This window comes from Leiobunum rupestre, chromosome 7 (genome assembly GCF_980474605.1).
Source record: "Leiobunum rupestre chromosome 7, qqLeiRupe1.1.hap1, whole genome shotgun sequence".
NCBI lineage: Eukaryota > Metazoa > Arthropoda > Arachnida > Opiliones > Sclerosomatidae > Leiobunum > Leiobunum rupestre.
This window is the reverse complement of record NC_143390.1, coordinates 2,625,666-2,697,754: the sequence shown is the minus strand read 5'-3', so window position 1 is coordinate 2,697,754 and position 72,089 is coordinate 2,625,666. Positions and strand designations below refer to the sequence as shown.

Here is a 72,089-nt window from a genome sequence, read left to right as displayed (position 1 = left end):
CTACGCATGTTCCATCGCACTACACATTGGTTCGGACGCCACTCTCCAGTCCGCGCCCTTTACAATAATCTGTTTTAATTGTTAGTGTTTAATCAAATGTATTAAAAGATTGAAAATTGATTAGTTGTTACTTGTGAAAAGTTACGATTAATAATTGGTTGGTTTTTAATTGTGACTACAGTATATAACAATTAATTAATTGTTAATCGTGAGTTTTCACAATCACAATTAATTAATTGTTAATCGTGAGTTTTCACAATCACAATTAATTAATTGTTAATTTTTAGTTGCCCCAGCAATTAAAATTTGCCCAACACTGGCTACATGGCCATACTTATGTATGAGTTTAACCTAAAGCGACATAAGACCCAAAAGTGTGTCAATACGGTATAATGTTTAATGAGAAGGGAGTGGGAGAGGTGGTTGAAAATACGTCATCAAAATTTGAAATTTCCTCCACTTCCGCGCCGCCGAGTGAGGCGTTTTAGAACGTATGTCTAAGGGAGAATAAATCGAAGACATAAAATCGAGCCAGACCATAGACTAAATATACTGTTAATAATAATAATAATAATCAGCTATGCTAATACCCAAGGCACCACCTTAGGCCTAAGTCATCATGCGACTTTTGAAGCCATTAATTCAGGTAGCCGGGTTACAATGCTTAGGAGGGTGGTGGCAAGCCCTGCATGCCAACAGCTCCCTACACTAACTATTACCGTTAACCTCAACAAGTTTTTGTGGAAGGGGAAACCGAAGATCTCGAGGGAAAACCCCTTACACTTGCTAGTACTACTACAACTATTAGGTTATGTAGTCTCTCAGTCAATATTTTAATGGGCGCAAAGGTAGAGTTGACACATTTGGGTCTTATGTCGCTTTTGGTATTAACAGCGTTCGTTGCTCGCAGTCGAGGGGCTAAGAGGTCTGTTCACCGATTACGCCGGATTACGCTTAGATTATTATTGCTAAAGGCAGGGACTTCAAAGATTACACGTAATCCCATTAGTACACGGTACCATTATTTGTTGTAAATGGTATACGGCCTACGAAGGTGCCATTGGAAAAAAGCTGAACGTTTAAAAAGAAACGAAATGTATAAGTTATATTTTTTAAATAAAATATTTTCGTATAATTTCATGTTTCACTATAAAGCAAGGCCGTGTTTTGGCCTAAGCAAAATGGAAATTGCCTAAGGACTGGTTTCGAATGTTAAGTTTATTTTCAGTTCTGTTTGCCCATAAAAACTACGCTTCAATTAATTAGTTCTTTGTTCTAAAGTTCTAAAGTTTATTTAGCTGGCAAAAGGCGAAGCCCATCACGCCAGAAGTAGAGTATTTACAGAAAGAAAATACAGGATAATAGTAACAGCAATAGGTTCAGTAATCTAAGCCTAAATACAGTTTTAGGTCTTTGGAGAATTTTGGCCGAAGCGGGTGTTAACGCCAGACATACAGGCAGTAACATAAGCCCCCTTTTTATCTCTCGATATACATTTACATATTTTTGCCTAGATGGCCCCAGCTACGCAGGGACTCCCTTTTTTGGATTCGAATATGGGAAAGGCCGAAGTGGCAGCCCTGTTAGGGAGTGACTTACTTTTTTGGACGAGAACGATGCGTTGAGAGGCACGATGACAAAGTCTAATCGAATGTACTGTATGATTACTTTTTCACAACTATTAAACTATTTTAACTTTACGTAAACGTTTCCTAAATGCCTACGAAAACAACGTTAACAATTCAGAAGTGGGATAAGACCCAAAATCAACGCCAAAAATTTCGAAAATAGCGATCATTGGGCTTGAAACGTTAAGCCTAACGCTACGCTACCCACGTTGCCGAAAAACGAACAAAGTCGTCCCCATGAACTTTCGGATGATAACGCATGAAATATTCCCAACGCCTTGCAATTAAACGTCTATGATTAGCACTACGCAGGGGAATAAGAAACACCAACGAATAAACGAACCAATACGAAGAAGCAGAAGACTAAAAGGTGAAAGCCCTGAGTCTATAGCCAACCAGGAAGCAAACGAAAGAGGAAAGACAATCAAGCCCCAACGTTCCAGGCAAGCTGATTTTGAGTCTAACGTTTCCTTAAACAAAGCAACCAACGGCAACGCTACGAATAACACGCCAGAAGACTTCACACACGAAAACCAACCTGAAGATCTTATGGAAAATAACGGAAACTGGGAACAGCAAAACGACAACATGCCACGAACCAGTAACGAAGCGGATGAAGAGGTTGCACCTATGGGTTTCATATCCATAAACGATTTCTCTGCATCACTACAAAGAGCGGTAGATGCTGCGGTACAGCAATCTATTTCGGCAATGGCTGCAGCGCATCTAGAACAACAAAACCAACTTCTTGCGGCTCACCAACGACGATTGGAAGCGTTCCAAAGAGACAATCCTCAACGAGAACCAGCTGGACATGCGGTACAACACCACCATTACAATGACGGAAGCAAACTGATCCCCGACTTTGATCCAGTTAAATCCCCTCATCAAACTGTCGACTCGTGGATAAAGAAAGTCGACGACACGGGTGCCGCATACAACTGGACTGATACCATGAAAATAAACCACGCAATACCGAAACTACAAGGAACAGCCAAGGTATGGTACGAAGGGTTAGCGACTGTCAATCATACCTGGGCAGAATGGACATGTCTTCTGAGGGAATGGTTTCCAGTTGTTAGAGGTAAACAAAGCCTCCACAGAGAAATGGAACGTAGGCTTAAGCAGCCAAACGAAACTATTGAAGCCTACTATCATGATAAAGTAGCTAAGGCCCGACTTAGCGGATTACAAGAAGCTGATATGATAGACTATATCATCACTGGCTTAAACGATGAACGTTTGATCACTTCCTTAAGCAACAGAGATTATCGAACGCCCCAAGAACTGCTGAAGTGCATCAAGACTATGGAAGAAAGACTAACGCTCGTGCGAGAAGGTAGGGACAGGAATAAATCTGAAACATCGGACAAGGGAAAGAGGGATTTCAGGCAACGCAACTTCCAGCTACCAAACGACAGCACGAAGGGGAAAGATCAATGTCATACGAAATTTGTTAGAAAGCCACGAGTCAACGAGAAGGGTGAGTCCTTGTGTTTCAATTGCTCGGAATATGGACATTTATCCAAGGACTGCCCGAAACCCCAGCGCAAGCCCCGCTGCACGAAATGTAGCAAGACTGGACACGAGACGAAGGACTGTGGCCATACCAATACGAACACAATCGCTCACGTAGACAACAAAACAGGCAACGAAACTAACGAAAAGTATTTTCAAGACGCCTTACTAAATGGCCACGAAATAAGATCCTATCTAGATCTTGGTAGCAAGTGTGTTGCCATACGAGCCAGCATCAAATACCAACCACCAGAGGACGGAGCGGTGATTGAAGGTTATGGAGCCGGAGTAACTAAGATTCTAGGTGTTTTCACAGCCACCCTAGAAATCGACCAAGCGAAGGCAGAAGTGGAAGCTCATGTAGTTCCAGACGAGGCTCAACACATTCAAATACCAACCACCAGAGGACGGAGCGGTGATTGAAGGTTATGGAGCCGGAGTAACTAAGATTCTAGGTGTTTTCACAGCCACCCTAGAAATCGACCAAGCGAAGGCAGAAGTGGAAGCTCATGTAGTTCCAGACGAGGCTCAACACATTCCATTGCTGGTGGGCCAACCGTTCTCCGAACAACCGCACGTAGTAATCGTTCGACGTAAGAATACAATTCGAATATTTGAAGAAAAGAAAACGTCTGAAGATGAAGATGACTGTTTAAAAAACTTTCAAATACCAGACTTACCGAAACCCCGATTGAAGCTTTGGGTTAAAGAAGCCACGGTCATACCTCCTCGGTATGTAGGATTCATCGATGTTCACGTAGGAGGACAGGAAACTCCTGGAACGCCAGAATCTGATTTGTTCGTCGAAATGCAACAACGTCAGAGGCCGGGTTACGAGCACTGCATTCCAAGAAGCATTACACGAATAAACGAAGAAGGCCAATCCGCAATTCCTATCATGAACCTTTCGAATAAGAAATTAACTTTTCGAAGAGGACAAAAGATTGCCCAAGCCGAAGTCTGCGTTGCAGCGGAAGAAAACTTAAAATCGGGCGTAATGCAGATTGAGAAAAGATCCTTAATTCCAATCACGGAGGACGAGTTAAACGTTGGACCAAGCGTAACGAACGACGAGAAGAAGCAGTTATTAGACCTCGTTAACGAATTTCGAGACGTCTTCTCCGACGGGATGGAAAATTTGGGACGGACAGACCGAGCTATGATGACGATTGAGTTGAACAGCCCGAAACCCGTCACTTTCCGACCGTACCGTCTCTCTCATTCAGAAAGAGAAAAAGTAGCGGAGCAGATGAAAGAGCTACTCCAACTGGGTATCATTATTGAATCTGAATCTCCGTATGCGAGCCCAATCCTAATTGTGAAAAAGAAAAATGGAGATGAACGTCTATGCATCGACTACCGAGCCTTGAACAGGATTACTAAACGCGACGCCTACCCGCTTCCACGAATTGAAGACCAGATGGAACGCCTCCAAGGAAGCAACTTTTTCTCAAGTTTGGACTTAGCCTCAGGCTATTATCAGATCCCGCTAGAAGCGTCATCAAAAGAGAAAACTGCATTCGTGACCCCAGACGGCCATTATCAATTCGAAGTAATGCCTTTCGGCGTCACCAACGGACCTGCGGTATTCCAACGAATGATTAACTCGATTCTGGGAAATCTACGTTATACCATCGCCATGGCATACATGGACGACGTCCTGGTGCCAGCAACCACAGTGGCAGAAAGCCTAAGCCACTTGCGACAAGTTTTCGACGTTTTACGGAGGGCAAAACTGACCCTTAACCGAAAGAAATGTTACTTCTTGATGGACAAAATCAACTACCTTGGATCGGAAGTTAGTAGCGAAGGGGTTAAACCAGGACTGGCTAAAATAGAATGCGTACAGAATTTTCCAACGCCAAGAAACGTTCACGAAGTAAGGCGATTCTTGGGATTGGCCGGATACTTCCGGAAATTCATACAGAACTTCGCCCGAATAGCTGGATCACTAAACCAGTTACTGAAGAAGGACGCCACATGGGTATGGAAGCCCGAGCAAGAGAAGGCGTTTGACACGTTAAAAGCACGATTGACAGAACGACCAATCTTAGCACTGTACGATCCTAAAGCGGAAACGGAACTGCACACTGATGCAAGCCAAATAGGACTGGGCGCAGTCCTCATGCAAAAGGGACCGGATGAAAGAATGCATCCAGTCTACTACGCAAGCCGAGGTACTACTGCGGATGAAGCTCGTTACCACTCGTACGAATTAGAGACTCTAGCCATCTGCTGGTCAGTCAACAAGTTTCGAGTGTACCTTTTAGGAAGACATTTCACAATCATGACTGATTGTAACGCTGTCAGAAACACGTTCGCGAAAAAGAATATCGTTCCACGAATTGGGAGATGGTGCCTGAAGCTCGAAGACTTCCACTACACCATAATTCACCGCCCAGGTTCGACAATGACTCACGTCGACGCTCTTAGCCGCGCCCCATACGGCGAACCAGAAGAGGTCGAAATAGCCAGCGGACTCCAGATTTGTCACATGTCAATTACGATCGAAGACTGGCTTGTAACCGCTCAGAAACAGGACCCGAAAATCACGGACATTATCGAGCAATTAAAGAAGACAGAAAAATTAACCAAACACGATATCCAAGTCCAGAAAGATTTCAAGTTAAAGGATGGACGACTGTTCCGGCACGCAAATCAGGAAGACCCCACCGATGACACGCTCCGATGGGTTGTACCAGATAAGGCACGTTGGCAAATCGTGAAGAAGAATCATGACGAGATAGGCCACTTTGCGGTGGATAAGACTTACGCAAAAATCCAAGAACGATTTTGGTTTCCACGGATGAAACGATACGTCCGAAGGTATATTTCCTCCTGCCTGCCATGTTTATTCCACAAAACGCCAGGAGGAAAGAAACCAGGACTTCTTCACCCAATCGACAAGATTGGAACACCAATGGACACGGTACACGCTGATCACTTAGGTCCATTCGTCACAAGTACTAAAGGGAACGCCTACTTAATAGTCATAGTGGACGCCTTTACGAAGTTTACCATTATTCGACCAGTACGGAACACAGGGGCAGGACCTACACGAAGAATACTCGAAGAATTTATTGGAATATTCGGCCCTCCTAGGCGGATCATAACGGATCAAGGTACTTGTTATACAAGTCGGACTTTCGAAAATTTCTGCAAAGAAGCCAACATAATTCATGTCAAAAACGCCACGGCCACCCCACGGGGTAATGGCCAAGTCGAACGTTATAATAGGACAATAACGCCAGCTATAGCGAGCCTATGCGTTCGCGCAGACGAAAAAGACTGGGACGCCCACCTAACCCAAGTCCAATGGGGCGTCAATAATACTCTGCACAGAGCCACGAAAAGTACACCGTTCTCTCTACTCTTCAACTTCCGTTCACGACACCCAAAAGGAAATGAACTGATCGACGCACTAGATCAACAAAATGACGAAAACCTACAAAAGAAGAGGGTACAGGCTCTAGACAACATCAAAATCGACCAAGAAAGACAACGAATGCGGTATAACGCCAAAAGAGCCAAAGCTCCCACGTACAAGGTTGGAGATATGGTAGTGGTTGAAAGAGACCCAACAGCAACGGGTCAACCCCACAAAACCAATGCGAAGTACAAGGGACCCTACGTCATCTCTCAAACACTTCCTCACGATAGATTTGTTATCGAGGATCTTCCAGAGATACAACGAAGTCAGCGCTTTTATCGTAACACCGCACCAGCTGATAAACTCAAACGATGGTTCCTATTCGATGGACACGACAACTTAGATTCATCATCTGACGACGACGGAAGTACCGAAACCAGTCACGAACTCCGAGACCCCAGCCGAGCACCAGCAGTTCTGCGTCACCGCCCAACTCCTAGGACGACTGATCCAGAAGAGACGCTCACTGAAACTGACGAACCCACCGACAATCAGAAACGTACCAGTTCGCGACGACGGCAGAAGCCAAAACACCTAAAAGATTATGAACTCTCGTGAAAGTCAAAAGAACGGAGATTATAATTAAGTTCAAAGAAACTGCGATATTTGTAAGGTTTATAAGGTTCCTAAAACCGCAATTAGTATTATTTTACCACGTATCATGTAAATGTTTGTCATAATACTTATTTTGTATCGGTATCGTGTTTTTGCTAGGCCGCACGTTTTTAATACACTATTTAGTCAGGAGCCTAAAGTATGCAGGATAGCCGAATGTTAACGCCAGACATACAGGCAGTAACATAAGCCCCCTTTTTATCTCTCGATATACATTTACATATTTTTGCCTAGATGGCCCCAGCTACGCAGGGACTCCCTTTTTTGGATTCGAATATGGGAAAGGCCGAAGTGGCAGCCCTGTTAGGGAGTGACTTACTTTATTGGACGAGAACGATGCGTTGAGAGGCACGATGACAAAGTCTAATCGAATGTACTGTATGATTACTTTTTCACAACTATTAAACTATTTTAACTTTACGTAAACGTTTCCTAAATGCCTACGAAAACAACGTTAACACGGGATACAGTTTAAGAGATCTGGTAGCGAGTCAGTGGCGCCGATCGCTTTTTTTCCCAATGGGGGCCGAAGCTCACTAATAAACTTGGAATGAGGCTGCTGGCAACACTTTCTTGGCCTTTAACATAGGCGGTTTTACCAATGGGGGCAGAGCCCCCATCGATTTTTCCCAATGGGGGCTTCGGCCCCGCTGCCCCCATGGGATCGGCGCCACTGTAGCGAGTTCCAGTCCTTTACTGAAGATGGCACATAAGAGCCACCAGAACGAGATCCTCGCGGGGGACGCTTCCAAGGCGAGACCGAAGCGCTAAGCTCGGAGTACGCCCCACCCGACTTATGGATCACCGAGTTTATTGCCGTGAGACGCTTGACCATCCGACGCGACGTTAGAGTTGGCCAGCGGACATTCTGGAGAACCCGGGTTATACTAACGTCCCAGGAGTAGCCCACAGAGGTCGCCACGTCGACATCCAAAAGATCTAACTGACTCAAAGGAGGAGCGCAATCTCGTAGTTTGTATACTACCCCTCGAAACCAGAACGGAAAACATGTAGGAGTATAGACGTGGCTTTATTGTGTACAAACTACACTGCTTCAAGTTCCTCCTACGGGTTTTCGGGGGATGGCTCAACCTCTCTTTTATCGTATCGAATATACAACTTTCATTCAAAGGTAAAAATTAAGTTTCAAATAAATTTTTGATCATCATTAAGAAATCACCAAAACCATAAGTCTATAACACTTTTCATAAGTATGACACTTCCTATATTTCAGATGGAAATTTTTTAATAAGCGTTTTTAATAAGTGACGTCGCCTTAATTTGCGTGTGCCAGGGCCTATTTCAGTGGGCATTTCTTCCGTATTTGAATAGTTGTAAAATTAATTATTACCCAAACATTTTCAATCTAGAAGTTTTTTTTGGCTGTTGGTGAAATTTGTTTGGACTACTAAATTTCTGCATAAGTGCATGAAAATTACCAATTTTAGTTCTAAAAAATCCTAAAAATATATATACTGTTGATCGCTCTCTCTAGCCTCGGACGTAGTCTTCGACAGTAACTCGCTATGTGGCGATTTTCTCCCTGTTATGATGTCACAGTGTGAAAAACTATTCAGAAAATATTTTCCGAAGAGAGAGATATCTATGGATTAATATTTATCCGATCGAATTTGAATTATTTAGTTTAAATATTAAATGAATCACTGGTAAAAATCAGATAAAATCACGTCTCACATCGAATACTGTGTAGGTTTGTATGTTGTGCCTCATATTTAATATTTGAAACAAAAATATACACTTATCAGCTTATAATGATAGCCTACATTTTATTTATAAGACATTAATAGGAAAATTTCACATTTTTGGTGTCAGTACTGTGCGGAAGAGCTGAGACCCCTGGCTAATGAAATAGCTTCCTTAAGAGGTTTACCAATAACTACTGACGGCATCATTAAAAACCTATTTATCCGGTATAACAGTATTTAGAGTAGAGAATGGTGAAACAGATAATTCACACTACTGCAGCACTCAAATAGTATTCCATGCAGCCAGCAGTGTGGTGAACGCTCGTTATAATTACCCTGGGTATAGGGTAATTCTGGGAGAAAAAGATTGCTGTGGCCCTCTTGAGTCCCATCACCTACATGTATCTCCCAAACTTGTTGCTCTCGTACTTCCATGACGGGTTGCCTGTTCCTGTCTCTTATTATTTCCATCCCGCCGGCGTTGCCTTTAAAAACTGCCGAGTTTTCTCTTCTTCAGCTACTAAGATTAACCTCCTAACAAAACCCTTCTACCGTTCGTACGCGGAGTCGGTCCTTTGTCACATTCCTATCTCTCTCTCTGTGTGTGTCCACCCGTGGAGGATTTACAGCTCATCACTGTGGACGTTTTCGAGCTTTTGAACCATTTAAATCGTCATAAAGCCCCTGTATTCTATGGAATTCATCACAGAAACCTGAAACTTTCGGCTTCCACACTAACGGGTCCTGTTAAGGATTTAACTGCGGTTTCTCTCTCCACGGTTACGCAAATGCAACGCCGGTTTCAAAAGGAAGCCCATCGGATGATCCTGAAGAGAACCAACAGATATCCCTGCTTTTATAGCTTTTTAAAGTGGCTAAACTTGTATTAGAACCACACAACTGGAGCGACACATCTCACTTAATCCAGATAAACATAGCTTCCGCCGTGGCTAAGTCCGGTAGTCTGGAGAGCGCACAAAGGCGAAGGTTATCCTCCTAGATTTCAGGAAGGAGTTCGACACAGTACGTCACTACCTTCTCCTGGCTAAGCTACGCAACGTACGTCGCAGCTACTGTGTACGTGGTCATACTCTGCTGTAGATAGCTTTCTATTTGGAAAGGCGCGAAATTAAACGTGGTCCTGCCAGGTGCGGAGTCTGGTTTGTACGAGAATACAGCAAGGTTCCGTTCTCGAGGTCCTACTCTACAGTGCTTACGTCAATGAAGTTGGCACCGGGGTAGTTTCTTAGGTCGCCATTTACGACGATAATGTCATTCTTCCGAAATTAAAAGTAATGTTACGGTGATCGGGGGAAATCCACAAGGGGGAAACGGTGTAGAGGAAAAGAGTACGCTTGGCCATATCAATTGGGTAGTCATTGAATTCCAGAATCACTTGAATACTTGGAATGCCTCACTTCCTCGAGCAATGAGCCTCGTGACCATCAACTCGATCCTACAAAAATTCAATCGTGTCATGGGCCAGAAAAAAAATTAATAAAATTAAAAATGTGACTTTTCCTATACTTTCCAATGCCAAAGATTTACTGAATGATGCAATTGAGATAGAGCTCGTACCAGGTAAGACTAGGATGCACTTCTAATCTATGTTTTACGTTTTGTATTAAAACGTAAATAGATGGCGGTAGCGTTTCCGTAGAGTGGGGGGTCAGAATAATGTAGAAGGGAAATTGGTGTATACACTAGAACCATTAACCCCTGGACCCGGTACTAGATAGGCGACGCGGCTCTCACTTAGCCTCCGCTACTCCAACGCCACCACTGGCAATAAGCGGAAATATTGGTCCTCGGTAAAAACGAGAACTGACGAAACGTATTCCCTTCGCTCTCCTATCGTGCGGCGTTTTACCACTAAGCTCGTCGGCATTTGGCGGTCACGGCGCGAAACAACGAACTTGACGAAGAGAGAGCGCGTCAACGATTTGCGAGGAGCACGAAACGCTCGCAGCCAAGTAAAGGAGGGTGGGGAAAACGAGCAACTGAGGACCAATTTCCCCGTTTTACTCCGCTTGATGGTGCTGCCACGTGGAGAAAACTAAAACGGCGTTATAACATTGAGTACCGGGTCCAGGGGTTAATGGTTCTAGGTATACAGCTAAAATCCTTCACACCATGCACGCCGTAGAGTGGCAGAAAATTCATAAGTGCTGCCTGAGTTGTCGAAGCTCTCACCAGGCAGCAAATTTTTTCACTTTCGAAAACTATTCCCTCCCTCCTCCTATCCCAATTTACTATACATTTATTTCAAGAACGCTTCGAATTATACACCTTCGGTAATTATGTCACTTTCGCTAGAACTCAGTGGCGTAACAATTTATATTAATTTTTAAGTACCCGTCCCGAACCAAAAATCATTTGCAAACGCTGTCTTAAGCTCCGTAAAAAGCAATATTCAGACCATTCATTTAAAATATAAAGGTGTTGACTTTGATAATGGAGAAAATGACCGTTTGAACGACTTATCTCATTGCTCAAAACCTGCGACCTATAATCAGAGAGAATTTAGATAGGGAGCGGCAGCTCCTGCCTTTAACAGTACAAAAAGGGATGTCGCCCAAACACCCGGTCGCGTCGAGATTATCTGGCCAGGTTAACTTCCTGTCACGTGTCAACTCCGTTTTCTCCTAGATTCTTATTGGTTGCTTTTCTTTTGATTTTACGCGTATAACTGCAGCGCCATCTGGCAGCGGTAGAGAGAACGATTGATCATTTTCATCATTCTGCATTCTATCGAGCGAGCGAATCTAAATTTTCTCTGAAATATATTCAACTTTGCTTACGATTTGGAAGGTTTATTTTCTAAAGGTAAATATTCATTGCGTTTAAATATATCAACTTTTTCCAATTTTAATAACATTATTAAATGGTTGTATCTTATAGGCGAGTCAAATTTATTAAACTATCCAAGGCTTAAAAAAAGCCTCAGCGAATTGTCTGCAAATATGGGTCTTGTAGTTCCAAACAAAACTCGACTAATAGACAGGTTAATGGAGCCCCCGCAGTCTTTTTCACATAGTTTCCATCAGCAAAAAAGGAAACCGAAAAATGTCAACGGTGGGTTCAGGCATGTGGTCGAGAAGACTACTTTATCCGATGTTTCTCTATGAAAATGAAAACGATCAAATATTTAGAAGATTGGGAGAAAGATGTTACCAATTGGCCGGAAGATTTTTCCAACAGCGAAAGGAACAAATTGCTTTTGAGCGCAGCAACAATTGAGGGTCTTGTACAGCTATAGTAAACATTTATTATTTTAGTGATAGTAAGATTCTTTTTTTCTCAATTACAGCCGTTAAATTCCTTTTTAGAAAAGGTGCAAAATAAGTGTTGATGCAGCACTTATATCAAGATCCTCTTGAGCAATATTTTGGGAGGCAGCAATGCTCGGGTGGTCGAAACAGTAATCCTTTCATTGGGTTGTTTGAAGCCAGCATGGATGAACTTGAAGCCTTATCTTGACTAGTCATAGAAGCGGTTAATGGCAATTCCAGAATTTTCAAAAAAAATGGTTACATAATTTAATTTCAATTCAACTTGAAACATCTCAGTTTTGAAAAATAAAAAAATATAATAGTGATCATTTGTGAAACAAAATAATGCGTTCTTTTTCAGGTCGTTTTACAATACAAATTTGATTATGTAAACAAAATTAGCCTAAATTGATCTTTACATAACACAAATTGCAAAAAATTTATATCACTAGATATATCACTTAATCTTTCCGTTGTAATACTATTCTGATTCTTCACTCATTATGAATAGGAACATTTATTAGGAATACAAATTGTAGTGGGAAATTTCATGATGAAGGTAAAAATTGTTGTAAAGTTCCAAATCTGGGTCTGCATTTAAAAAATTATACATTGAATTATCGTCAATTTAAATTGTACTTTGAGAAGAGCTTGAGCTGTTATTTGTTTTAATTTCTGGAATGTGAATGGTGGGAATTTCTTCCTTAGTTGGAGATCCTTTACTTAATTGTTTTTCTTCAGAGGAGATTCTAGCTTTTCCTTCTGCCATTTGTTTCTTTCCAATATTTTCCACTACAGGCTTTTTCTTTGGAGAGATGAGTTTCGTAGACTCTTTGGACTTTTCCATGATAATCTTTCGTAACGCTTAATTAGCTTTGAGGGCTTCTTTGGTTTCATACTGATATGTCCCGGACTAAACATTTTCCTCTAGTATTTACAAATGCATCCATAAATAATTTTGTTTCATTTAGCTTCTTGAAAGTATACTGTAGACAAAGGTATACAGCACCTAAATAAATAATATCATAAAAAAAGCATTACGAAATATTTTAAATTAAGAAACAAAATAATTACCTTTAAAGATGAAACATATGGCTGTTCCAAGTTTGATTAGGCCAGAGAGCCGAATTTCAAATTTGGTGCTTCTAACGTCTATCATAACTCCGCCTCTTTAGGGAGGTTACAAAAGCATCATACCGGAAACCGACCTGGCCTGTTATTTCGATCACGTGGTTTTAAGAGCGACAATTCAACCCCCACTTGCCGCTCCCTATCTAAATTCTTTCTGCTATAATACAGTAGTTAAAATAAGCAGTGTGTTATCAGTAAGGAAAATAACTGTAATCAAAGAGATAAGAGGAAACATTTTGTCGCAACCATATTTCAGCGCGAATAAATATAGTCGTTCTGTTTATCTTCAACATTAGAGAAGTTAAGCCAGCCGTCGATAAAGTGAACGCGGAAACTTAAAGGATTGTAGACATAGCTTTATTGTATACTCCTTGAAGTTTTCCCTTACACGCTTTCGAGGGCTGGCTTAACCTGTCCAATAACTCACTCGATATAGTCGTCACTTCGGCTCAACTACCGGGTTCAATTATAATTTTTGTAAAATAACAAATTTCATGGTTAGCCTTTTTTAAATTCAGTTTCTTAGCGTTGTATCGGCATTTAACCCTTAGATTAAGAAGGCCAGAAATTTAAATTATCGTTAATGAAAAATAATTTTATTAATTTGAAAAACTATACTATTCGGATTAAGCAGTTGTGTATACTGTGTATTGACTAAAATAAATTTTAAAAGATTTCACAATATTGGACAATCCTTTTAACAAAAGCCGTAGCAATAAGTCACACCCGTAATCAGTCACCAGGAAACCCGACCCATCAGGCCGGTGACTTCGTGGAGGTTGATGAGTGATCGTAGAACAGTATTTCACAATAAAATTAACAATTAAATCTTCAGAAGTGGTCATTATAAATAAAATTTACTCGTCATTCAAAACATACGTCGATATAAAAAATACTTTTACAATAAATTAATTTAAAGTTTAATTAATTTTTGTCCGAGGTCGAAGCCGGGGACACGAACAGATTGGACCCGAAGCGGACAATTCGATCTACGTTCATCGGACATTCGCCGAATGTTTCGGTGCAAGCGTCGGAACCAGACCTCAGACCGAGGGTGAAGGCGCGGTTGAATACATAGGTCGCCGGGAAACCAGACCTCTCTTGGGGCCCAAAGGTATCCTCCGTCTCAACGTCGCTTCTCATAATCGGATCAGGTGTGAACTTTTCCAGAGCAATTGTAGATGAAACTGGAATATCCGAAGCTTCCGTTACAATGCCCGAATTCGTCTTTTCCATGTCCTCGTTAGCTTCGTTTTCTTGGCTGCCACCTTTCTCTTCAGAGACGTCATTACCGACGGAAATGTCTTCTTCCGAAGGAGCTCCTTCGATGCTATTTTCATTTAATAAATCGAAGTCTTCCTCTGCTCGGACATCGTCGGCATCCAAAGTTTCGTTTGTGACTTGGTTGCTGAACTCTGTCGCGTTACCAGAGGGTGAGATAGATTCGTTTTCTGACCGTGAGTCATCAGTTGTCAAAGATTCGTTATTAGCTAGAGAGAGAATGCTTATATTCTGAACGGACGCATTGGTAGGCGTTATCTTGACCATCCAAGTGAAGTCCTTCTTGAAGTCGAACTTGGGAACGCGGATAAAGATAGAACCGTTTGATTGTCTACCACTTAAGTCATCCTCGAAATCGCTGGAGGCGTCACGACCAACTAATTGAAGTTGCTCAGCAAGATTCGGGCTACGGATGACGCTGAAGTCGAATGGCTGATACGTGTAACTGTCAAATGGAAATTTAAATTTAGAAAACATTAAGTAATTGAGGTCGTTTGAGGCAGTAACCGCTCGGCCGTAACTTACCCGAGCGAGTTGGCGATACTATCAGCGTACACCCCATAACGGGATACGTTGGCTCCCGCACCGCATACCAGTTTCAAGAGGCACATGTCCTGGTCATTGCGAAGGAGGAATTGCAACGCTGTTTAGGCGGTAACCGCGGCAGGAGAACCTAATGGTGATCGTCCAGTCAATGTTTCGTCAGCAATTGAACGTCCAAGTATCGCTGGAATTAAAACGCCAAGCAAAACAATTTCAAAGACCATCTTGAACGTTGGAGCGAGGTATTTTAATGTATTTGGGGATTGGATACAGATTTGTGATAACTGAGGTACATGTACGACGTCTCCCTTTTTATACGAGAATTTCACTTTTGTGACGCCGTAAAATATATAATTTTGATTCCGTAGAGTATATTTTTCATTTATACTTAAAAATGTCACAATGAAAATTCTTCAAAATTATTTTTATTCTGGTGTTATGATTAGTTCCCTCTTCGCTCTTGCAGGGGTTGAATATGGATAATAGGTATTGTTAAAAAAGAAAAACCAAAAATCGAAGCTCCACCGGCCCAGGGGTTTGCACATTGAGAGGGCGTTGTGTGAAGATTAAACCGAAACGAAAATAATTTAAATTTCTATATCTTCAATACAATAGGTTTACGCTGTATATAAATTTCTGATAACCTAATTATATAATTTAATTTTGAAGTGTTCACGTATTAATATAATTGAATATTTTATAACAATAACCAAAAATGCATACAAGTTTTAAAACCCGAAAAGTAAAATTTCGTTGATAACATTTACACATTTTTGGGAAAGTCACAAAAACATTCTGTAGGCAATTAAAACTATTAATATCTAAATTTAAAATATATATATTTTTAACTACCTTTACGGATGTTACACAAGTTCATTAGAAATGCGTTTTTTAAAGTACGAAGCAAAACTATGTTTTTCTGTAATAGAGTCTGCGTTAATGTCTGTCTTTTCAAATCGGCGCTAGATAACAAAATATCCAAGTCTTCGAAGTGTTCTACATAGACTCATGAATATATCTAGCTATGAATATACAATAGCAATAGCCTCTCTAACCTCCCGCTAAAATTTGGGTTGGGCTTATCTAGTCACGTGATCAATCACATCTGCTCCGACCGAGTGAGGAGCATGCCGTCATTTCCTTCAGTCTCCTGATTGGCTGAAAACGCGTCACTGGTCTCGAAAGTTGCCACCCAAATCAAATCGACATGATAGAAGGGCTATATCGTAGGGTTGGATATTCATAGCTAGATATATTCATGATAGACTCCATAGATAAGTGGGAATACATACAAGTATGTATTTATTTATATTTCTAGAGAATGACTATTTGAGCAGATTCACGGCCATATTGATCTAGTTTAACAGCGGCCCGACAAGAGGGAAGGAAAAACGTCACCGGCGTGTACTTCAATCGTGTCGGAAGACGTCAGTTTTAGAGAACCAATCAGATATTGAGCTGATTTGATTACTTTAAGTAGAAATAATTAAATTTTTAATCGTACTGTTGCCAAGGCCATCGCTAGGGGGCATACGGTCCAGGCCCGCCCTGAAATTCGTTTGACCCACCCTACGAAATACTATGAAAAACCTTTAAATGTAATTGGCCCTTCCTAAAATTGTGTGTGCAGCTTTGTGCCCCACAAATTATTGACTATAGGAAAATTGACTTAGATATGTTTACGAGAACGAAAAAAATCTAAAACTATAATATATTTGTTCTAGATATATTGATAAAAATATTTCAAAATATATCAAAATTATAATAGTAAAATTACATAAAAATGGAATGTAACTTTTAAAAACTATCATGCACATAACACTGATTGCAGAGCGTTTCTTACGCCCAAAGAAGAATGTGGAATTAGTTACCGATAATAGGTTAATCAATATAAATATTTTATTGGTAGAAATATTTCAAGCAACCTTGGAAAATATTTTCAATTGTTAAATAAGTTTTTACGTGTACCAATCTGTGTACCCGATAATACTGAATATTACAGCAATCAAATTACTGTAAAACATTCTGTAAATATTACAGATTAACACCGTGTCATGGATTTTAGAGGTTAAAGATCTTATATGTTTGCAGTGTGTTGTAAAAACTACATATCACCTGTAAAACATTTCTGTGATATCATAAAATCATAAATCACAAGTGACAGAAATTGTGCTATAAGTCTTACAGAAAATAGTAACAAGTCGGCCCAGGCCGTAATATTAGTTCCACGTCAGTGTTTTAGAGTGGACAAACCTATACACCCTTAGAAGACACAGGTAGGCAAACTAAAACAAAAGCTGTTGAGGTCATGTGATTTCCTATAGTTAGATATACATTTTACCATCCTATGTTAAAGAGTAGCCAGCGCCCACCCTCAGGATATCCGGGTGTGCAAACCAATACAAAAGCTGTTGAGGCCATTTGATTTCCTATCGTTAGATAGATGGAAAGTATCAAAGGTGAAATAGGTAAGCAAAACACGACAAACATAATTCTTTTAAATTATTGAAATTAGTGTAAATATGATTTAAAGAAATTCTTAAACTGGGATTAAAATGTGTTTATTTTAGGAAATTTATATCAAACATTTGCACTCTGCTGCAATGTCGAACGGTTCTCTCCCGCCATTACGGGCACTACTAGCTAACAATCTACTTGTACCGCTATTGAGTAAACGCACAATTTTGTTCCACCCCCATGGAAGAAATGCGCCCCCCACGAAATAAAAAGTGTTCAGGCTAAAATTTCAAGCATGTAATTCGAAGAGGACGGCCTAGCTCGGTTGGTAAAGGCGTCGGTTTTGGAGATTACGCGGCCAGCAGCTGGACATGTGTCAGATTTATAGCCCGGTGTACCCGGTAAGATTTAAACCACACCACCGGAGGTCTGTCATCATTATGCCCTACGCCAGCGTCCACAGACCCGGACAGGCGGCAAAACCAGCTTGGGTAGCAGAACCCCACTACTGATGGTCGCGCCCCTGACGCAAGCCACTCAACCCAGCAGAAGGTACAGCAATGGGTCGACCAGCCCCCACTTCGCACACAGCAGTGGGAATAAGAGTGGATGCTCTGGCAACGCCAGCCGGCACCCTACCTAGAAAGGTAAAGAGCCAAGCCCTTTGGAAGGAGCGTCTAAAGGGGAACGGCGGGCACACAGCAGCCCGCATAACCCGGCACAGCTGGCACCAGACATCCCGGTGGAACTCCAATAGGCCAGGAGATGGGTCCGCCGTGCCCTCATACGGAGGCCCGCAGCCCCACAGCAGGCAACTCAATCCGCCGAGACGGCCAGTTTGCCCGGCCCCTCTCCGTTAGCCTGGGCCGAAACCCAGTTACCAGCCCACACCGGACCGAAGTTGGAGGTGGAGATAGGACCATTTGGACGGAGCTAACATCTCCCAGTGCGCCACCGCCCGTGCCAGGTTACAAGAGCCGGACCCCGACTCCCCGGTAAAGCCACCAGTAATTGCACACTCCGACCCCTCGTGGGCCGCGGCCAGCAGCTATCTGGGTTTGAATCCCGGCGCCAATAATAAAATTGTATAAATTATTATTCGCAGCCCCATCTACCGTGTCGTCGCTTTTCCACGCCAAACAAACTACAAACAAACAAACACTTAACGACAATCCGTCCATAGCAATAGTCCCACTTCGATATATATATATCTCGATGTGGAACTAAAAAGTACAGTCCCCTTGCTAAACGTTACAGAAATACACTGTGTGTAGTTAAGTTAAGTTAAAATGAACCAATTATGGACTGCATTGTAAAGGATTATATAATTAGCGAATAAGTAGATAAGTCCAAATGCAAAAATTATTATTATCCTTGCGTCATTGAACAGTTTCCCATGGAAATGAAATCATGTGATCGTGAGTCACGAGCTAAACTAGAGGTTGTAAAAGTTAGAATGCGCGCGTTTTCAAAATCTCTGTTTTCACACCAGACATGACTAGTTCTACCCTAGGTTAATTTCTAATTATTATTCACATTTTCATCTTAACAATTTTAAATGTTAATAAATATTAACTAATTTGATCACACATTCCATAAGACTATCTAGGCCTCCTCTAATTTTGAAACGAATGGGATTTTAACGTTAGACAAATAATTGGCTAGACTGGCTACATGAATCTATTTGGTGGTGAAAAATTGAAACTTATGCACAAATCCCCCAATGCATGCCAAAGCCCACGGACGGCAAGAGGTAGTATACAGTGATTTCAGTACCACGTGACACGACGTCACCTATGCTTTTTCCCATAGAGAAAAAATCCCGCACAAAATAGCGGCCATAGCCGAAGCTACGAACTGAAACTACTCTATAGGTGGTAGGGGTGTGGTGTCGGGAGGATTTGCTCTTTTTCTCCGCCAGGTAGCGTATATTATATTTTTTCTCCAGCGCCTATCTAGTGCTGAATGCACGCGCCTTTATGCCCAATTGAAACTTAGGGGGCCTTCATAGTCTTATGGTAAAGCTGATGATGCATTTTTCGTCACGCGGAGTTGGATGTGACGTAATTTACTTCATATCCTCTGAACAAGGTTTCATTAAAGAAAATGCTTTAATGGCATTCTTATGAGTTATTATGTTACATATGATATTACTGACAAGCCAGCGCACTCCTGAGTGTTTTGGGTAATTCATTTGTCAGTTACAGACCGAGGGAAGTCCCCTGCAGTGTTGCGCCATTTAAGAAATTATGAATAGATCAATTCTTGATGGTACTAATACAATTATTATGTGTTCTTAATTATTAATGATAATATACTAATGTTTTAATAGAAAATATTTAATATTACAATTTTACGATTCAGTACATTTATTCTATATACTCCCTTTCTTCACTAGAAGCAGACTACGCTTGTATTACATTCTTTGGAGTGCAGATTTTAAGGTGGCTCAAAAATAGTTCATCGTTATAAACAACTCAGTAGAAATTATTTATTGCTCAAGGATAGTGACTATGGTGAGACTTCAAAACCACTTAGAGTTGCTCGTCATATATTATTTCGTGGTACAAACTGAATTAGACTAGTCAATTTTATTTTTATTAATTCCTGGGTGCGTTGCATATCCAGTTTTGTTAAGGACACGCTCAGCTACCACCATAAAAGATTATATAATTTCATCCCGGTACGTACCTTTGGGGGGGGGGCAGAGGGGAGGCTCCCCCCAAAGCTTTGTAGAGTTGGCAAATCAAGGTGGACTTGGAAAAATGAAAATTATGAAACATGTTAGTTAATTAAAAAACTCCTAAATCGATGGTAAACGATGTTGCAACAAATCATTTAGAATTTCCCAGCAATTTACTTACCTAAAGTCATTAACTATGTTTGAGATTTCTATGTAGATGCTTCTCCTTATGTATAACTTACAAGACCTGATTTACATGCTAGGCAGCTAGTGTGTCGGAACTTAAGTTCAGCCTTGTGGTAAAAGCTTTTTAAATAGTCATTTTTCCTACAGAACCTTATAAAATTGAAAGGCAGATGGACGCGTGATAGAGAATATCGGTTGTTCGTTATTATTTCAGTGAAGGGATTTTTAAATTGATGTAGCATCGTTCAATCTCTTTTTTCTTCTTCGTGTATCTCGCTTTATATATAAAGAGAGTACGCAAATGCTTAACTCACTATAACTAGACGCAGAGCCGTTTTCGCCATTGAATTGGGAATAGTACCGCTAGAATGACATAGGCGCGTTCGGTAGTCGTGGTTTCGCGAAGCAAATTCTGAAATTTCCAGTCGGCGCACTCATCCGTCAGCTCTATCATTATATGGGTGGCGCCATCTATAACTAGCGATCTGCGTTTGAATAAGAAATTATCCAATTGTTTATTTTTATTCATAACCGAAAATTATCCAAAAAATATACGGAAAAACCGATTATTTTTGCATGATAAATCGTTGTTTATTGGTATAAAATGTTCATAAAAAACAATTAACCCAACTTTTTATGGTTAATAGAAATTTTGCCGGTTAATTTATTCGTTCCGCCGACCTCTATCTATAATTTTCAAGGTACATTAGTACTATTAAATCAATTGTATAGTATATAGTTCCCGCCGCTAACAGCGGATGGCGCCACCGATTATAATTTTAATGAACATTTAAATTGAAATCCAGTGGCGTAGCGTGGGGGGGGGGCAAAGGGGGCCATGGGCCCGGGTGGCATAGATGTAGGGGGCGGCCTGGCAAATTGAAACCAACGCGGCCGGCCGATATTCTGGGTCAGAAAAGTGACATTGGCGGCAGCCGCTGGCAGGCGACTATTGCAGTGTTGTCACAGGCCCTTAAGGGGTCTGAGTGTTCAATAACTGGTGGCTTTACTGAGGAGTCGGGGTCCGGCTCTTGTAACCCATAAGGGCGGTGGCACACCGGGAGATGTTAGCTGAGATCAAATGGTCCGATCTCCGACCTCCGACTTCGGTCAGGTAAGGGCTGGAAACTAAGCTTCAGCTCAAGCTAATGGAGAGGGGCCAGGCATCCTGTCGCCTAGGCGGATTTGGTGGCCTGCTGTGGGGCGGCGGGTCTCCGTATGAGGCGCTGTGGCCCGGTTTCCCGGCTTTGTGGAGCCCATTGGGATCTACGGTGCCGATCGTGCCGGGTTACGCTGGACCGCAGTGTGCCCGTTGTCCCCCTTTAGTCCACCTTTTCTTAAGGGCTTTGGCACCTCACCTATGTAGTTAAGGTGCTAGATTCCGATGCTAGAGCACTCGCTCATGTAACCCACTGCTGTGTGCGAAGGGGCGAATTGGTCAACCCATTGTTGAACCTTCTGCTGGGAGACCGGCTTGCGACCTTCAGTAGTAGGGTACTACTACCCATGTTGGTTTTGTCACCTATTCGGGCTGTGGACGCTGGCGTAGGGCATTATGATGATAGGCCTCCGGTGGTGTGGTTCTCTTGTTACCGGTACACTGGGCTACAATTTCTGATAATAATAATAATAATCAGCTAGGCTAATACCCAAGGCACCACCTAAGGCCTAAGTCATCAAGCGAATTTTGAAGCCATTAATTCAGGTGGCCGGGTTACAATGCGTAGGAGGGTGGTGGCAAGCCCTGCATGCCACGCGTTCGAGCCAACAGCTCCCTACACTAACTATTACCGTTAACCTCGATGCAGTGATGTCACACCGTGCTTTGTGTTTATGAGATTTCTATGCCGTCAACAGAACAGTCGACGAGTCTAACCGGCTCGAACGAAACGTCAGTTATTGTTATTGAGAAGCGCGGTGCAGTTACTATTTAAAATCTACAATGTCGTTCAGATTAACAAATCTGGGTATCGTGGCAATCGAACAAGAGGTACAAATTAATATTGACCATTGCATAAAAGAGTTCGCGTTGCAAAAAACACGCAGAATAAAATTTTAATTTTTTAATGACTTGAATCATTTTGCAATCAACAGAGTATCACAGAATTTTTGCCTCCTTTTGGGGGGGGGCGGCAAATTTAGGGTTGGCCCCGGGTGGAAGAAATGCACGCTACGCCACTGAATCTACCGTAACAATCCAAACTTAGACTACCTGACAAACTTGGTTTTTTACTTGGCAAATTTCCCTTACCTCCCCCCCCCCAAACGTACTCTCTTCGGTACGCCCCTGATTCCATTACTAATATTTCACAAAATAGAGCTATTCAAAGTCTATGATTAGCTAAGAGGAACAAACACAACAGCCCCACTGTGGTGTTGTGTTTGTAGCTCCTAGATGTTTGGTAAATCCCCGACCAAAAAGGGATTTGGGCATTTTGAGGCCATATTCTTTACGTTTGAGTGGAATACGCCCCTGTAGCAAATTAGAGTCGGGCCGACGTCGGCAAAAGATACTAAACACTAAAGTCGACCGACGGTCGGCCGACCTTTGGATTTAGGGTCGAAATGTCCTAGGGGTAAAAGGGTCGGCCGCCTACAAAACGTCGACTCTTTACCTCCTTTTAATAGACCTAAGAACCGACTCCGAAACGACGTCATCCTGACTTAGAATGTACTGTATAATTACGTGAAAACGACTTACTTTTTGATATTTTAAGTGACTGAAAATGACCAAATAAAACCGTAAATATAGCTATATAAATAGCTATATACATGTATGTAGTTGGTCAAGTCCCATGAACGGGAGTGAAACAATGAGTTTATTTCCGTCATTCGGAAAGCTCTTGAATCTAGAGTACAGAGTTCTAGAATTTCTTGGGGCTTATAGTACGGGTAAAAGAGGGTGGCTCACCGGCAAAATTCGTCCCAACTTGCAATGTGGCCTAAAAATTATATTTTGATGTCTACTTTGAGGATCCGATGAGTCCGCAGCGATGCGGGGTGGACAAAACAGTTTTTGGGGAGGGGGGCAAGGGGGGCAGGAGGGGGCAGTTGCCCCCTAAATTTGATTTCACCTAATTGAGCCGTGTTTGGTGTTGTTACCGATGGTACATTTCACCCTGAGTCGAATGCGACCAACCACATGCCCGTAAGATGAACCGTTTCCGAGTTATGGCCGAATTTGTTCTGAATCGCGTGGTTTTTTCTCTAATATGAAAAAAAAATCCCCAAATGTTAAATTTAGCAATCCGGTCAAGTTGGGTTTCGTTTCTGTAGTATGTGTTAACGTTGAGTCGAATGTGATACACCGCGGATCGCTGGGACTAATAGTTTCGGAGGTATGACCAAAAGTACACTAAACAAAGGTTGTTTTTCGGAATCTCACTAAATGTTGAAAAGGTATATCAACCATTTGGCCAGGACGTATTATTTTGTGCCGAATCGAATGCGACCAACCGGAATTCTGTTGGATGAATAGTTTCCGAGCTATAACGAAATATGTGCGAACCATTAATGGTGTTTTTTTCAAAAAGTTCGAAAATATTCATTTAAACCACCACCCGTGTCTACAAATTTCTCCCCGGACGACCACAATGTATTCATCTTACATACTACTAAGTGCTGAATCGAATGAGACCAACCACAGCGCCGTGGAATGAATAGATAACGAGTAATGACGGAATTTACATTAGATAGTTGACATTAAATCCTCAAACAAGTTCTGAAAATGTTTTTTTTTTCTTTTTTTAAGTTAAATTTTAACATCATTGTTGTGTGTTTGCTAAAAGAAATGATGAAGATATGTTTAAAAACAGGTACAATTGAACACATTTTTACTTAGTTAAAATTTGCATCAGACAATACAACTAAATAGAATGAATGAAATATAATAATAATATATCTGAAATTTCTATGGCATTTTTTGGGGCAATAAAAAATTCAAGTAGAAACGTTTAAAACGAAGATGGCGCGACTAAAGAATATCAATATGACATCTTGCAACGTCACACATGCTTTTGGTAGTAAACATTAATCGAATACAATGATGTTTAAAAATAAATAAAAAAAAGAGAAAAACATTTTCAGAACCTGTTTGAGGATTAAATGTCAATTATCTAATGTAAATTCCGTCATCACTCGTTATCTATTCATTCCACGGCGCTGCGGTTGGTCTCATTCGATTCAGCACTTAGTAGTATGTAAGATGAATACATTGAGGTCGTCCGGAGAGAAATTTGTAGACACGGGTGGTGGTTTAAATGAATATTTTCGAACTTTTTGAAAAAAACACCGTTTATAGTTCGGACATATTTCGTTATAGCTCGGAAACTATTCATCCTACGGAATTCAACATTTAGTTAAATTCCGAAAAAAAAACCTTTGTTTAGTGTACTTTTGGTCATACCTCCGAAACTATTAGTCCCAGCGATCCGCGGCGTGTCTTATTCGACTCAAAGTTAAAACATACTGCAGAAACGATACCCATCTTGACCGGATTGCTAAATTTAACATTTGGGGATTTTTTTTTTTCATATTAGAGAAAAAACCACGCGATTCAGTACAAATTCGGCCAGAACTCGGAAACGGTTCCTCTTACGGGCATGTGGTTGGTCGCATTCGACTCAGGGTGAAATGTACCATCGGGAACAACACCAAACACGGCTCAATTCGGTGAAAGCAAATTTAGGGGGTAACTGCCCCATCCTGCCCTCCTTGTCCCCCCAAAAACGGTGTTGTCCACCCCGCATCGCTGCGGACTCATCGGATCCTCAAAGTAGACATCAAAATAGAATTTTTAGGCCATATTGCAAGTTGGGACGAATTTTGCCGCTGGAGAGCTCTTTTTGGGCCTCTTTTACCCGTACTATTAGTAAAAGTAACGATTAAATCTTCATTAATAATATCTTAGCGTAACATATTTAGCTAGACGAATGTAACCTACTTGTGCTGAGAGATTTTTAATAAGGAAACATTCTCAGATTGAATATATAAAATATAATACAGAAAGGAAATTATTTTAAAAATATTTCAATTTGTTTTATTAAATCGCCAAAGTTTCACAGTTTTGAGCGATTAATTGGCAAAGCGCGACCTTAAATCGACTCTTTGTGCCACAGGGGTAATAATTAAATGTAAGGTCTATTTTAAGTCGGATAATGGTCGGCATACCGACCATAAGTAGTCCCAAAAAAGGATTTACGGTTTTAGTGTCGAAAAACTTTCGAACGTTTTTAGTTCGGCATTTGGTCGTCGACTATAAAGCGACTTTTCGACCGTACCCCGACCCTAAAACAACTTCATGTGCTACAGGGGGGGGGGGTTCTACACCAAATAATGACCAGTGGAAGACTGGCCACAGAGTGAACCTGCCCGATGGAAATTGGGCCCCATGGACCATTCCCCTTAGACATGATAGCGTTATAGTTGTTAAGGCCACCACTGATAATAACATCCCTATACGCTCGAGAAACATTTCAGAGAATTATCATAAACAGGAAACCATTGAAATTTTTTATAGTTGTGATGAGGGTCGCTCAGTAAATTAAATCAACTTTGGATAAATCATTGCTTATGGGATTAATTGTTTTTATTTTGAATTTATATTTTTATATTAGATAACTAAAGGTCTGAATCCAGCCTGATACTAAATAAATATATTTGTTCATACAGTCCCCTGTTAAAGTATCAAAAATAAATCATATATTTTGTAAAATATACTAGCAAGAATGAATGTATTTATACTTAGCGAGAATGACTATGTTGAGACGAGATGTATGTTTCAGCAAAGATAATATAAATCTCGTACCCTAGTCCCTAGATTGGAATTAACTGACCCGCTATAGCGGGTCAGTTAATTCCAATCTATAGTAGTAACTACCATTTACTCACTTCCTGTCGGATTGCAGCCGGAACTCCGAAAAAATTAGCTCCATAGTTGTGGGGGGAAATTTGGGGTGGTCTTAGCTCAGAGTTGGAGAATAATAACCAGCCCAAGTCATCTAGCGACTTATAATGCCTTTAACAGGTGGCCGGGTAGCAATGCGTAGGAGGGTGGTGGCAAGCCCTTCATGCCACGCTAGTCAACAGCTCCCTACACTAACTACTACCGTTAACCTCTATTCAGTTTTTATTGAAAGGGGAAACTTAATAGCTCGAGGGAAAGCCCCTTTAACCAGTGTGGAGAGCACTTGCAAACTCTACGCAGAAGAAGTGTTTAAGAGAATTAATTAAAAGGTAGGGTTCGATTAGAAACGTTTGCAAGCTCAGTGAATTTAATACTAAATTGTCAAAGATGAAAAACCAAAATACAACTTTGTTCGCCCACCCGAATGAGTCCCGAGGAATCCTATATAGCTACGCTAAGAGAGATATGAAACACTACGCTAGAGCAATGGTAAATTCGCGTACAGTTTCTACCCTCTAGTCCCACTTTGCTACGCCAGCGCCTGTGGGAGGGAGTAAAAACATTTCTTTCACCATGTTGAGGAAATGTTCTAGTCCGAAGGCCACATACCAACGAAGTGTCGTTTACCTCCAAATATACAGTGGATTTACTTTATACATGTATCGCAAAAAAAGAGAAGCACAAAGAATTTGCAAGTACAAAAATGAAATAAATACAGTTAGAATTCCAAATATACTAATTTGTAATTGATTGGGCTAATAAGCCATGTACCGTTTGATTTCCGGGGATGCTACTAAAAATTCATGGTAATAAAGATGAACAAAAATGTATAGTAAAAAATATTACAATATTTACCATGGTAACCAACTATAGATAAGACCACAACCAACTTTGATGACGCTCTGTTCGCGCAACAGCGCGTCATCAATGTGGGCCGTGATAGGACAACACAGCGACCGATGGATGCCTATTTTTCGAGGTCAAGTACCCGAAGAAGGTAAACCGTCAATCAGAAAGTTCTATGAATTAGAATCTAGGGTACGGAGTTCTATATTATCTTTGGTTTTAGGAAACCCGTGAGATACCGGGCTGATTTGATGCTTATTTTTCGAGCATGAGGCGGTTGGATATCAACGCTTAAAAGTGTCTCGACATAGTCATTCTTCCTAAGTAGAAATACATTGATGATCAGGGCCGAGCAGAGACACTTCTGGCCCCGGATCAAATTATGTAATAGCGGTCCCTTATAACTGAAATTTCCAATGGGAGGAGAGCCGGTGAAGGCTAAGGAGATGGGTCCCTATATGTGTGCGCTGACTGATGATCTGGTTGCCTAAGTAGGTGTAGTGTCACGCGCAAAATCGCTCAATTTGTAGACTTGCAATTAGGGGCAGTCCGTGGATCATTGACTCTAAAAATAAATGCTGAGACCCTCGAAATAAATCATCCAAAGGTGGGTCGAGGGTCACAAGGACCCCCAAATATAAATAAAAACGTCTTACAAAATTTCACAATGTATCATGAACTACTGTATTTGTTTTTCCTGTCGTTTCTGTATACATGTATATTTATTTCATTTTCACTCCCCCACGAGTCAGTGACCCTCATGAAAAATAGACATGAGGGGTAGAGGGATCCAAGGACCCCCGTCCAAAATAGCACAATTTGCAAGTCTGTCAATTAGCCCTATCAGTTTGCAGAAATTGAAACGATTCTACTCTTTAAAATATCTCGAAAGACCAACACCATATATAACACACGCCATGACTTTTTTGAAGCATAACTAGCGCTTTTTCTAAGTATAGTGGCCGAAAAGCGATATTCTTGATCCACCATAAAATAAAACTTCATACTCCGTTTAATAATTTCAGGCTCAAAGTGTCACCTATGTTTGTTTTCAGTGGCGTAGCCAGAAATTCGCCAAGGGGGGGGGGGTCGAGGTATGTGAATGTTAAGAGGCGGGTCGAGAGGGGGTGGAAATTTAGTACAGTCAAAGGTATGTCCAGGCTGGGAGTCTGACCCGGAAACCCTCCCCTTGTCTACACCACTCTTTGTCTTACCTATTTGATTACGGAAACCATCCATAACGCTAAAAAGTAAAAATTCTGATTACAGAATCTCGTATAGAATTTGCCTCAACGGAACCGAGAACGGAAATGGGAATTCCAATTTTCAAAAATGAGTAAGCTTCCTCCAAAAACAAATATACGAAGCAACTGGTTTTTGTAATGCATTACCATTTAAAATCTAAAAATTTCAATATTCTGATCCTGTCTCGAATATGATCAAATAAAACCACTAAGCTCAATTCGTCCCCTGAAAGCAAAACCCACGTTACTCGACTTACGTGGTGTTTTCTTTGAATTGCAATTTAAATTCTAAGATGATATATGATACCAGTAGTGAAAACTATAATCCTTTATCACATTTATTTGCGACTATATATTTTTTCAAAAATCACGTGCTTTAATTATCCCCTACTCTTTCAAATTTTTAAATCGATATATTTCTCAAAATGCCCACCAAAATGTTACGTGGTTTTTGCTTTCAGGCGATGAATTTGAGTCATGACTAGGATAAATAAACGTGACTTGCAATTTCTATTATTTTCGAAGGAAAAGTTGCGTAATGCGTGTTCATTTTCTTATATTTTTCCTAGTGCACCGTCATGTACTTTGTCAATAGTACATGATAATTTTTAATTTTGAAAGAAAAACTATAAAATTTTTAACCTTCACTTCCTTAATTCAAATTATAAGTTTTCATGGAAAAACACGTATTTTACCGTCAGGGAGGATGCTCGTTTGTCGGAATAGCCAGCTGATTAGAGCGAGGCTATAAATGTAGTCTGCGCCCCTAGTTTCGTCATTGTTTGGTTGCTGTGTCGCTTCAACAGTGTTTGAACGTGCATCACCAATTTCTATTTTCTCCTGAACATTTTAAAAATCTCTCTTTGAAAACAGTTAGCATTTAATTAAAATCTATCACAAATTTAAAAAACATCAATTTCAAATTATTAAGAAGAAATCTAGCATTTAAATTCTAAAATGGCTCAAGTTCGTCAAAATTTTCACACTGACTGCGAAGCCTTGATCAACAAACAGGTGAACATGGAGCTCTACGCTAGCTACGTCTACATGTCCATGGTAAGATTTTTTCTTGAAAGCGTAGTGTTTCGAAATCTTTGACTTCGAGAAGTTTTTATATAAAACCTCATGTTGTCTTCCCATAGGTCCTATACGATTTAAATCCATTTTTTTTCAAGATGGAGATGTTTTAAGTGGTTTGTTTATCTTGAGTTATATGATATCTCTGCAGCTGTAAACTGTTTATTTCCCACTGCTATATTTTATCAATTATCGTATCATGTTAAGGTTGAAAGTTAGATAAGTGTGTTTTCTCAAAGCCAATAGCTCAAAATTTATTATGAACATCTTACCACAAAATTGAAACTACTACAGTAAATATTTTACATAGTTCACACCACTTTAGCTGCTGTAATAGTATCATCCATTTTAAAATAAGTCATGGGAAGAATTTAACTCTGTATTATATTAAACTATAATTTAATATTTTTGGGATTGAGTTTGATGAGTTTAAATCTCAGCACAAAATTCTTCTGTAAATTGATATTTTGGTATTTATGGTTAATTAACAATATAAACCATTTATTTTGAATGAATAGTTAAACAAATCTTTGCCATTATAAATTTGAAAATTTTTTAGACTATTATAATTTGAGGTTTTTAGCAAAAGATGGTATTAGTCCGATGTATTTCATATTGCTGACAATAATCGGGATAAACATTCGGTTGGGATTCAAACCATTTTTATTGCTTAATTCAAAAAAGTAAAATGTTGTGTTATGTAAGTTCTTATTTGGTTTGCATGACTGAAGATAATTATTGTATCAGTTAGGAGATAATGCTAATTAGTAATTGCTTAAAAATTTTATTCACGGTCTGATTTCAACTGCTGTGTTGAGAAAAAAATTACTTTCATTTCTGTACTTAAATATAAGATTTTAGAAATATAAAGAACTACTTTTTATTTTTTCTAGGCTTATTATTTTGATCGAGATGACGTTGCCTTACCAGGATTCCACAACTTCTTCAAAAAATCCAGTGAAGAAGAGCGAGAACATGCTGAGAAGCTGATGAAATATCAGAACAAACGTGGGGGCCGTGTCATTCTTCGTGATGTCCAAGTAAATCTTGCCCTGATAATTATGGCTTTAGGAACAGTTGTTTTAATTAATTAATTATACTAACTGTAGAAACCATCCAAAGACGAATGGGGAAGTGGATTGGATGCTATGGAAGCTGCCCTAGAATTAGAAAAAGCAGTCAACACTTCTTTACTTCATTTGCATCAAGTAGCAACTACTCATGATGACGCACAGGTACTAATAAATTATTGTAAAATCATAGGTTTCCTAACACTTTCTGATTTGATGCACATCATTTTTATTTTATTTCTTAATAACAAACTTATGGTGTTGGCCAAAAGACCTTAGACACCATATGATGTACATCTTTGAATAATTAGATTTTTAATTAATTTGAATTTAACAGCTCACAGATTTCTTAGAGGGTGAGTACTTGAAGGAACAAGTAGAGTCCATCAAACAATTGGCAGAGTACGTTACTAACTTGAAGAGAGTGGGACCAGGACTTGGGGAGTACATGTTTGACAAGGAAACCCTTAGTGACTAAAATACCCCAAGTGTTCATTTTCTCTATTACAAAAGGGAAGCTGGGTGATTAAAATGTTTCTTTACATGTATCAGTACAGCAGATAATAAAATTTTATTCTCTTTGTTCAATGCACGAGTGCTGTTTCTTTTTTTAAATAGGCTGTGTCTATTTTGACCTGCTATTCAGGTTCAATTACCATGTGATTATTTTGGCTCGTTTTTCAGGCTAAACTAGCACTCTGTGAAGCACTTAGCTTTATTTGCCCGATAAGTGGGCCTAAATAGTGTCGGCTGTGGGGTTGAAGACTATTTTAGGTAGCTCCAAGTTGCTAAGTTAGCCCAAAAAATGGGCTAAAATAGTAACTGGCTAATTTTGCCTGAAAATTAAGCCTAAATAGAAACACCTTTCTAATAAGTTACTGTTTTCTATTTTACTTGCATTTCTTGATCATCCCGGATATGGTTGTACCTACAACTATGTTATAAATCGTATATAACCACCTATATTAAAAACCTGACTACAATAAACAGGGCCCCCAGAGGTCCTATAATTCCTATAAAATCCTATATTTTGAAAAATGTCCTATAACATCCCATATTTTTAGCAAAATCCCCCTAAAGTCCTATAAAATCCTATAATTTTGATATTTCAAATCCAGCCGCTCAGTTTTAAATTGCTAGTTTTAGCTATATGGTAAATTGAAATTCCTATACCAAGTCATTCTAGTCTATACTTTTGTTATTGTTAACATGGTTAGCTACTATTATATTTTTGGGATAAAATGGTTAAATAGTTTCTATTTTTTAAGTGAAAATCAAAGATTATTTCTCTAAATATAGATTTTGTTTTTAAATGCATAAAGATAATACATTAAATAGCATATATAGTCCTCTAAAATCCTATAATTTTCTAAAAATAGTTTTATAAAGTCCTATATTTTTAGAAAAAATAATCCTATTTTTCCTATAAGAAAATTGAAGATTTGAGTGGGGGCCCTGCAATAAATGTTTTGAAAATCCAATTTTTTAGTCTAAAATTAAATAAGGGTGAGATTAAAAATATTTACAAAATTATTACAGGAAAAAGCGAGGGGCTAATCACTCTTAGAAAATCTGTACACCGGATTACACTTAGATTACCACTGCCAAAGGCAGGGACTTCAAAGATTACGCGTAATCCCATTAGTACAGTTAAAGGTACGGCTCTGTACACCGATTACGCGGAGTGATCAGCCCCTCGGGAAAAAGACCAGGAGACCTTAGCTATTCTTAAAAGGAATATAACCTGAAAAGCAATCTTTACGGAAGATCCCTTCAATATTTTACATTTCCCTGTACAGTAGCAACAAACATTTTTAAGAGCGACCAGAGCATCAAACGTTGGTATTCCACACCAAATACCTATAACCAATAGTTTTCTTTAGTGGCATTCCATAGCCTTTAGCGATTGTTATGATTGGAAATTTTGCTCTAAAAAAATTTTTGGATATTTATTTAAAGACATTTTGGTGATTCTATTTTGTAGGATTCTCTTAATGACTCCTTGCAGAAAAATTTTCAAATAAACAACTGTGAAACTAGAGGGAAATGATAATGATGTTCAATTTGGCGAATAATTTGTTTAAAAAAGGAGATTTCATCTTTCATTTTAACTTGCCTTAGTTTTAACTAATTTCCCGAAATTGGCTATATGGTTCGAACTGCACCATGACAATGGCAAGAGGGGGAAATGTGGCATAATCTGTGCTTCTGCCATTAAATAAAGTCACTTGATGATTTGGGCCTAAGGTATTAATTAGTCCAGCTGATTATTGTTAATCAGTGTTGGGGAGTATTTTAAATACATTTCCAGTGTTTCGTATTTTATTCTAATACTTTTTTGATGAAGTATTTAGTATTTAATTTGAAATACTATTTTGTAGTATTTGGTTGCAAAATACCGAAATTAAAAAAGTAAAATACTTTTAACAATAATCATATTACAATCCAATATATGATGGTATTTTTGCGTCTCTTTCCCTTGTTGTTATTGTGGATTTCAAATGATTTTAAATACGCAGCAGCGCATAGTTCCGGTAAGTTGTCTACCAATTCCGCGCCAAATATAGTGGCTTTGTGTTTCTACTCCTTGCCTTTAGAAGATAACGTTCTTTGTCATTTCAACAGTTTTATCTATTATGTACAAATGGATGCATCTCCCCAGAGTAAGGGAATTATAATTTTCAAAAAAATTTAAATTGATATTTTTTTCAAGTAGTTAATAAAAAAAAATAGCGATGAACATTAAAGGAAAATATATGTTTGGTTCTAGTAGTACTCTCTCGACTCAAACAAATGAATATCAAATCTTAAACATTTGAGAGTAAGTGTTAAGGTCTAGGGCAAATTTTAAAAATGATAAATTATTGGTGATTTCGTACATATAACTTATAAAGAAGTAGACAGAGATAATCATTTCGAGCAATTATTCTTACTTAAAGCAAATGTTAATAAATAGAGTATTTCGTATTTTAAAATACTAAAATGAAGAATTTTATTTTACATATTTATTCTAGCAACAAAGAATTTAACCCAACACTGTTGTTAAAGCCAAAGATTTAGGCGCTTAAATAAACCATCCTCCCAGGAAATTGCCAAGTAATATTTCTGAGAGCCAAAACCCACAAGGTATTGTTTATACAGTGCCAGTGGAAATAATGGAAACTTTTCACTTGTAAACAGAACGTCGTGTTTTTGCAAAGACTTAATATCTTAAAAAAGCTACCTGGTTAAAAAGGAACGCTATGGGGAACGCTTGTTGCTGCCGTAGAGGTGAAAATTTTCCATTATTTTAACAAGCACTATACAAAGAGTGACTTGCAGGTCCTGGCTCCTGGAAATATTACTTGTTGGCAATTTCCTGGGAGGATGATTTATTGAAGCGTCTATTAGCTTTGTGAAATTATGCAGATTAAGGAGGTTCTCACACATAGTTTTCACCACACCACTTTTGTTTTGCTTTATTATGAGAAGGGCGAAAGATATGCCCATTCGTGCACTTCAACCAGTGGTCCATTATTAGGGTGAAGTGTAGTACAGCGGCCTCATCGAATTTGATATTAATTTTAGTTGCGCCTGATAGACCTTGTCACGTAGATGTCGAGGGTATTTTTTATTTTGGCCGCAAATGATTATTTAATTGTTTAACTTAATTTTTTAATTTTAAAAATTTCTCATTTTCATTGAATTTTATATTAATTTTGGTTGCGCCTGATAGACCTTGTCACGTAGATGCCGAGGGTAATTTTTATTTTGGCCGCAAATGAGTATTTAATTTTTTAATGTAATTTTAAATTTCTAATTTTTGGGCATTTGCACGTGTTTTGTTGTACTTATTTCCGTCGTGTGTTCGCCGGCAACACAGTTTCGGTTTCCTAATGAATTCCACGTGATATTCCCTTTTTGTATAAAATCAGTTACAGTTTTTGTTCATTTTCTCGGTGTTTTGTATTTTTGGGCCACAAAGTGATATTCCCGTACTTTATCAAATCTTTTACAGTTTTTGTTCATTTTCTCGGTGTTTTCTATTATTGGGCCACTTTGTTTCTGGTTGAGATTAAAAGTATATACTTGATGCGTAAGGCTTGGTACTGTCCTCTAGGTCGCGTTATAGATGGCCCATCGCTTTTTTTAGTATGGGGTTGGGGAGGCGCTGCGCGCCCCCAGCGCTTGAGCGAAGCGAGTGCGCGGCGCCGTCAGGCGCCAATACGGGGAGTTTAGTAACGTCTTTTACGTGTTTTGGAAGTAATTATCTTCGTCGGGTTGTCGCCTACACCACGGCTTGTTACTGTTTGTTTAGGTTTCCACTCTACTAACTTTTTAACATGTAAGTTAATTAATTTAATTATCATTTTCGACCCAAAAACAAAAGTTTCGTAATCAACGCGTCAAGTGCTACATTCTCCGCCACCCAAAAATACAAAAACACGGTAATTTCCTACAATTAGTACATTTTTAACATTAAGTTAATTAATTTAATTATCATTTGCGGCTAAAAAAATTAGTTTCGTAATCTACGCGTCAAGTGCTACATTCTCCGCCACCCAAAAATACAAAAACACGGTAATTCCCTAAAATTTTTACATTTTTAACATTAAGTTAATTAATTTAATTATCATTTGCGGCCCAAAAAAAATTAGTTTCGTAATCTACGCGTCAAGTGCTACATTCTCCGCCACCCACAAATACAAAAACACGGTAATTCCCTAAAATTAGTACATTTTTAACATTAAGTTAATTAATTTAATTATCATTTGCGGCCCCAAAAAAAATTAGTTTCGTAATCTACGCGTCAAGTGCTACATTCTCCACCAAAAAAAACACGAAATTACATGAGGCCGCTGTAGTGCAATTTTGCCCATTATTATTATTAATGAGAGGGGAGAAGGGCTAAAGACACGCCCATTCGCGCACTTTGACCAATACAGTAGTCCATTGTGCAACCCCAAACCTTATGAATTAAAGTCCAATATCCAACACAAAACGGAGAATCCACTTGGCCGGTAGGTTATAGAAGAGTTTTCAAACTGATGCATACCAAGATGTTCAAACCTTTGGGCGGCGTAATAATCACACTCAACCTGACAAGCCCTACAGATTGATCATCATTGATTAAAATCAAGTAAAGATGTCTGTTAAGTAGGCAGTGGCCTGTTACTAGGCCAACGACCAACCTGATATTGGACTTGCTCTCTGCCTAGAGGCGCCCGAGATAAACTCTTTAGCCTGCCTTTGGCCATCCATCTCAAGCCAAAGCTAATAGTGTTGACAGTCAGTCATTACCATAGAACCCACTGATGACCATTAACCCAATAGAGCTGAACTTTATTGTTGGTGCCTAGCTCCGGGAGCAATAAACCAGTTTAGAAGAAATCTTAAACTGATTGAGAGCCTTGAGGGCTGCTTGACTATCCGAATAGATTTGGATAACCTTGACGTAAAGCTTCTTTTAAGACAAAAGTCAACCCAGCAGCAAATAGCAGCACTAGACACCTTGTAGGGACCAAGGGTACCTTGCACATTATTATCCCCTAGATGGCGCTCCTGCTGAGCAGGTCAGGATAGCATATACACGCTTGGTACTAAAGGTCAGTAGACCTAGCCAAGATAAGGGTAGATATATATAGAGGAGTACCAACCTCTGTCCCTCATTCCACACTTAGCGTCCGAAGGAGCTAGGCTTTCTGTATTAATTTATGTGGTTTTAGTTATAAAATGTAGCTAGATAAAGAACTACCTTAATAAAGTCATGTCTTCCTTTGAACCTGTCTGCCTTATTTTCCTGCTGTGGTCTCTCTGGACCATGTACTGTATCATCAGAGATATTCCCCCCCAGGAACAATTAATTCCTTACAACCTTATCAAAAGCGCGAACCACTAAAGCAATCTCCTTAAAGTTATTAGCCCGGTCTATGCAATTACTTATGCCATGAAATGCAGTCTCAGTAGATTTGCCTTTTTGGTAGGCATCATGAGCCGTTGAGAGAGGCATTTGAGAAATAACCTTCCCCCTAATATAACTGTCCACTAATTTTTCCAAAACCTTTAGGAAAAAGGAGGTAAAACTGATTGGCCTAAAGGCCCTAGCCTCAAGATAATTAGATTTCCTGGGCTAGTAAGTTTTCAGGTGCTTGGTATATAACCAAGGGCAATAAAAGACCTGTATATTCTACTCAGCATGGGGCAGGGAATATCAATGCCCTCCTGCAAAAGAATGGGAATAATCCCATCTGGCCCTAGAGACTTATAGGGCTTAAAAGATTTTATAGCACAAATAATCCTGGAATGAATGACAATTTTGTTGGCCACCATCCAATCTTCCCTTTTGGTACCTTCAATCCTAATGATTAAACTATTACATTTTATGTTTTAAAATCAAGTCATAATAGGGAAATGCATATTGCTTATGAAGTGTTTTTGCTTGATTGTTTCCTAGAAAATGTTTGAAAATTTTGCGTAATCTGGTTTATTTCATAATAAATCAACATGCTCATAAATGACCTTTGTTTGAAGTAACTTATGGTTGGTAATTTTTGCCCACTTACTAACTGCTATAGAATGTCAAGTTGTCAACAGAAATCTGTGCAGCTTGAATTGTGTAAATAGTACTTAAGAATTGCTTAACAAAAATGGCCTCTGTAGCACTGTCCTACATTATTAAGAAAAATAATGCTATCTACATAATACACTTGAATTAACTTGAAACATTGTTTCGTTATTTAGTTCACTTGGGAATTTTAATTATTCAGTTAGAATTTTTAAATTTGATTCATAATATTAAACCTTTCTAATGAAGTTAAAAATACAACCAAATATCAATGTTTTACCATATATTTTACAGTAAATTTAAATTAGTTTTTGATTTCAAAGCTTAAAAACTACATCCTCTATTCAAAGCATAGTTTTGCTTGAAAAATGGATTAAAATCACCAATTGTAAGTACACCATATACCAAGTTCATGTGAATATAAATTATTAAAATAATGGTTTGGTAGGCAATTGGGCAAAATTAAACTACAGCGGCCTCAAGTTTTTTTTGGCGGAGAATGAAGCACTTGACACGTAGATTTCGAAGTGATTTTTGTTTGGGCCACAAATGAGAATTTTTTTAACTAACTTAATTTTAAAAAAGGAGTAATTTTAGGGGAATAGTAACGTTTTTCTGAAAAATAGTTTCGTCGTGTAGCCGCCGACACCACATTTTTGGCGGCCCCCAGCCCCATTCTGATAATTAACGGTGGGCCATCTGGAATCGTATCTAGTGGCATCGTAATTTTTGAAATCGTAACAAAAATGAAAACAGTGTGTAAGCATTTAATATACAGGAAAATGTACAATGACTGGTTTTCAATTGTAGTCATGCTAATTTCAATTTTATTTTGCTGAAAAGTAATACGGACTCAAAACTAAGACGTGTAAAAGTAACACTAACTGAAACCAAGAGTGAAAACGAAAAACCCAGGGTTAGTAACAAGCCGTGGTGTAGGCACGGACGGTGTAGGCGACAACACGACAAAGATAATTCCATCCAAAACAGGTAAAAGACGTTACTAAATTCGAATTTTATAAACTACATGGAAATTATTAGGACTGAAAATCACGTGGTGTCGGCGAACACACGACGAAAATAAGTACAATAAAAAAAGTGAAAATGCCCAAAAATGAGCAATTTTTTTAATCAAATTAAAAAATTGAATAATCATTTGCGGCCAAAATAGAAAATACCCTCGCTATCTACGTGACAAGGTCTATCAGGCGCAAGCAAAATAAAAAAAAATCAATGAGGCCGCTGTAGTTAACTTCACCCGACAAGGGAAAGATTTTGAAGCTCTCATATAAAACCAAATTTGGGGCGGCCTATGAGATATTTTGAACTGAACCTACAGCACTTGTATAGTATGGTAAATAAAAATCCAAAACATCACAGAAAAATTCTTTATTAAAGTTTCATTAATGTATATGTATGTATACCGGTATATATAAGCTACTGAAAACATTTGATTCTCCCCCCCTTTAATCAATACAGTTCGCTTTAAAAAAGAAATATAGCCCAAATCTCACGAAGCATGTCATAAACTTTGTGGATTCCGTGGTTTAGGCAAGGTCAAAATGCAATTTTCAGTGACAAACTGAATTTGTTCATTTTTGGTTTATACGCTTTGAGTTCACAATTAAATTATTAAAGTCCCGTTTCACGAATATCTCTAGTTAGATCACCAAGTTCCATGTCGTCAGAGTAGTCTTTACTATGACGGTCCATCATACTGGAAGTAACTGATGTACTGTATGTTCTTTGGCGACAAGAAGGGGAAGTACTTCCTCCACTACAAAACCCCAATTTTGGCGACTCTCTGCCTTCTTTCTGGGGCCCACAACATGTCTGTGCCATACAGTTCGTATTTTCTGGGCAGTCTAATACACAGTCTTCTTTGTCTCCGCTCTAAAAGAAGTATTAAATAAGTTATTCTAAAGAATGCTTATGGTACCAAAAGTAGTGCAATGATATGGGATAAAATTTTAAAAATTGTAATGGTGCTGCTGTTCACAAATTATGCAACAAAATAATACTTTTTCAACATCCTCTCGCTTCAGGAAGATAAACAATTAGAAAACCCACACTCCCTAATTTACGTAATAAATACTTAAACCCCCTTAATTATAATAGCACCCATGGATATAAAACCCATTAGTCTAACAGATGGCGCTAGTGTCACCCATAGATAAGATAAGAGCCCTATACATAGAGGACCCTCTCCATTGTCTATCACTCCACACTAAGATCCATTGAGTAGGTTACTAGATTAATTTTGGTGGTTTTAAGCATTTTAATATAAAATGTAAATGTAGCTAGTCAATGAATGTTAAAAATAAAGCTTAGTTGATGTCCACATTATTGTACACTACAAGATTTGTTACTCTACTGACCGAAATCTCATACCCATGAGCGTTCCAATTTATCCTAAAACTATGAAATATTTTTTAAATTATTTTTTTATATTTCTATAAAACTAAATAAATTATTAAATAAGAGTATTAAATAGCTGGTATTCTTTAAAACAAGGGCAAACTAACCCCTGGAGAGATAAGTAAGAGGGAAAATTTAAAGTTATTTAGTGGGAGGGAGTTGGTGTAGTAAGGAGTTTAATAGTACATATAGCCACCTATCTAGTGCCATGTCCAGGAGTTGGTTAGTCCAAGCTAATAATTGTAAAAATTTAGGTCACTTAACATTTAAGCGACCCCTCCCCTGTGTGATTTAGTCATGCTTTAATATACTCCCCTTTCCACCCTTACTGATTTACGTAATTTTTGAAGAGCCCCAATGGGCAATGAGATATTTGAGTAAATAAAGGAAGCGTGGCCTTCATTCACACAAAAGAAAAACAATTTGTACTTAAAAGTAAAAACAATATTAAATTAAGTCTAATTTAACTTAATTGCTGTAACGTACATTTACTAGATCAAACCACGCGAGCTAAACTACTCAATCATTTACACTGAAGCTCTATTTGGAAGGAACGTCAGTTTTTACCAGAAGTTTATAAAATAGCTATCCATCTAGGCCATAAAAATGAAACGTGTACCTTTTCACTCAACACAGATTCTAGGGGGCGCATCATAGCTCCAATTTTACACTGCATAGTATTTATTATTACATTCCTAACAGTAGCGGCGCCAGGATTTTTAGGGAGGTAGGCTCGTGAAAAACTAAAATTAAAAATTAACTACTGTCAAAGAAAAGTAACTCGTACCTTTGAAAGGAATAAAAACAGCAATTTTTTAAAAAAAATTAATAAAATTAATAAATAAATATATTATTTCGCAAACAAATTACATAATTTTCTGATCTTAAATAATTTGGAGGCTCATATATTACATTTTGGAGGCCCCTTAAGACGACATTTGGAGGCCCCTACCAAAATTTCAAGTAGGCCCAGGCCTACCCCGTCCTGTTGCTGGTGCCGCTACTAATTCCTAAGTGAAACGCGAAAAAGTAAGAGACCAATATTAAGGGGAAATAAAGCTTTATTAGGGAAATAAAGCTTTATTAGGGAATCAAGCGTGGTACTTTGGCCTATAGGTCTTCTGGGCGAATAAAAAACTTAAGACTAACTTTACTTAACTTTCAAAATTATTTTTGTCGTTAGTCTAAGTTTTGTATTCGCCTGGAAGCTGGGTTTAAAAGAGAGTTTTTTTTTAAAAACCCAGACCCATCAGGTTTATTGGGTTTTATTAAAATTTAGGCTAACAAGTTAACATTACAAAAATCAACATATTTCGACTTGCGATATTAATAACATTTCAGAAGTTTCTAGTAAAATCTATGAACCATATATATAAAATTTTTGGATATCGCGACAAAATATATCAACTAAATAAGAATAAACAAGTGTTAAAATTAAAATAAGTGTGAACTGAGTCTTTCTAACAGAAAAAAAACCCACTGTTTTCAAGTGGGTCATACCCAATAAAAAAACTCGCGGGTTTTTATTTCGAACCCTGCCTGAAAGGCATAGGCCAAAGGACCGATCTTGTTTCCCTAAATGTCGGTCTCCTCTTACTTTTTGGCGTTTAACCTTGGAGGAGAGAAGGGGTTCCTGGAGGGGAAAATATAATACCAAGAGCATAGGCGATAGGTACCTGAGCGTGGGACAAGGAGAAGGCATTGGGCAGTAATTTTTGGTCGGACCCTAGGACTTTAGTAGCATCTCGCGGTGGATAAATTTATTAAAAAATTCGAATTAGTCGTCTGCACATTTGGAAGACGTTTTTAGATCACACAAGGCTTAGGAATGCCCAACGGTATTTATGTGTTAGTTTAAATATTAAAACTTTTACAATTAATTCATTATTACGGGAAAGTACGGTTGTTATATAGATTGTAGAAGTGATTCAAGATTTCAAAAGAATATATTTTTTTATCCGGTACCTAAACGCGGAAAGAGAAATGCTAAGTTAGAGCTCACCCAAAAATTTATTTTTAGTATTAACCGAAACTCCATTACTGAATCCACGTTGAAAAACATCATGTTTGCAATTTGAATTTCATTGATAAACAAGGCCCAACCCAAGAAAACCCATATCCATCTCAAAAACCAATTGAGGCTTTTTGATGTTACGCGTGATTAGCGACCATTTTTTTTAATTGAAGTAAACAAAAATGGAAATATTTCATCTTACATTTTAAGTTTATAACGTTATCAAAAACTGTATAAAACATTCCGATCAACATCCTATAAAGCTTGCTAGTCGCGATCTGTGTTGTCGGTCAAGGTCAAATAGAAAAAAATAATAATATAGTTCCAAATTCCCCTCAATGGTGGCAGCATTTAACGAGAGTCGGACCAAAAAAAACGTCCCGAGCTATGGTTTTCATATTTTCCCCTACAGGATGCCCCTTCTCTCCTCCAAGGTTTAACTTACAAGGAGACGACCCGAGGTTGTACACACCGATTTTGTTCAAACTCGGGGGTTTGGTAGACCTTCATGTAACTTAATTGAAACACCCTAAAGGGAAATGTCTCCAGAGGCAACCGTTTTGCCATGGCAGCCAAAAATGTTTTTGACAATACAAAATGGAAATTTTCCTATTGAATATGGGAATCTGACCAAATGTAAGGATACTGTAAAGATTTTAATCAACTTCGAACTTTTTCATTATTTTTTTATTTATATTTTCTATTTTTAGCATTTTCAAAAATTAAATTTTTAATATTGGTCAGATTCCCATGTTATTTTCTATGGGAAAATTTCAATTTTGGGTTGTCAGAAACATTTTTGGTTGCCATGGCAAAACGGTTGCCTATGGAGACATTTCCCTTTAGGGTGTTTCAAGTTACATGGTCTACCAAACCCCCGAGTTTGAACAAAATCGGTGTGTTACACCTCGAGTCGTCTCCTTGTTAGTGGATTCGGTCTTTTATCTAATAATAAATAATATCTACATGCAATGGTTTTTTAACAGTTTTCTTCCAAAAGCATTTTGAAAATAGTTTTAGCCCGATTTATTACATATGTTTCAAGCACTTATAATCAGTGATATAGGGAGATTAATACTCCTCTCTTAAGAGTTTTACTTCTAGTGTTACTGATAAAATACTTCAAATAAATGGCAGGAAGTTTTATCTTCATTTTAGATTTTCATTGTAAATTAGTTTTTATCATTTCAAGGTCATTCTAAACACGAAACTGTTAAAGTATATTTGAAACCACTTATTTTGATGTAGTTTCTTTAAAAACAACCACTGATCTGAAGATCTTTTACTTTTGGAGCTTGGACAACAAAGATATACAAAAATAAGCCAGTGGGTTAATGATATCGTTCTGAAAGTTTTCGGCTTATGATTTGAAAAATGTGAATTTTAATTTTATGGCTAATTTCATTTCAAATCTTCAATAAAATACAAAAGTATTTTCGTAAGAATTGTATACTCTTTCTCACTTTAAAGTATAACCTACAGTAATGGGAATGCTCAGCTTATTTTGAGGTGGGTCAGACCATTTTGAGTCCGAATGAGTGTTAAATTTTAAAATAATGGAGAGAAGGGCAGCATTCCCAATTATTTGAACATTTTCTTATCAAAACACTATGAAACTGAACCTAAAAAGTCTGGAGACTTTTGTAATGTTCAAAACAAAAACTACATCTACAAAAACAGATTTTAAAGCAATACTGCGTTTCTATATAGTTGTTTATTGGCTAATAATCAACCAGGCACAGTCTTAAAGAGAACCAAAAAATAAAGTAAATTTTTAAACTAGTTAAAAAAGATTAACAAAAGCGAAAAAAGTTTTAAAGTAATATAAAACTGTTTTTAAAAAAACTAGTTTAAACCAAAAAACTTTTGATTTAAAAACCGGTTTCTTCCAAACCTGAGGCAATATGTCAAAATAAGTTTAAATTTGGTTATTTAAAAAAAACTAATTCATTTCTACATTCAGTGAGAGCTGTAATAAATTATATATTAAGTGAATATATTGAGGGCTCACTTTTGTAAGAAAATAGAGTAAGAGAAGAGATGAGCCATCAGTTTAAACATTTGCTCTGAGTGGATACGAGAGTGCACATTACCTGATAACCACTCTTAAGAAGAGCGTGAGACTTATAAATGTATGTCACAGACGCAGCTTGTGGGTTGAGAATAGTTTGAAAAAATGCCCATCCCCGATCATTTAGTTTGCTAAATTTTACAATAACTTTTAACTACACTATTTTCATCAAGCTGAAAGGAAGTCTTGAATATAAGCTATACGAACTTAAGACTTAGAGAGTAATAAGAAAAATTCAAACTTACTTCAGTCTCACCGATAATGTTGACAAATTCTGGCTGAATTGTCGTTGAATGAATACCCTCGTCATGAAAAAACTGCTTCACTCTTTCAGCAATTTGCATATACTCTGAGAGATTTCTACAATGAATATGGGCAGAAGCAATGATTCGCTCACCAGCTAGCTGCCACACATGAAATTCATGAACTGCCAAAACTCCGTCAATCTATTCAAACAAAAAACATTTATCTAGAAAAATCTCAAGTACAGTAAAATTAATATTACTTAAATTATTTTAACCAACTTTTAACTCGGTATGACTAGGGTATGATAATTAAAAATGTTTGGATAAATTTTAAATACAATGAGGAAGATTGTTACTCTAAATTTGCTGACGATTGTGCTACCAAACATTAGGCAACTTTGTGATAATCACCGTATAGTTTTCCTCTCAACAGAATTTTCATTGATAGCATTTCCCAAGGGTTCACTGATTATTGTTCTACCCTAGGTTAATTTCTAATCATTATCAACATTTTCATCGTAACAATTTTAAATGTTAATAAATTATCAGCACACGTATCATAAGACTATCAAGGCCCCCCTAAGTTTGACACGAATGGGATTTTAACGTTAGGCTTATGACTGGCCAGACTGGCTACATGAATCCGTCTGATGGTAAAAAAATGAAAATTATGCACAAACCCAATGCATGCTACCGGATGAAAAGAGGTAGTATAAGGGGTAAAGGCGAGGGAGGTTGAGAGGATTCGCTCTTTTTCTCCACCAGATAATGTATTTATTTGTACTTAGGTAGAATGACCAGAGATACTGCTAGTCGCTGCGCTTTTAGAGATATAAATCTCACAAAAACACGTCAATAAAAATTCAAGCATAATTTCCGTCACTCGCCACAAGAAAACCCATTTTTTGCTTATGACATCGCTATAGTTTTCTCCCATATGTTGAGGGGCACCACCATTGGCACAAAATAGAGGGTCGCAGGGGTATTGGGAGGATCTCTGGAATGGCTGTTGAGATAATTTATAAGAAATTGTGTTACAGTCAAATAGGTGATTCTGTAAAAGATTGTATGGTTAAAGTATTTGAGTGGGAGCTTCTTTTATAATTTTCAATGCTCAAGCAAAATTGCGTGAACCACAAAACTACTAATATATCAAGAGCACACACCCAAAAATTAACTCTTCTGTACATGTATTTATCAATATTTTATTTCAGAATCATCTATTGGTTGTGTAATTATTGTACTTAAAATAGCTCTGCAGGCAAGAATGAACAGTGGCGTAGTCAAGGGGGGGGGTTTCGGGTCCAGACCCCCCTTGGGCCTACCTTCGACTGTACTAAATTCCCACCCCTTCTCAACCCCTCTTTAAACATTCACATATTCGACCCCCCTTGAGGAATTTCTAGCTACGCCACTGAGAATGAATGTATATTTCGGGAGAATGACTCTGAATTCCTTTTATCACCCATATTGTAAGCTAGTTCCCCTTAAAAAGGGGCGGTTTTTTCATTATTCCCTAAAAGCACACGCTGGTACATTTTTTTCTCCCCTATTCTGGTGCCTGGATAAAACTGGGCCAATACGGGGAATCTCAATTTCTCAAAGTGCGTCAGGCGCCAATACGGGGAATTTATTAATGTCTTTTAAGTGTGTTGGAAGCAAACCTGTTCTCATTTTTGTAACTATTTTCGTTGATACGATTTCACTAATTACGATGCCACTAGGTACGATTACAGAAGGCCCACAGTCAATGCTCGGAATGGGGCTGGGGCGCGTCAAAAGTGGTGTCGACGGATACACGGCGGAACTATTTTTTAGAAAAACGTTACTAATCCCCTTAAATGACTACTTTTTTAAAATTAAGTTAATTAAAAAAATTATCATTTGCGGCCCGAAAAAATTGTTTCGTAATCTACGCATCAAGTGCTACATTCTCCGCCAAAAAAATGGTAATTCCCTAAAATTACTACTTTTTAAAAATTAACTTAATTAAAAAAATTATCTTGCGGTCCAAATAAAATTAGTTTCGTAATCTACGCGTCAAGTACTTCATTCTCCACCAAAAAAAGCACATGAGGCCGCTGTAGTTCAATTTTGTCTACTATTGAATATCAAATTATTATTAAATACAATTTACTTTCTGCAAGAGTTTCTTCTGAAGAGAATCAACTTGAATATGTGTTGGCACAGTTTGTAATAAGATAAGAGCTGATTCCACCACTGCAACATTAAAACAAAACATTACATACCAAGCTGCATAGCAAGACCCTCTAACGCAAGCAATAGCATCTAAAAATTCACATCAGGTCACAGTGAATCACAGCTGAAAAATTACCTTATTTATTTTACCCCGCACTACATTTCTTATAAATATGTATTTTGAAAGAAAAGCATCAGTTTCAAGAACCTTGACTAATTTTAGCCAGACTTATATTAAATCAGCAGTGTAACATACTAACATTTACATTTTGAGCAGTGATGCCCAGTACACTTCTGTGGTGTGGATTTAGAAAATTAGATCCATTGAAAACTGCCTTGGCCGGTCTGTGAAGGTTTCAATTTTATGTCCTAGATACTTCTCTTGCATGAGATATAAAACCTTTCACAACCAACAGTTTAAAGTAATTAAGTCAATTTTAATACGTTATAGTATTAAAATTCACTAAATACAGCGAGTTATTTTTCAGCTCTGATCTTTAAAAACAGAAAATGTACTGGTAAAAACTTACAAAGTGGCCAAGTACTTTTCATAATAAGGCATACCATCATAACACTGAAATGAAAATTAATGAAATGAAATAATAGAAGCAAGAATGAATTCATCATAACCGTAAAATGAAAATTAATGAGGAATTATAAAAGCAAGAATGAATTCAGGTTAACAGAGAATGTGGGCTGTTTTCATGATTTTCTTAACAACAACCTGGCATCCACCTTTCAGCTTTGTCCAGCACAGAGGGGGGGGGGGGGGTGGAACAGAAACTCCTGTACCAATGCAGGTTCTCTGGGTAGATCGAGGATAACTTCCAGGAATCATGAAAACGGCGGCTACAGTTGGGACTACATGTTTTCTATTAAGCTGAATTCAATCTTAATACAAGATGTAAATAGTAATTATCAGATTCAATGAATCAAAATGAATTTAAAACTTAAAAATATCTTTCTAATATACACTATGACAGATTCTAATGGGTGCAGCCCTACAGATCCCTCTGGCAAAGTACAGGTGAAATATGAAATGCCTTAAGCTTTGGGAACCAATGAGAGCAGGCTGGTTGGCCTTTTTGTGGGGGGGAAAGAGCTTACTTTGAGAGCACGAGGGGAATTTGGAGCTAGGCTAAAATACTCCTAAGTCATTCTCCCTTTCTCAGTGCTAAAAATGGACCAGAACACAGTTCTGTTCCGTAAAAGTTTTTCCTCATATCGTTCTGCTTCATAAAGATTACTTCTTACGGCACAGCTATTGACTTCAAAATAATTGGAAGCTTTGAAAGTAAACACGTGAATGAATAAGTCCATTTAAAGCACTGCCCTTTCTTTATATAATATACCCAAGTCACTATCCCTAATTATAATAGTCTATTATAGTCACACATTGGTTCACAAGAAAAAAAGGGTTCAATGAGTGAAAAACTGGAAAACCACTATTTGAACACTTACCTCAAAGCAGGATCAACATAATTTTTGTATTCCCACGAAGTAAGCCATATAACTAATGCACTGATTATAACAATAACAGAACCTAATGCATCAGCAAGCACGTGTAAGAAAACTCCATGCATATTTAATTGGCTTTCAGCAACTAGAAGACAAAAAAATATACATTTAAATTGAAAAATAACAATACAATATATACCAAATAATTTTTTTGCCACTTCAAACACCAAATCGAATGTTTCAAATGACGAATAATTTGGTCATATTATGAATGAAAAAAACAGTAAGTTAACTACTCAATTACCAAATAGAATTTTGAATACCAAATTTGACACATTGATCTAGTTTTAGTTTTACCATGAGTCTATTATTATATTTTTCCATAAGTTTGTCACTTTGGAGGATATTTTACTGAGAGCTAGTAATGGAGTGACATCATCACAAGAAGAAAATCTCCCCCTAGCAAGGCTATGTGTGATGCGTTAGCAAGCGGACGCAAAACGCTGACAAAGCCTGTAATGCAGAGTCTTGTGAATATCTCTCAGTAAAACTTTTGCATGTGAAGAATAGGAAGTGTCACACATATGTAACAATTAATATTATACACTAGGGATGCACCGATATATCGGTAACCGATATATCGGCTAATTTTTCAAATATCGGTATCGGCCAATATCGGCTTAAGCGAGGCCGATATTAGCCGATACTTCTGGTATTAGAAAAATATTTTCAGGAAAAACTTTAAAAAAAGGCGATACTCAACTAACTAATTAATGGAAAACATTTATTGCCACAACCTTACATTTCCTTTTAAAAAGGCCAGTTGATCGCTGTTGTAGGAAATAATTATTCCATATATCATATCATTTTTTAACAGGTGGTTACGAGAGTAAACAAAAAAGCATAATATTGTGATAGGTAACTTTGTTAATATTGGCCGATATTATCGGCCACGATTAGCCGATATATCGGCCGGCCGATATATCGGCTGTACCCATATCGGTGCATCCCTATTATACACTTATGGTTTTTCTTTACTGTTCTGGAAAATTTTCAAAGAAGAATATTCAATTTGGTATTGAATCTAATTATTCGGTGTAACCAAATATTTTTAACACACCTAGTTTTAATAGTTCTATTTCAGGGGCGAAAACCCAAATCGAAGTAACTTTAATCTTTAATATAAGGGGTAATTAATTTCTGCCTCCTAGTCCAGCTCGTACTAGAGTTGCACTGTTCGCAGATTAAACTAGAGAAATGTAGATATGAGGACTTTTTTAATGGCTAGGTTATAGTAGAACCAGTTTCAAAGAAATCTTACTCATACTAATATGTTATGTTTACCTTTTTTGCCATCATTGCTCTTGCATGTTGGTGCAGGAAGGGCGTGACTATGCATGTGATATCTTCCCCTGCTATTCTCGTTGATATCTTCATCATTTAACACGTCATCAAGAGTAGCCAAACTGTGATGATGGCCCCTTGAGTGGCTGTGGCCATGACCTGAAAGAAATGAAGAACAATATTTTCAAATTGCATAAGTTATTAATCAATTGCCTTTATCATAAATGTGTACCCAATGCGAATTATTTTTAGTTGGTTCGTACTCAACTTAGATATATAGCTAGTATAGCCATGGGGTTTGACACTTTTCCATTACGCAAATTGGAAACTACTACGAACTCTAATCTTACGTAAAACAAAAACGAACTTACTGTGAAAAAGAAAAAGGCCAATAACATTGACAAGTAGTCCAATAACTCCCACGTAAAGTATAAGTTGTGGGTCGTGAATATCTGCAGGGTCATAGAATCGCTTCAAAGACTCCACGAGTATAGAAAAACACAGAGCAACAAGAAAAACTGCATTCACTAGAGCACCTAATACTTCCGCTCTCGCCCAACCAAACGTATTTTTGGACCACTTTTTTGGCGACATCTAAATAAGTAAATTTTAATAAAAATACCATTTAAATGGCTTTATATGGAAAACATTAAATAATAACAAAGAAATATAAATATGATTTAAGGTACTTTTTCACTGAGGTTTTGCAAAATGAACTTGCATTTTTAAGTTAAAATAACAACCACATTTTGGCAAAGCTGAGTAGCTATAAATCTTTTTCCTTAGGAACCAGGGCACAAAATACTACTACATTGCCATTTGGCAATTTTTGAGAGGCATAAAGTACTTCTGTACTTAAACAGCTTAGAGAGACATTTCAAAACGGAAAATTAAGCCTTGACTAGAAATTTTAGGCTTGATAACGACCAGAAGTAAATGAACCAAAGTATTAACATGGGGAGATGAAAACCCATCGGAATTGCACCCCCCGCCAAAAATTGCACTAGGGAATTCTGGTTATCTACATACGATATACAAGTCATCACCTACTAGTCACTAGATGACAATAGTGGAGTTATGGAGGCGCAAAACTGGAAAACTTCGATTAAAGGGAGACCCCATATGGAAAATGCCATTCTTATTTGAGATTTAGGATAACTTTGGTTTATTTCAGTTATGACTAAACCATTTGTTAAGCACTTCACGGCGTAAGCAAATATTCAAGAGCAATGTAGAATTTCCCAAGACTTGGAATTCCATTATAATCCAAAAAACAGGACAAGCTAATTACTTAACAAGCAAAGCAAAATAAACTTTTTACCAGAAGTATATAATACCTTTTAAAAGATAATCATATAAGCAAGGTATTGAAAATATAGGAAATGTGGTCACCTTGTAAATTTTTTAGAAATGTAATATTTTGGTAAGAAAATGTACAAACATTTTGTAATCATTTTTAGTTAATTAAAAAAAACCATTGGTTCTTTTTTTAAATCATGATTTATACCATGGTTCAAACCAGCCAACCCTGCTACATAAGGCTACTCCAGAGCACCGAAAGCAAATAACAAAACTTTTAAGAATATTATATACTTATTTTCAAGAGTGACAAAGAATATACAAACCTTGACACTTAGGAAGGCAATGACTAGTGCTATAACATCAGACAGCATGTGAAATGAATCCGCTACGAGAGCCATTGAGTTTGTTACGTAGCCAACAATAATTTCAACCAAAAAGAAGCTCGTTGTGAGGGAAAACATGCTTAGCAGTCGGCATTTCTTGCCCGTGTATCGTCCCATTTTAATTTCTTATAAATTTTTAAATTTAAATCCTCAGAAAATTTTAAGAGCTCAACTTCTTAAGCAATAAATAAATCTATCACAGAATAAACCACAAGAAATATTACTAAACAATAATAAATAACTATAGCTGAGTTATTATTATATACTAATCAGCATATATCATGTTAAATTAAAATTATTTCCAAGAAGGAAAGCAATAGAGAATCTGCCTGAAAGATCCATAAAGTTTGTGAACCTGAAAAGAGAAAAACAGCGTGTAAATCATTATAAATTAAGCTAAAAAAGAGCTAATTATCGTAAAAAACAAAAATTGTTCAAAATAAATCAGTATTTATATTTAAATGTAAGATCAAAAGTTGATGAATAATTGATAAGGGACCCCATCTACAAGCTCATGTTTGATCATGATTTTCCACCACATCACCTCTTGCCATGCACTGTCATTCTAGAGCCGAGCCATTTACAATCCATGTCTGGCGCTGTAGGAGTATAAGCGCTCAAGGAAAATTGAAATCGTAATATTTCAGTGGGGGTTGCATGAGTTACTTGTGTTTTAATTAGGCCATGGAAAACCTTGGCTCTTGCAGGCACTAGGGTATGGCTCCTAGTGTTCGTACAGGGTCAAAATTAAGTCGGTGTCGGGGTTAAGGTATCCCCGAAAAACATTACTCGGGGTCGGGGTCAAGGTTAAGCTATCCCTGATAAAAATAGTTTCGACAAGGTAAGGCCAGTATGCCACCACCTAAAACATCTATATTGGCTTATTTATAACTAAAAGAACCAAATAATTTTGTGAAAAAAAGGTTTATAGTAAAAAAATTACCCAATAAAAAGTTCTATATTATTTATTACAGACTTAAAACTGGCTAGTTACAGTATTAAAAAAAATGATCCCAAATAACCGATTGCTTAGGCATTTAAAAAAAATATTACTTGCTTTTTATAGTGACTAACCGACGAATCCAACAAGAGTGGGCTCACTGGAGAGGGGAGACGCGAACTCGCCAAATTCAACTAAAACGAATTACAAGTTCACAACTTCCAAAGGTCGCCTTTTATAATAGGGCTATTCTCATTACACCAAAAACATGAGTCGAGGGAGAGAAAGTCAAATATAAAAAAAAAACCTATATAAGGGAATAAATAGGCTCTAATTCCAAAGCTCAAACTTCAAACATCCATTCCCAAAAATTAACCCCAAAAAATAACACCCCCAACTTTATTTTTCATCCTCCGTACCGGGGTCAGGGTCCCCGTATGAACACTAATGGCTCGCATAATAGAACAGTGAATCTGGTTTGGCACCAGCGAGCTCTGTTTAGTTGAACACTATCAATGTTCAACAAGGCAACCTGCTAGTTCATTATTCCATTATTTATTTTGTATTGAGAAATAATAAATATTCCATTCCTTAACTTCATGTGACATTAGTATCGTAATAAGCTCCTAGCAAATCACCACAGCTTAGAACCGTAGCTGTCATTAACTATCTTAATAATGTATGACAGAGTCAATCCATTTTTAACAAAGCAGCTTTCCAAAAAAATAGTACAGGCCTAGTTACAGCCCCAGCTTTTTTTGGTGAAGTAAACTACAGCGGCCTTGTTGATTTTTTATTTTTGGCTTGCCCCTGGTAGACCTTGTCACGTACACGTACATAGTGTGGGTATTTTTTTTTTAAAGTTTCGCAAATATGAGAATTTTTACGTGTTTTGTTGTAATTCTTTTTGTCATGCGTTCACCAACACCACTGTTTAGGTAGCCCACACATTGTTCTTTTGAGCTCCATTTATTGTTGATGTATTTTAAGATTTTTTTAGGGCGCCACAGAAGCTTTTATTGTCTTAGGCATATCCTCTTTAAGAATAAATAAATAAATTCTTTTGAAATATTTAACCCTAAAGATGCTATAATTTTTACCCATAGCATACCTCACTTTGCCTTGGTTTTGCGAGTACTACAAATAAAGGCTTTTCATCACAATTGCACTAGTTACGATGCTAGTAGGTACGATTCCAGATGTCCCATAGGTGTAATATAAATATGGGGCTGGGGTGGCGCCACGTGCCCCCCACACATTTGCTATGCTCGCGTGCGGCACCAATACTTACTACCACTAAAAACTATCCTTAAGCTAAATTTAAAAAAAGAGTAAGGTGTTGGCAAATACACAAAAAAAATATAAACATCCAAAAATTGTCAAAACGTTTAAATTAAATTGAATAATCTTCATTAGTGGCCTAAAAAAATACCCTCATATTCTCTGGGCTAAACTCTATTGTATCCGCGAAAAACATGAGAAATATATAAAAAAAAATCATATCACATTTAGATAGATTATCTATTATCTCTATCTACGAATAGACCATATCGCAATATCATAATGAATAAAAACTTGAATTCAGTACTTGTCCGCCACAGTTACATAACAACAGGGGGTGATTCTGTTGTTACTCAATTTGACTAAACTTTCCAAAGGGGTTTTTTTACACACTTCTGACTGCATGTAGGAACCGACTAGTAAAATCTGATACCGTCGAAGTTAAATTGACTTAGATATGTGGTTCTCCTATATAACCCCCACAGTTCTATCTAGAGAAAGCAGCTAGGCTTGAGAAAGACGTTTTTAAGCTCGCTTTATGTACACTCTGTTAAATAAGTCTTCGGCCGTTGGGATTTTGGCACTTATTTGCGATTATCTCAAAAACTATGAATGATAGCAAGTTGAAACCAATTTTATTTTTAATATTTTAATAATATCTTTCATACCAATGTCTTGGTTCACGTGTAGAATTTCCATATCCGCCGGAAACGCCAAATATCGTTTTTGACAACTTTTTTAATAATGATGTTACGCCCCTGAAACGTGCATTTTTGGATTCCAAAGGGTCGATTCATATTTAGAAAATGCCATTGTTATCCGGCTACGTCGAACGGCTGCTAAGATATGGCCTATCGAAAATTTGGGTCTCATTCGGAAAATTCTAAAATGCTCGAGGCGACCGAGAAATAATATCTTATTGTTGAGGATAAAAACAACTTTCGTCGTTTCATTGCGGGTAACACAATAAGCATATATATATATTGATTTAACGAGTTGTTGGAAGGCTGTGGTTATATGTCGGATTAATAATATTTATTAATTAGGCATTTTAGAATTTTCCGAATGAGACCCGAATTTTCGATAGGCCATATCTTAGCAGCCGTTCGACGTAGCAATGGCACTTTCTAAATATGAATCGACCCTTTGGAATCCAAAAATGCAGGTTTCAGGGGCGTAACATCATAATTAAAAAAGTTGTCAAAAACGATATTTGGCGTCTCCGGCGGATATAGAAATTCTACACATGAACCAAGACATAGATATGAAAGATATTGGTAAAATATTAAAAATAAAATTGGTTTCAACTTGCTATCATTCATAGTTTTTGAGATAATCGCAAATAAGTGCCAAAATCCCAACGGCCGAAGACTTATTTAACAGTGTACTGGTACTTACATTTATATCACTGGAGCAATTAAAATAATATAATAGCAGAAACATTCATTTCAAAATTCCATCTGCAAATGATAAAATACGAAAAGCAATTAATATTTGTTATTTTATTTTAAATTAAGGTAACAAGAAATTTCAATAAAAGAACCCGATTTGTAGATCATACAATAGCTCCATCAACATCAAACATGTTTTACCCCAGGCAAAAAAAAGAGCCTCAGCCAAGGTAAGAGTGATACTCTATTGAGTAAGCAATTCTCTCTGCCACCGTCAGGCCTACAGTACCAATAATCTTTGTCATTAATGAAAGATATAATGAAACATAATGCAAAATACGGAATCTAAATACTTGTCGTAAAAATGGTTCAAAATTTAAATAAAGGTAGCAGCAATCTAGTCAGGAAGGAAGATCCCAAAGATTGGAGACAGATAAAAGGCAAAAACAATTATTTGTAAGGCAAATTTTTCAGAAAAAATACCCCACATAATCAGAGTCAGACAGGCCAAGTGGAAAAAATCACACAGGACAATTACTACATTTGAGTTTGGGTGGTAAGATAGTGCTATCAAAATTTTATGGCAAGCCCTTAGACTTTCCAACTCCTAAATATGCCATCAGCAAACATTGCCAGTCCACCTCTGCACTCCACAATGTGGTTATAGCTAAAGTTATTTGGTGATGGACTAGTTGTACAATAGAGAGCTTTCTGGTGAAGGTTAAGGTTTAAAAAAAAACTTCATAAAAACATTATTAGAGAGCTTTTAAGAGTCAGCATAAATTGAGGTAAAAAAATTAACCTCTTATTCAATAACTTCTCGTAGTATATCTAATATGGCAAAAAAGTACTATATAGATGTGGTTCTACAAAACAAAGCTAGCACGTGGAATACACCATTTCAATTATAAGGGTTTTACAGAAATGATGGTACTGAACTAAGTTATGTAAGAATTACATAGCATTATTGAGATGAAAGTTAAGAGAGCAATATACAACGATTGGAAACCATTTCCCATTTTTTGGGGAATGAATCCTATAAAATATACAAATAATATTTAAGAATGATTTTCACTTTACAGGACATACACAAGATGACAGTTAAAATAAAGAAAAGGCTATGGTAAACCATAAATTAGGAGATATCTTTTAAAAAATCTAAATAAAACCTCTATAAAACCTAGTTCTAGAGTTTTATAGATATTCAATTCCTTGAAAACCTTATGAAAAGGAGAAATGGCAAAGAGGCATTTCATACTACTCACAATCTGTTCTTAATTTTTAGAGCAGAATGAATTGCATATTTTGTGAGGTGCATTAAGAATTGTTTAAAAAAATTATATTTCCCAATCAGGTGAACACTAACTGAACTGTACTATTTTTCCCCGAAACGTTAATAAAAATTTCGAATATTACGCAATGTGCAATGATTCAGAAAGAAACCCACCATTACTCCAGCGAACGATAAGAATGATAACTCAACCAGAAAGCCCAATCATTGCCGTCACCGGGTCGACTAAACTGTTAACAATAAATTTCTTCGGCACAGCGGTAACTCAAGTTAAAGGTATTAAACTCTTTTTGCCTACGTTACATTTCAAATTACCTTGCAATTTTAAACTGAGTCAATCAAGTGCCTTGACATGAGCCTAGGCTACTCAAATTTTACCTTTATGTGTTTTCAATTTGATTTTCATTCTGCTCCAAAAACAGTGTTACCGACTTTTGAGTTCTGGAAACTTCCAATTCTAAATAATTTTACCTATAATAGTCTTTCAGCTCTTGGAAAAGCGATTAAAGATGGTTCTTTCCATAGAAATTTCATAGGTAACTAGAATGCTGCCGTGTAACTGGCAAATGGACCAAACGCCGTGGCAGACGATAGCCAGATTTCAGCCAATCAGAGCTCAAAGAGTGGTTCTGCCAAGAATTTAATGTCACCAGAGAGAATGACGTCACCTATCTCCCGCTATAGTAGCGGAACCAAGGAGGATTGTTATCCTCCTTGGCGGAACCACTCTACGGCCTCTCATTGGCTGAAGGTTCAAGGCGAACTGGCGTCAAGCTCGGCCGTAGGCGGCAGCATTCTAGTTACCTATGAGATTTCTATGGTTCTTTCTCTTCTCCAAGGACAGTTAGTGGAAAAAATTACTGAATACTGCCAACTATATGTAGATTGAGGGTTAATTATCCTTTTCAATTTAGAAAGAGCCACATAGCGGATAACCCGAGAAGCGTATAAGCAGAGATTTCCGTTTTATGATAATCCAGCAGTTTAAGAGCTTTTAGCTAGGAATATGAAAACTCGGTACCCTGGAATAGAAAAGTGTATTCCCCCACTACGAGCTCCCCTCTCTCTCTACGGCAACGCAGCGCGAGCCAGAATCGCGGACATACGAGTTTAACGCCACCTTTTCTACATGTTTTTAAAAAAATTGTCTGCTAGTTTTCGAATATTAAAATTCATTGCCTATTCCTACTAAAAACACGGGACTAGAAATACGCGAATAGAAAAACTAGCAGACGAAAAGCCGATTAAAAGTGTAAAGGTTCTACGATAGATGGCGATACTTGTTATGTCCGTGAATTTTTTACTGCCCCGCCTAAAATGGGAGACGACACTCCAGGTTTACTTGAATCCTCCTAGCTAATAGGAGCTTAAATAAATGTCTTCAAGAAGTAATATTTCCGAGGAAAAGGACATGCAGGTTACTATGGCACGCCGAACCGGACAAAATTCGACTTCCACTACCTCGCGCTCATAACGGAAAGTTGCTGCATACATAAGATAAAATTACCCTATCTCTCGCTCAGAATACGAACACAACGTAAAGTTGTTGCAATTATAAGATAAATTTACTCTTCCTCTCTACATCGTGTAGCTCTACAAACATAACGTAAAGCTGCTTCATACATCACCCTTGGAAATAAGGTATTTTTTTAAATGGTCCTTGTGACCAGTGACCCCCTAGCTTATAAATTATTAATCTGTTCGTTATGACCAGTGACCCCCTAGCTTATATATTATTAAACTGATCAAATATCAAATGTTCTAATGTCATTTTATATGCCTAAAAAAATATACGACATGTTTAGAAGTTTGTCACGACCCGTTAACTTTCGGGAGTGATCATCTTGTATTTTCTATATTTTTTCGATTTTCTACCCTTAGTATAGCCATCTAGGGGCCAGCTAATAATATTATTTTGTATTATGAATCTCGTCTATTCTGGCAGCCCGTATTTAGTTTTTAGTTCAATCAGTTTTTATTTTCAAACGTTTCTTCATGTATGTGATCAGAATGTGGTATGTACAGCATTCGGTGACGCGGTTCGACGTGAAGGTTAAAAGTGCACGGTATTGTTGCTGGTATTTCGCGTCGGAGTCGTGGTTGGGTGTTTCGTTCCTCGGTTGAGGACGGTTACTTGAAGAACGATAAGTACTTTTAAACTTTGTTTCTTTAATTCTTTATTTTGTTTGATTGAATTGTATTGTATTAATTTTAAACTCTTGTGTCCCGACCTAATTTCCTGTGTTCATAGCAGACGACTGTTCAAAACTTTATCAGATAGATTCATAGATATAGGAAACGTATATAAAGTTCTAGATAAAATATTTCAAAGGGAGTCAATACGGAGGTGACAGCTAGCAGAAACGCGTAATTTCTGCAGGCTATCCTTATAAGGCGCTATCTATCGGTAAGAAAGCTCGTGCTATCGTCGCGAGAGCTATTGTCTCCTGCTTTAAAATTATACTAAAAGTCACCAACAGATGGTGTCTAAAGACTACGGCCTGCGGAAAGGTCAAGCACCTAGTACTAAAATGTGTTACCCTTGTGGCGCCATAGAGCAGAAGAAGAAAAAACTTTATTTTATTATTTTAATTGGTTTTTAAGTATTTTTGTGTTTTTTTTTATTTTTCCCTTTTTTTCCAATAAAACTTGATTTCCTATTATAAAAGAAATAAAAAAACTAACGTTATTTTTCATATTGGTTAGAAATAGCACCCCCCATAAACGCCTTACGTAATAAGGTACACTACCTCAACTCAGAAACCAACCCAAATATAAAATATTTTTTTTTAGTTTTTATTTCATATTATTTTATAAGAACAATTTAAAACCGATATTACGAACTTAATGCTAACAAATCTTTATTACCTCAGGCAAAATTATTAAAAGTAACGTGATTAAACCCTGAAATATAGTCTAGATATAATTGTCATTGGATTGGATTGGTCATTTCTGTTTGTTTTGTGTTTAATATTAGACTCTTGTCTTTGATTAATGTTTACGGAATAATTAACGGAATATTTGAAACAGGTAACTGATACTCATAAAACTAAGGTATTATTTACATTATTAATAAGTTCAACTTAACCCCAAAACCCCTGTTGCCCCCTATAACCTTTTAATGTTTGGTATGCCCAGAAAACCCCTAACTTAAGCTATCCCACTATATTACCCATTTAATGTTAAATAGCCTCAGTTAAAAAACCCCATTTTAAGGAATTCATTAGCCTTGGATTCGTTAAAATCCTTTCCCATTGTCCACCATTTCACACCTTCCTCCTCCCCGCCCCCCTGGCGCCAACGAAATCGAGAATAACAAGTCGAAGGTCGATTGCACCACGGACCTCAACTAGTCGAAAAAGACCCCAACAACCCCCTGTCAAAAACTATACTGCATCGGTAACAGCCAACTTGCCGATCCAGATGCCCAGGGACTAGGAAAATATCCGTTCGTAACCCCAAAGACGAGAGAGAGAAAGGATAAGCATAAACTTAATGAAGCGTCGGCGGGATTTGAAAAAAGGATAGCAACAGCCCCCATAAATCAAAGACATGGAAGTAATTCGACGTCATTCTAAAACCATAACCAAAAACAAGGAACACACCCAGACCTATACAGCCAAAAAAACAACAAAACCGGAGAGCAAGCCCCAAGAAAGACAGAGAAGTCAGAACTCAGTTGCTCGGAGGAAGACAACCTTACCTCAATGGTTAACCCTAAGAGATACCCCAGTTCGGACTCCGTTCCGCGATAACCCCAAGTCGGCATAAAAGAGGCAAAAGGCCCAAATAAATCCCCAAGAAAAGATGCCAATGAGCACAAAACGCAATTCCTATTTTAAGACACCCCAAAATAAGGACTTTCAGCGTTAGCGAGATTAACTTCCGGTCGGGCATAATCCCCAGAAAGGGAGTATTTTCCCTCCGTCGTCGAAATCTACCGTTTGCGAGATGCAACCCTAGTTTCATCCCTGTCTTTGTCGAGAAACAAAGTCGTCCTCGTAGTCTGCAAACATCCCCACAACTTCGAGACACCAGAAAAGAGCATCCACAGAAAGTGAAGATGCCCAATCCGAAACCATCAAATCGTAACGTTGATTCTCCATCCCCCAACTGGAGTCGCCAACTAGGCCCAAATAAACATTCCGTCGATTCCGTCGCCACTGACAATGTGAGTCTCATCCCTAGAAACTTGTTCAAATCTCTCCCCTCCCCCATAGTTTCTTTCAGCGGCCCATTATTGGTTCTTAAAAGTGTATTTCCATGACCCCCTTTTTAAAATGGAAAATTCCATAAATACCTCGCCTAAAAAAATACTATCATCCCCAAGAAGAACAAAAAATAGAACTCATTCCCAACTTTTCAAACCAAGTGTCGGTTCCATTTTTTTATTTCCCAGATCTTAAATCCAAACGTTCTTTTCCCCTAATGTCACCAATTCGAGGTGACCCGAACCGCGATATGTGTAAGTTATAATTTCTTTTATTGTGTTTTATTATTTGATTAATTTTTGAAAGTGTCTATTAAAAAATCTTTACTTTTTGATTTGAATTTCGTCATTGTTCCGATTCCCAGCCCAACCATCTCCTATTTTCCCTTCGCCTTTATTGCCTAACGGATCTCGCTTCCGAGCCAGACCCCGTGAACATAACTTGGAGAATAGAAAAGTTCTATTCTCCAAGAACATAATAGGTGGTTTTTTTTTCGCCTGTTCTGGGTTTTTTGAGAAGGTTAAAAAGTGTAGCCTAATGACGTAATTTTACTTCAATTCTGTCTTGACGAAAAAAACCATAGAAATCTCATAGGTAACTAGAATGCTGCCGTGTAACTGGCAAATGGGCCAAACGCCGTGGTAGACGATAGCCAGATCTCAGCCAATCAGAGCTCAAAGAGTGGTTCTGACAAGAATTTAATGTCACCAGAGAGAATGACGTCACCTATCTCCCGCTATAGTAGCGTATCCAAGGAGGATTATTATCTTCCTTGGCGGAACCACTCTACGGCCTCTCATTGGCTGAAGGTTCAAGGCGAACTGGCGTCAAGCTCGGCCGTAGGCGACAGCATTCTAGTTACCTATGAGATTTCTATGAAAAAAACGAGTTGGAGTAGGAAGGGAGTAGTTAAAGGTTAAAGGTTATTTATAAAAAGTTTCCCGTCATATTTTCGTGCAACGAAATTTAAGCAGACGACAAAACTAGATTACTCCCTCTACACCCCCTTTCGAGAAGGAGTAAAAAGTGTAACCCTAATATTCCGGAACAAGCGTACAAAATTCGGGACAGGGTAAATCTTAACCCGAGAACAGGCGAATTAAACGTCTTAGGGTAAAAAGTTTACACTTTTTGTCCCCGGACAAGCGAAAAAAAACCACCTAATAAATGCTAAGAGAGCTCGCGCTCTTGGTCACGTGCCTTCCTCGGTGTCTGCTAGGTGTCAATTCCGTATTTTATGTTAGGCTTAGACGCCCCGAAATTTATATAGACCTTTATATACATCTTATAACTATGGATATATTCCATCCATAGAAATAGAAATTAGATTAGAAGCACTGCCCTTTCCGCCAATCCCAAGGGAAACAGGCGAGCTATAAGGCTGACATTAGGGTGGAATCGCGATGTACGCGCCATCTGACAAACGCATTAATCATTGTCGCCATGGCTACGACGCGAATTTCGAAGAGGAGGGGAAAAGGCGATCCACTGCGCATCACATCGTGCGTAGCGGCGGTCTTTTCGTGTTTAATTTTTGGGTCTAAAAGCATATCCGTGAAAATAGTTAAAAACTGCGCTTTTTCACATTGTAAAGAGAGATCTGAGAAAGAAATAAAATTATCATTTCATAAGTATGTAATATTATAGTAAATATGTTATAATAATCTCGCAATAAGACATTTTTTTACACTAAGATTTCCTCTGAGCGGTAAATCGTGAAAATTGGACTCCATCTTCAATTACTTCATATGACTGGATGAAATTTACTTTCAAAATGGAAGGCACCATTTGAAAGCAAATGCTGTACCTACACATGTAAAAATTACCCTATACATTCTGAAAAAAAACTAACTGAAATATGAATAATTTCTTTAATAGGTGGTTTTTTTTCGGCTGTTCTCGGTTTTTTGAGCAGGTTAAAAAGTGTAGCCCTATGACGTCATTTTACTCCAATTCTATCTTGACGAATAATGTGAAGATGTTCAAAGCCCGTCATGTTTTCGTGAAATGAAATTTAAGCAGACGAATTTTCTATTTAAGCTAGATTACTCCCTCTACACCTTCTTTCGAGGACGAGTAAAAAGTGTAACATTTAAGCTCTGGAACAAGCGAACGAAATTCGGGACAGGGTAAATCTTACCCCGAGAACAGGCGAATAAAACGTTTAATGGTAAAAAGTTTACACTTTTTGTCCTCGGATAGGCGAAAAAAACCACCTTCTAAAACAAGAATTTGCAAGAGCTCCCAAAAATATCTATTCCAGAACAAAGCATATTTACATCTTCTAGAGAATGCCAATTTATTGATTTTAGTAATTGTTATTTAGTTTCCCTATTTATATCTTCACAAGTTGTAATATTCGTTCATCTGGTCTTGTTTTAGATTCAATTACTTGAGCTCTTTTCATCAGACTCTCTTTTCTAACTATGGTCTTAGGGTTGTTTTCCACACTTCCAGATTTACTGTAGCCCAAATTTAAACTTGGAACCCAATCCTGATTCCTCTGATCTCCTAACTTGACAGGATCTCCTTTAATTTGTGAAATTGATTGAGAGATACTGGCAATATAGAGATATAAAACTCCGCCTGAAAAGCGACCCCCGGAATTAAAAAAAAAATCTTATGTATGCAGCGACTTTACGTTGTGTTCGTATTCTGAGCGAGCGAGAGGGTAATTTTATCTTAAGTTAGAAGAAACCACCTATGGACTGTGAGAAGAATGATAAAATACGCGAAAAAGTAGATTAGTCCATAATTAAAAGGGATAATAAAGCTAAATCCTAAACAAATTTGAAGAAATTAAAAAACTTACTACTAGCTCGTACCCACCTATGGACTGTGAGAAGGATGATAGGTGGTTTCTTCTAACTTAACTTATCGTATATTCTATTCTCCACCACACTCCCCCCTTTTTGGCTTTCCGTTGCTATATGCAACGCGTTTTGAAATTTTTAATGTTTAGGCTTAGTTTCTCCTTTAGATTTGACAGTCGCCAGCCAGATTTCCCGCACGGTACTGATGAGTTCCAAATAGAACGAAACCGGTCTACCGTTGGAATTTCTGGCTATTTTATTTAATTTTAATTTAGTTTATTACTCGAAGATCTATTTGATCCGAGTTTCGCGTTTTTTGCTCGAAGACCTATTGGGTACGAGTTAGTAGTAAGTTTTTTAATTTCTTCAAATTTGTTTAGGATTTAGCTATATTATCCCTTTTAATTATGGACTAATCTACTTTTTCGCGTATTTTAATTTTATCTTATGTTTGCAACGACTTTACGTTGTGTTCGTATTCTGAGCGCGAGTAAGTGGAAGTCGAATTTTGTCCGGTTTGTCGTGCCATAGGTTACTAAATTAATATACGGCCGTATTCCGCATGACCCCGCAAGTAAGAAGGGAAACGCCTTCTTACTTTGGCGCTACTATTAGATGAGAGCTCACTGATTTCCCTCTTCTTTCCCCTCTTGCTTGGCCAATTGAAGGGCTGCAGCGACGTCACTAGTGTGACGTGCTCGTGATGACGCTTGTTCCGTAAGTATAATGCTAATGAATTAACTGAGTTTAGTGCTCTTGATTGAAAAATATTCTTGCCAATTGTAACAGGACGGGGGAGGTTATTCAAAGTCCGAAAATTATGCAAGAGACAACAGGATAAAATTATATTCCAATACTCCATCGACACGTCGGCCCTCACAGTTAATAAAAAAAAATATTACAGTAAATAAAATTCGAATTGACGCATTTTTAAGCCCCAGCCCTTGTGGGTTAGGACACTAAGCCAACGTGCAAAGATATCACCCAAATATACATGGGAATGGGTATTATTGATGTGCGCAGAGTTCATTTGGTAGTACGCATCTGCAAATAAAAATATATATATTTTTTCAAATTAATAATGTACGTAATCATAATTTACAAAAAGTGTTGTACCATTGGCTCTTTAATTTTATAATTTTGCACCAGAAAGCCTCATGTGTTGATGAGCGTTACTGATCGTAGCCCAGTTTCGTGGTTACTAGTTAAAACACACTGAAAAGAGCCTAAGCTTTAAAAAAAGCCAATTAAAACCTTATGTTCAACGATTGGAAGGTACAAATTATATACCTGCTTCTCCAAAGATGCGCTTAGCTAAGGCTAAACATTCTCAATTCCATGCTACCATAAGCCTATCATAAGGTCCCCATAAGCAAAGGTCTAGGCCAAATTTTTGACGATCACATACCCGTTATTAAGAGGTAGCTATTCAAAATCTGCGCCTCCTAGTGGCCACGTCCTCAACTATGCATTTCTGAAATAAATTTCGCGAAATGCATTATCAATGCGCGCAAGCCGTGCGCGAATTATTTTAAACTTAGAACCACGCGAGAGAAATCTCCGCCCCGAACCCTTAGCCCCGTAGCCAAGGCTTATTCGCAATTTTATCGCTTTAAAACTTAAAATTAACACGTATCTTTGCAAAATTATTCATCAGAACCTAAAACTGGCTAGCAAAAATAAGAGTTGCGTTTCTGAAGGTATTAATTTTTCAAATTTCAGATTTAGACGCGTTTTGTGTGGCATTTATCAACCCGAGCGTGGCTGCTCAACCAAGTAAGATAATATTTTAGATGTAGAAATTTTGAAAAAGATGTCGCTACTGCCCTATCGTCGGCCGTTAATTTTCTTCTCGCATGGACAATGCCGTAAACATGGGGCTCTGTGCTAGACCTTTACTTATGGGGACCGAAGAGCTCGGGGTAAAACACCTTAAACCAGCGGGGAGAGAAATTGCAAACTCAACGCAGAAGGAGTAGTTCCGAGTTTTCAACCAGTAGGTCTCTATATAATAAAACGCTAAGGCCCTTTCGTCGGGATTTTCCAGGTGGTCTAACGTGGCATCGTCGAATAATTTCTACGTATACTTTATCCGTCTATAAGAGAGGGATTGTCTAATTTGCTGAATTTCTGGACGTCTGGACCGCTGAATTTTGAAGGATTCCTCCTACATAGAAGCTACTATCTTATAAACCGCCTGGACAAAAATGACTAATTTGCTGAAGTGCTGAATTTCTGGACCGGAAAATCTTACTTTATTTTCGAATAGTTTCTTCAATTTTCAAATCGTCTGGACAAAATTGACTAATTTGCTGAAGTGCTGAATTTCTGGACCGGAAAATCTTACTTTATTTTCGAATAGTTTCTTCAATTTTCAAACCGTCTGGACAAAATTGACTAATTTGCTGAAGTGCTGAATTTCTGGACCGGAAAATCTTACTTTATTTTCGAATAGTTTCTTCAATTTTCAACCGTCTGGACAAAATTGACTAATTTGCTGAAGTGCTGAATTTCTGGACCGGAAAATCTTACTTTATTTTCGAATAGTTTCTTCAATTTTCAACCGTCTGGACAAAATTGACTAATTTGCTGAAGTGCTGAATTTCTGGACCGGAAAATCTTACTTTATTTTCGAATAGTTTCTTCAATTTTCAAACCGTCTGGACAAAATTGACTAATTTGCTGAAGTGCTGAATTTCTGGACCGGAAAATCTTACTTTATTTTCGAATAGTTTCTTCAATTTTCAACCGTCTGGACAAAATTGACTAATTTGCTGAAGTGCTGAATTTCTGGACCGGAAAATTTTACTTTATTTTCGAATAGTTTCTTCAATTTTCAAACCGTCTGGACAAAATTGACTAATTTGCTGAATTTCTGGACCGGAAAATCTTACTTTATTTTCGAATAGTTTCTTCAATTTTCAAACCGTCTGGACAAAATTGACTAATTTGCTGAAGTGCTGAATTTCTGGACCGGAAAATCTTACTTTATTTTCGAATAGTTTCTTCAATTTTCAACCGTCAGGACAAAAATGACTAATTTGCTGAAGTGCTGAATTTCTGGACCGGAAAATCTTACTTTATTTTCGAATAGTTTCTTCAATTTTCAAATCGTCTGGACAAAATTGACTAATTTGCTGAAGTGCTGAATTTCTGGACCGGAAAATCTTACTTTATTTTCGAATAGTTTCTTCAATTTTCAAACCGTCTGGACAAAATTGACTAATTTGCTGAAGTGCTGAATTTCTGGACCGGAAAATCTTACTTTATTTTCGAATAGTTTCTTCAATTTTCAACCGTCTGGACAAAATTGACTAATTTGCTGAAGTGCTGAATTTCTGGACCGGAAAATCTTACTTTATTTTCGAATAGTTTCTTCAATTTTCAACCGTCTGGACAAAATTGACTAATTTGCTGAAGTGCTGAATTTCTGGACCGGAAAATCTTACTTTATTTTCGAATAGTTTCTTCAATTTTCAAACCGTCTGGACAAAATTGACTAATTTGCTGAAGTGCTGAATTTCTGGACCGGAAAATCTTACTTTATTTTCGAATAGTTTCTTCAATTTTCAACCGTCTGGACAAAATTGACTAATTTGCTGAAGTGCTGAATTTCTGGACCGGAAAATCTTACTTTATTTTCGAATAGTTTCTTCAATTTTCAACCGTCTGGACAAAATTGACTAATTTGCTGAAGTGCTGAATTTCTGGACCGGAAAATCTTACTTTATTTTCGAATAGTTTCTTCAATTTTCAAACCGTCTGGACAAAATTGACTAATTTGCTGAAGTGCTGAATTTCTGGACCGGAAAATCTTACTTTATTTTCGAATAGTTTCTTCAATTTTCAACCGTCAGGACAAAAATGACTAATTTGCTGAAGTGCTGAATTTCTGGACCGGAAAATCTTACTTTATTTTCGAATAGTTTCTTCAATTTTCAAACCGTCTGGACAAAATTGACTAATTTGCTGAAGTGCTGAATTTCTGGACCGGAAAATCTTACTTTATTTTCGAATAGTTTCTTCAATTTTCAAACCGTCTGGACAAAATTGACTAATTTGCTGAAGTGCTGAATTTCTGGACCGGAAAATCTTACTTTATTTTCGAAGTTTCTTCAATTTTCAATCCGTCTGGACAAAATTAACTAATTTGCTGAAGTGCTAAATTTCTGGACCGGAAAATTTTACTTTGATGCGTGACTTTTTCGGACATTTTGCGCTTTTTATGAAACAAGAAAGTTAGTCCCAGTTTTGTTTTGGTTTCAAACTAAAAGAAAGTCTAAGAAAATAATGTAAAATTTCCCGGTCCAGAAACTCAGCACTTCAACAAATTAGTCAATTTGGTCCAGATGGTTTGAAAATTAAAGAAACTATTCGAAAATAAAGTAAAATTTCGGTCCAGAAATTCAGCACTTCAGCAAATTAGTCAATTTGGTCCAGACGGTTTTAAACTTAAAGAAAGTCTCCGAAAATAATGTAAAATTTTTCGGTCCAGAAATTCAGCACTTCAGCAAATTAGTTAATTTTGTCCAGACAGTTTGAAAATTAAAGAAACTATTCGAAAATAAAGTAAAATTTCGGTCCAGAAATTCAGCACTTCAGCAAATTAGTCAATTTTGTCCAGGTGGTTTATAAGATAGTAGCTTCTATGTAGGAGGAATCCTTCAAAAATCAGCGGTCCAGACGTCCAGAAATTCAGCAAATTAGACAATCCCTATAAGGGAGAGAAAATCGAGTTTTTGAGTTATTGTGGCGACAGGGAAAGGCTACCACGGAAATTCTCGCATAGAGTGTTGTCGTCTGATACGATTTTAAAAACTTGTAACGTCACAGCTGTAGTGTTAATAGTGGCCGCCATGACAGTTACCGTTTTTTATCAATAGGGGAATTACAATGGTGACGTCGCAGGGTTTCAGACGACAACACTCTATAGGAAAAAGGGGGAGAGAGCGGAACTTACTGGGGTGGTTCACCCTACCAAAAAGAAAGGGACGACTCAGGCTTAGCTTTCGCAGCGCTCATCTCGACGGCGGAGCTCTGTCACGACTGGGAGTTGAGGGGGTTGAAATTATGTGGGTTATACGGTGTCAAACTGCACGGTAGCCCCATCTCGAAACCAAAAACAAGATTAAGAAAAATTCTAGGCGTCTGCTCTTTTCTAACCAAGGCTAAAACAGTCCTCAAGATGGGTAAATAAATGTGTAGTTAAAAGTTTGTAGAAGCGATGCTAGATATTATTATAAAACTTACATGAACGAATACATTTTATTCCTTGGCCAAAACCAAAAAGATCTTTAGAGAAATGCAAACAATGGATTTCTTGGCTAAATCGGTGCGATTTTGGAATTGAGCGCGTTGGCCAAAATACATATATATGCTCCAAGAATTTTGTTGGAGGTAAAGGACCAACATCTGAACATCCTGACCCAGTTCACCATACTCATCCTATAGATTTCTCACAGGAAAATGCTACTAAAGTAATTAAATTGTACCATAGCTAAAAATACCAGCGTGCTCAACTAAGATTTTTATATTACAGTCTAGTTATTCGATTTCTAAAGACAACATTAGGACGTAGCTGTTTCTGATGCCGATGCCGCCGTGTCGCGCATATCTCTTCAACAGTTAGGGCTAGAAGAGTCAATTATATCTCGTTCGAATGTACATACATCGCCATTGATAGCCATTTATAAAGTTTTCAAATCAGGGAGGCTATTCTCTAATTTATCTCGATCTCACTCTCGATGTCGACTCGAAGTCGATCTCGAAGGCGATCACTTCGATCGAGAAGCAGGGCCGTAACCAGGGGGGGGGGGGGGGGCGGTCGGGCCGTGCCCACCCTGATCCGTATGGTTGTATGTACAATTTATTTATTTATTTTTTTCCATTGCGTGCCCACCCTGAAATCCAATCCTGGTTACGGTGCTGTCGAGAAGTCATTTCTCGATAAACGCTATTCTATACTTCATCGAAATCGACTTCGAAGTGATACATCTCGACTCTCGACAAGCGAGTAGACCACGTGGGTTCTACATATTTCCTTTTGTAATCGCGCATAGGCTCTCTATTTTCCGACCATTAAGAATACACCATCACAAAAACAGCCGATTACAAACGCACATGTTTTATAGTTTAGAGAAAGGATATTTATTTTCATTGTAATACTGCAGTATATATTTAAAGTCCAAAGGATTTATTGTTTGGTAAAAGGTTTTGGTGTAAAGAATTGGTTGTGTTTTTTTAGTGAAATTTATTTTATTAGCTTAGAATTATCTTCTATAAAGAAATAAATTAATCGCTGAACTAATTTTTTCAATGTCGGAGAGACAAAGTCGTGTTTCAGTTTCCCAGCAAGAGGCAATAGTGGAATTTTTGTCTCATCATGAACAATTCAAGCCGAGCTATAGCAAGCGACATTGCTTTTTTGCCTAAGAAAGTAAGAAAGACGGTTTGGGTAGTGGACTAGTGGTAGCTTTTTGGCAACACGGGAGAAGGGTGGGGGGTGGGAGTTAAAAGAACTACCAGCTCGATGATTGGTTGAAACCTCTGTCGAAAGCGATCTGGTAAGCTTCGGACACGACGAGATCGACTTCGAGAAGTCCATCGAATTCGAGTAGCATTTTTCGACAAATATTTTATAGAATAGCGTTTTTCGACATCTCGTGAGAACGATTCGAGATCGAGACAGATCTCGATCGAGAACTGCTTACAGAATAGGGCTCGATCTCACTCTGGATGTCGACTCGAAGTCGATCTCGAAGGCGATCACTTCGATCGAGAAGTCATTTCTCGATAAACGCTATTCTATACTTCATCGAAATCGACTTCGAAGTGATACATTTCGACTCTCGAAAAGCTAGTAGACCACGTGGGTTCGACATATTTCCGGTTGTAATCGCGCATAGGCTCTCTATTTTCCGACCAATAAGAATACACCATCACAAAAACAGCTGATTACAAACGCCCATGTTTTATAGTTTAGAGAAAGGATATTTATTTTCATTGTAACACTGCAGTATATATTTAAAGTCCAAATAGAGCTCGGCGAAACAGCTAAATTAACCGCTAAAGTTTTGATTAACCATAAAAATTACGATTAACCGTTTATCCATGGATATTATCCACGGCTATATAGCAATTTAACATGTAAAATAATCGGGTTTTTTTCGGATAATTTTCGTTTGTGGATAAAAATCTATAAAGATATTATTTCTTATCCAAACGCCGAGCTCTAAGGCCAAAGGATTTATTGTTTGGTCTCTTATAACTCTTTATCTTTGAAAATTACGCCTATTATCGATTTCTAAGGCTATATTTAACAATACAAGCCGAGCTATAGCAAGTGCCATTGCTTTTTTCCCTAAGAAAGACGGTTTGGGTAGTGGTAGCTTTTTGGCAACACGGGGGAAGGGGGGGGGGAGGTAGTTAAAAAGAATTACTAGCTCGATGATTGGTTGAAACCTCTGTCGCAAGCGATCTCGAGAAGTCCATCGAATTCGAGTAGCATTTTTCGACAAATATTTGATAGAATAGCGTTTTTCGACATCTCGCGAGAGCGATTCGAGATCTCGATCGAGAAGTGCTTACAGAATAGGGTCCCAGAGCCCTAGAAGTTGGGCATTTGCCAAATTTACTATTTTCGGTAGTTTCGCTTTGTGTGGTAGATATTTCATTTAAAATTAAGTCCGATAACGTTAAAAAATATTATTGGATAGGTTAGGATTCAGCGGACCTACAACTTCGGTTTTATCAGTAAATATTAAATTTAGGTATAGTTTTCAGGGTAATTTACGGGACACCAATTTTCGTGGTTTTATATTTCGCCTAAAAATCTACATACAGTTCCTTAATTTAAGTCCGATTTTCATTAAAGTTATATTTTTGAATAGCTTTGGTCTACATATAACCTAGAGTTGCAAATACTTCCCTTAATTTTAATTCTTAGTAAGTTTTTTGGGCAGCGTATACGGACCCCCGCAATTTCCAACATGGTAAATCCGCGTATTTATAGAGGAGTACGCGCCCGTTTCCCTCTAGCGTTTTTCAAGGCCGTTCAGAGTGTGCCGCGCTTTCAACGTATAACCAGAAGTAACAATTAAGTACGACACTGATCGACCTAGCGTTAGGCGTATGACCAGAAGTAATAAGTGTGACACTCACCGTAACAAATAAGTGTGATCAGAAGTAAAAAATAAGAGTGATACTGATCGATGGAAACTTCGATGCTTTCAAAGTATGACTAGAAGTAACAAATAAGTGTAAATATGTACATATGTGTGACCGTGGATATATTTTGGATGTGATACCGGCGTTGCAGGTTGCTGTGAATAGCTCAATCAAACTTAACACATTAAAGGATTTTGTTTATTCTGACCGTCGTACGTCTTGTTCATTTTGCTTTCTTATTGAAAAATTCATTTTATTAAAAAATTATTTGAAAATATTTTTTTATTAATAGTAAATAATATTGGACATAAAATTTATTAATCGTATTTAATATTTAATTATAGGTGAGTATGTAAAAAATTTAAAATGAAAAAGTTGTGGGTGTTTTTAATTAACAATAACGCAATATTTTCATTTAGGAATGTAAGAGAATTACTGCGAAAAACGTTATCAAATCGTGCTAATTTAGTAAACCCGTTATGGGCACGCGTAAGTTCATTCTGGTCGTCAAGTAGAGAGGGACTCCAGACTTCTGAATGGTAGTTGATATAGAGCAATAAAAGGGAGATGTATAGAGTTCGGATCAGACGAAGGGTACGGAAGAAGGAGCGTCTGGTAAAACCAGTGAGAGAGTTACTTACTAGAAACGTAATCTCGGTTCAATCCCTGCCCGGTATAAAATTTTAATTTTAATTTTAATTTAAATAGTTGAGACGAAACAACCGAGTTTAATTTATTCAGAATATTATAAATTAAGTAGTTACAACAGCGAGTTAGACTTACTAAAACAATGCACAATTGAATTTAACGCTATTTACAGAACAAGTTTATCAGTAAATAATACGAAGCAAATTTTAATGAAAGAAATATCTACAGAGGGTATTTGTATTTTTCTCGCTTACGAAATACTTGCCGCATCTTTAACGCTCATTTTATTTCAACAGTCGCCCTTGATGAAGATGGTAGTGGACGACTCGTAGACTTCCTGTTGACGATGTGGCACATACCGCATGAAAAAGACCAATACCATCCTATTTCCAATATCATATAATGACTCGCACACCCAGGAAATCAATGACTGCATTAGGAATCGTAGATGTCCAAATATCCACACCAATAAAAAATGTATTAACAAGAAGCGAAAAACTTACCCTCACAAAGCACAGAAAGCCACTTGACTAAACCACAGCTCGTATATCAATAAATGACCGTAGACGGAATAGTTAGTGCGATACCTTACCATTAACAAACAGGAATTTTCGACTTTATTATCATGAAACCGGATAAGCTAAACAACACGACCTACACACTATAAAGTCTCCTCCAAAACTGGACGTTTTCGTGGAAACAAAATAATCTCAAAAAACCAAAGATAAAAATATAAGATCAAAGAATAGACAAAAAACAACATTATCTCGATCATTAA

The 72,089-nt window shown here is 37.7% G+C and overlaps 3 protein-coding genes across 3 annotated transcripts; 1 reads left to right on the top strand and 2 right to left on the bottom strand.

Moving 5' to 3' along the window:
* Positions 1–14,204: 14,204 nt before the first annotated feature.
* On the bottom strand, positions 14,205–15,365 carry LOC149933899 (uncharacterized). Its single transcript, XM_090181197.1, has 2 exons — positions 15,107–15,365; positions 14,205–15,026 (listed from the first exon to the last, which is right to left on the bottom strand). Exons 1-2 carry the CDS (start codon positions 15,190–15,192, stop codon positions 14,225–14,227), a joined length of 888 nt encoding a protein of 295 aa, XP_090037323.1. The 5' UTR covers positions 15,193–15,365; the 3' UTR covers positions 14,205–14,224.
* Positions 15,366–29,238: 13,873 nt separating this feature from the next.
* Positions 29,239–31,180, top strand: LOC149933898 (soma ferritin-like). Its single transcript, XM_090181027.1, has 4 exons — positions 29,239–29,501; positions 30,416–30,562; positions 30,632–30,757; positions 30,930–31,180. The coding sequence occupies exons 1-4, from the start codon at positions 29,403–29,405 to the stop codon at positions 31,068–31,070; spliced, it is 513 nt and encodes a 170-aa protein (XP_090037153.1). The 5' UTR covers positions 29,239–29,402; the 3' UTR covers positions 31,071–31,180.
* Positions 31,181–38,510: 7,330 nt separating this feature from the next.
* Positions 38,511–55,847, bottom strand: LOC149933897 (proton-coupled zinc antiporter SLC30A1-like). The gene is made up of 10 exons (XM_090181669.1): positions 55,630–55,847; positions 54,190–54,251; positions 50,511–50,925; positions 49,257–49,479; positions 48,886–49,044; positions 47,545–47,686; positions 46,614–46,657; positions 46,022–46,104; positions 43,885–44,085; positions 38,511–39,029 (listed from the first exon to the last, which is right to left on the bottom strand). The coding sequence occupies exons 3-10, from the start codon at positions 50,685–50,687 to the stop codon at positions 38,769–38,771; spliced, it is 1,290 nt and encodes a 429-aa protein (XP_090037795.1). The 5' UTR covers positions 50,688–50,925; positions 54,190–54,251; positions 55,630–55,847; the 3' UTR covers positions 38,511–38,768.
* Between the last annotated feature and the right edge of the window lie 16,242 nt (positions 55,848–72,089).

What these genes read in the sequence shown, in the direction of transcription:
- LOC149933898 (XM_090181027.1), top strand. Translation starts at nt 29,403, where the DNA reads ATGGCTCAAGTTCGTCAAAATTTTCACACTGACTGCGAAGCCTTGATC. An exon ending in GCTACGTCTACATGTCCATG is followed by an intron (nt 29,502 to 30,415) that starts GTAAGATTTTTT and finishes TATTTTTTCTAG; the next exon opens with GCTTATTATTTTGATCGAGA. An exon ending in TCATTCTTCGTGATGTCCAA is followed by an intron (nt 30,563 to 30,631) that starts GTAAATCTTGCC and finishes TACTAACTGTAG; the next exon opens with AAACCATCCAAAGACGAATG.
- LOC149933899 (XM_090181197.1), bottom strand. Translation starts at nt 15,192, where the DNA reads ATGTGCCTCTTGAAACTGGTATGCGGTGCGGGAGCCAACGTATCCCGT. An exon ending in AGTATCGCCAACTCGCTCGG is followed by an intron (nt 15,027 to 15,106) that starts GTAAGTTACGGC and finishes TCCATTTGACAG; the next exon opens with TTACACGTATCAGCCATTCG.
- LOC149933897 (XM_090181669.1), bottom strand. Translation starts at nt 50,687, where the DNA reads ATGGGACGATACACGGGCAAGAAATGCCGACTGCTAAGCATGTTTTCC. An exon ending in TTGCCTTCCTAAGTGTCAAG is followed by an intron (nt 49,480 to 50,510) that starts GTTTGTATATTC and finishes TTACTTATTTAG; the next exon opens with ATGTCGCCAAAAAAGTGGTC. An exon ending in AGAAGAAACTCTTGCAGAAA is followed by an intron (nt 44,086 to 46,021) that starts GTAAATTGTATT and finishes TTGTTTGAATAG; the next exon opens with ATTGACGGAGTTTTGGCAGT.